Below are 70,632 nucleotides of genomic sequence, written 5' to 3'. Positions count from 1 at the left end.
TCTGTCGTACCCGCTGATGGCCAGGTGCAACAGCAGCACCTTGCTCACCAACTTGGGGTTGAGGTATTGCTCCAGCCGTCAGGGAGCTCTGGGGGTAGAGCGAGGACAGGGGACGGTCCGGGGCTCCTGCATCAACACTGGAACTACTGGCAGCAGGCCTTACAGGAGTATGGAGAACCTGAACTGGAGCGCCATAGGAGATCCTGGCTTGTGTGCACTCAGTGCTGCACCTTGCAGGAGCGTGGACAGCGAGTTTATTTTGCGGTACACCTCTTCTACCCACTGGTACGACGGACCTCCGGATGGATCCGTGCTCGGTGCCCATGGGCTGGTACCCAACGCAGAGAGTTTGGCATTCTTTCCTCGACATGGGCTGCCCAGAAAGGATCTGCCTCTCTTTCCCCAGCTGCTGCTTCCAGGTGGTGTTGATGAATGGGATACAAGGAAGGAACTGAGGGAGAAACTCCGTCTGCAGAGTGCAAGATCCTCTGTTGAGCCTCTGAGGCCTCTCCCGATGCGGCCTCAGGTGAACCCAAATGCTGTTGCCAGTGAACGAGAAGGTGCGCATCAGGGAATCTCAACAGGGTCTAGGCCGACGTGCACAATGCGTACATCTCCAGAGGAGATCAAGCAGGAAGTTTTGAGGCGCTTACAGCTCAGGCGGCAGAACAGCAGCCCCAACCTGACCATCCAAAGCTCTCAGTCCAGCGCAAAAGTAGCCCAGACGTCCTACACAACAGACAACATTGCAGGGAACCCAAGTGGGACAGAGTCTGTCTGTGAGCGTCGTAGACCTCCTGTGGGGCGACTGTACATCCCAACATTTGAGGAGTTTAAGAGAATGAGGCAGAAGGAGGGAAAGCAAAGTGAGGAGTCTACGGGAGGTGACCAACACCTAGTGCAAAATAATGAATCCTTTTCTGATCAGACTGAGCCTCTGCTTGGACCTGGTGGAGTTCAGAAAGGTAATTCTGGAGGTGAAGAAGGCGTAGGTGTAGCTAGAACCGACGAGGCCCCGCAAACCGCCCCCTCTGCAGAGAAACCTGCTTCAATCACGACGACCAGTAACAGCACCACCGCTTCCACATTCCCCTGCAGCTCTGTCACCAGCAGGAACTCCCCCATCCGAACGGGCCCGTCCCCACGTTCGCCCCTTCAGCCCCAGGCTTCCACAGTCCAAGCCCAGGACAAAGCCATTGTTGTAGGAGGAGACGAAGGGAGCGCCAGGCGCAGGAGGAGCAGTCTGGAACCAGCTGGGTCAGTTCCCTTCCCTGCCAGCAGAGAGAACTGGGAGCGTCCGTCCAGCTGCTGCCCGGCGCTGCTTCTGGAGGGCACGGACCTGTCGAAGTATGGAGCCAAGATATATAAGATGAGGGATGGGCTCATCGGATCTGCACTGGACCTCATCAAGAAAAGGTTAGTCAGGCAGATTTACAGCATGTGGCTCATCTTGTTAAGGTTTTGATTGAACTATTGACTCAGCAGAGCTAAAATACTAACGGTTTATTCTTCCCAACATCATGTTATGTTTGAGAAATATATCCAGCACTTTGATAAAAAAAAAACTTTTTTTTATTAATAATGTTTAAATTAAAAGTAGACCTTCTTTTCATGCTCAAATAAAATGTAAAATTCTGTTTTGAAAACTAAAGTTAAAGCACTATTTTAAAGTATTTATTGTTTTTATCAACTACATTTTTCAGTTGTCTTTAACGAAACATCTGTTCACATGGTGGTAACTTACCCAAACACGTTGCAGGTCTACTGCACCCTGCTGGCCTGGCATGGTACTGCACAGGGACTGACTAAATTATATGATTGTAAAAAAAAATTCTACATCCCATTTGACACAGTAAATTTTCATTCATTTAAAGCCAGAAACGCTCAAAACTTTCTCCTTTACCATGCTTTTATATCGTAATAAAAATCACTTAAACTTGATTTTAACAAACAATTAAAATTTACCACTGTAAGTGAAAGATAATATTTAATTTTTAACCTTACATTTTCAATCTAGGACCATCATTTTATTATTCCTGTAAAAATTATTTTAGGTTTTTACATTAAACATTTTGCACCGCTTAGCTGGAAAATTCATTGTTTTGCCCGAGCCTTGTAGCTGATGCAGCGGCGATCTTAGCTTCATTACTGAGCCAAACGCACACAGCAGCATGTTTGTGTGCTATGCAGAACATGCACCTCCATCTGCTTGAGGCCGCGCGCGCCGTCTCGATATCGATTTATCTCAGTTATTGTGCTAACAGCTGTCAGAGTTAACAGGGTTGGCTGTGCAGACGGGGCTGTGGGCGGGAGGCTGACATGAGGCACCGCAGACCGGAGGACCAGCCGTACCTCTGCAGACTCACTGTTTCCCTGCCGCTCCTCTCTCTCTCTGTGTCAGCTGTTGGCTGGATAGATGAATGTATCCATTGTAGTTCATCCCAATCAAGGGCAAACAGGATGATGGCATCATTTACCACATTGTCTTGCTAGTTAGGCCTGTATTTATTGAGCTATTTGTTTATTTTGAGCATGGAGGAGCTGCTAAGTTTGGCCTGTTCAGTAATAAAAGCTGAGTCTCAGCCGTAGCCTGTGATAGATGGGAGATATAGTGCATATTTACCTGGCTGTCAAGACTCTTCACTCACTGTCTCCTCTTTGTCTGCTCAGCTAGGAGGAATGATGGATGTCTGAGGCTATGTTGTGTGATGGCAGCAGTAAAATACCTGCTGTGGAAGACTTTGTGCACACAGAGCATTTGAAAATAAATGTATAGGTCTACAGCTGTATTTTTTTTATCAATGTGCGTAACCAACGAGCCTGGCTATTACCTTCCTGCGTTTTTCTGCTTGTTTAAAATATCGCTTGACTGCTCTGTCTGAGCTTTCACCCATTCACTTGGATTTCTACAGAACAAGAAGATGTAATGGCAGCAAAGACGTTCGTTCTGTGTCGGCCACGCTTCCGATTATTGAATTAACATTAACAATGTTGGTACTTCTCTTTTCCCAGTGGAGGACAGTTGTTTACAGCGCAGGCAATTTCCAGTAAGCTTCATAGCTTTGAAGTGACGTCACGGTCAAACGTTAGCAGTCGGGTAAAATTTAAAACTTAGTCCTCCTGTGGGTTCAGGAGATGAGGTCAATTTGACCCCACAAGCTTTCTGCCCTGTGCGAGGTCCAGCCGGGGTCGCTTAGAGTGTCTCAGAGCGTCACACCAATTAGACTTAAATTATGCTTTTAATATCGGAGCAAGACCTGAGAGACTCCTGTTGATTTATACATTTTGGAGCACTTAGCAATCCAGAACAAGAATCGAACATGGGGAACCAACATTTAGCTTTATACTTTACTCATCTAGAACAAACTCAGAAAGGACCATCTACTTAGCCACCTAGAACAACTGGAACATTTTAAAGTGTAGTTTTTATTTTGCTGTGCTTGTGTTGATTGTCGTCTAATTTGTCTTGTTGCTGAAAAAGTGCTGTGTAGATAAAACTTCTTTCTCTTCTTCTTCTAAGACCACGGGAGGGTAAAACAGAGTTCACGCCTCTGTGAAGCAGTCGTTCCACTCAGACCCTCTCTGTGAACCGAAGCACAGAAAAGACGCTGGTTTTCATCTTGCTCATAGCCAAGCAAAACTTGGAGAAACTGCAAGGCGCACCTCTGCCGCGGTCTCGACTTTAACTCCATCCATCTTCCCATCAGCTCCAGCTGCGGTGCCTGCCGTAGCACAGTTCTGCCGCTACCAGGCCTCACTGGGAGATAGTGTGTTTAGGATGATGTGTACTGTTACTTTTCCACTACTCATAGCATCTTGCTTGTCACAAAGTCCGTTTTGGTCTGACTGACTCAAAATCACTTCTCGCTGTTGTTTTAATGAGACAAGGAGTCCTGTGATTTGTGGCCCTGTGAGGCTGATTGTTGGAGAGCTGGCAATTTGCTTCGAAACCACAATAAAGCTTATCTGATGCTTTAAGATCAAGGAGCACTGGCCTGATTAAGGTTCGGGGAGAGCGGCGGAAACGATCACAGTTGTACGCAATCAGTGCGTAATAGTTCGAGTGATGGCTTTTTTTGAAATAGTGGCATGAAAATCACAGATATGCCCACCAGAGACTGATGAGGAGAACCGCATCACGATATTACGTTCCACTCAGAAGTTTCTCTCTCTAAAAAAAAAGAATTGCAGTTGCTTCCTGAGCCAGGTGGCTGATGAATTCACCCACTCAGCGGAGCCCGCTGACATGCAGCAGCTCAGAGTCAGCTCTGCTTGTTCCGACCGAATTCTTCTTTTATGTTGGGGGGGAAAAAAACCAAAAAAGAATCCAACACACTCGGCTCTCTTGTGGTTTAAACTCAAACCTGAGGCTCAGGGCACGTTTCAAAACTTGAAGATTTATTAATTAAACATGGCAGTCTTCTTTGTGGTCTCCTGCGCCCTGCGGTGTTTGGCTTTCACCCATAAGCCTCTTTGTTCAGGCGTATCATGCAGCACATTGTGCGTTCAGAGAATAACAGTCCTCCAGCTTGCAGAATCCCTGCAATAAGCATGTTGTTCTACCTGGGAGGGTTATTACAGGCTTCAGATGGATTAACGCATTAGAACCGCACCGCTGGGGAAACCGTACACCGCCATGAAAACGCGTAGGCTGAGTATAGCGTGAAACTGAAACGGCGTGTCTGCGGTTTATGTGCTTCCTCTTTATTCATCGCCGGTAGACGTCACCACTTAAAGAGAAAGATATTGGATTCATTTGGGCGATACGTGCTTCGGGTAAAATGACAGCCCGCCTAATTTTGTTGTCACATCGCGGCGCGCTGAGAGGCGATCCATCACAAACAGCGATTTCCTGATGAATTAAGCCATAGGTTATTGCTCCCCATGCATCATCCAGGTTGTGACAGCTAATCCAGCGCGTTGGGGAGAGAGAGAGAGAGGAAGAGGCCTTTTTAACCACAGTTTGAACCGACTGGACTCGTCCGAGCTGCGTCCTCGGGGCCGCCGGTGGGCTTTCTGCCACGTTGGGTCTGGCTTGATTAAGACGATTGGGCGCCTTCTCTGTGCTGCGCTTGCCGTTTTCGATTAGATAACGGAGAAAGTGCGGGTCGGGTGTAGTTGAGTGAAAAATGTTTTCATACCGCGGACCAGAAAAGAGAAGAGTCTAGGAGCAGATTGTGTTAATATGTAGATTTAACCTGTGATTTAAAGACGCACCAATATCTCTGATGTGGACGGAAGTTAAAACCTTGGTTCTGAAAGTAAAATGATAAAAATTAAAATTAAGAAAAGGGGGTAAAAACCAAAGTGATAAAGTAGACCGTTGCTCCATATATTTTGGAAATGTGCTGCTGTGTCTCACAAAGGTTTTCACAGCGTTTCACTTTTTCACTTCGGTACGTTAAAACCACAAACTTCATTGTAGGGCTGAAACGATTCATTGCATTAATCGTGATGAATCAATTGCTGAAATAATAGTCAACTAATTTAGTAATCGATTATAAAAATGTTTTTTTATGTTTGATTATTATTATGTTTTTTTGTTTAATTTCTTTTTTATTATTATTTCACCAGTTTGAAATAAATACATTTCATTTCAAGACCGAAATGGGCGGCTACAGATCACAAAATTTACATCAATCAGGATTTTCAGTCACTCTGACACTGGACTGGATTGAGCAATATAAATACTTTTTTTTTTAATATCTGAGCTACTCCTGTGTAGACTTATAGTTTTCTTTCAGCAGTGGCTGTCTTAGGCATCTATTATTTATCTTCACTTTCACATTTAGTCTCTGATCGGCTCTCAGATGCATCCATTTATTTAGCCGTAGGATGCAAACCACATGACTAAACTACCTCAATACTGAGAAAGAAAGCCCATTTTTAAAGTATTTACATCTTCAGGGCACAGGCATTTCTTAGAATTCATTATGGTCTGTACCACTGAGTCGACTCTGGCTGCTGATCTGTTTAGAAACACAAACAAGTCTTAATTTAAGTAGTACAGAAATCTCTAAAATAATATGTCAGAGGGGATTTTTTTTCCTTTCCCTTACAAGAATTGAAACAATATCTTCCTCTGCGGTCGTGACTTCTGGATCACAAAAGCTCACCAGGGTTTGGAGAACCAGATCAATAAGCTAGTGCGATGTAGAGTTGAGAATGATGCTACAAGCAGAATTTAAAGACGTGTGCATTATTTTATGGCTCCGTTAATTGATAGTTATTTACTATGGAGCTTACACATTTAATAATAGCTTCGTTAAATGTGTAAGCTGGTAGTTTTAGTGAAAAATCTGCAGACATCCACTCAAGATAAAACATAGACATTAAAAATATGTTTTTTTTCTGCAGAATTGCTAAAACCGACACATAAATTATACAAAAATATGCAAATCAGGGATGAAGAGAGAGAAAGGGAGGCTTTGTTACAGTTCATGTCAGTATTTTCTATTGCTAACTTCAATTTATTATAAGGACATTTTAGGTTATGAAGGAATCAATACAAAAAGAATAAAGAATTTGGAGTTTTTCTTTATTGTTTTTTTACAAGCAAATATCTGAAATCTGATTCCCGTGAACAAAATCCAGTGCAAAAAAAGTCACTAAACCCTAACTTAGTGCATTTTACTGACAGAATGGCCCAGTCAAAGTCCTGATCTCAATCCAGTTGAGAACCTAGAGCAAGACTTGAACATTGATGCTCAATATTCAATTGGAATTTGAAATGTACTAATTGATTTGGGAGAGACAATGCACACTGATGAACATTTCTGTAAATGTGACAGGATTGACCAAATGGCTGTTTTTCATCCAATGTGAAATTTGTGTTGCTAAAAGCAAACAAAGTTAATACAAGACAAGGTCAAATGACTTTAGTACACACATTTAGTCAATAAATACAAATCAGTACAAACAGTAAATACAACACATTTTTTTCTGGGGGGAAAAAAAACTATAAGAAATTGTTAAAATTGACCAAACTGGAGCTGAAAGGAAGAGTTTCTGTCTCTAGTTGTGCAAAGCAGGTAAAGATAAAATAATTACAGATGTGGCTGCAGCGAACGCTGACTCTTATTAGCAGACGAGTTTTTGTTTCCATCCTTTGATTCCTCTTTACAACTATACGTCACGATTTCTAGGTTGATTACATAAAACCCCAAACATACGTTAGGATTTGTGGTTAAAATATACCAAAGTGTGTAAAGATTTATAGATTGCAGATTCTTTTGGAGGATTATGTTTCGTATTAGGTACATGAACATTTGCAGAGTAATTTCAGCTCAGCTGTTTAGCTTTTTTTTTATTTGTTTGTTATTTTTTGGTGAGGATGCATCAGAGCCGCTAATGGTTGTGTGTGGTGACCGTATAGCTGTCCAGTTATCAGACAAAAGGATGAATGATGGGAAGGTCTGTTCTTGCATGCAGGAATTACCCATGTGGTCCCGGGGTTCAGGTGTTAATATGCACTGATGTCCCTAATTACTATCCCTATGAGGCGGAGGAGGAGAGCAGGGTATTGATCGAGGTGTTTGGGGGTTTGGATGGAAGAAGAGGAGGAGGATGGGTGTGGAGGACAGTCGACTCAGCAGGGGAGCAGAGGGTGTGTGTGTGTGTGTGTGTGTGTGTGTGTGTGTGTGTGTGTGTGTGTGTGTGTGTGTGTGTGTGTGTGTGTGCAGGAAAGAATGACAAGGAAGCTGTTTGCTGACAAGCATTTCTCCAGAATGATAATCCCAGCCCTCCTCTCTCTGCTGCATGCTCACTGGTTTTTTGTTTTTTTTTGATGCCTTTCGCCCCCCTCCCACCCTCAATTTCCTCCTTTTATTCCACATTCAAATCCTCTTCTTCCTCATCCATCCATCCCTCTTTACCTCCGTCTTCCTCTCCCCCCCTTCGTCCCCCCATCGCCTCGCCAGCTGCAGTGCAGAGATCTCCGCCGAGGCCCCAGTCAAGCTGTCAGGTGACCGGGACGGAGGCTGTGACATCACCGCCCCCTCTCCCGACTGTCAGCCTCTCGCCGTTGCCATGGCAACGCCGACAACGGCCTGCAGAGCCGAGGCTGGCGACGAGGCGCCTGCAGGAGAAGCGGCAGGAGAAAGGGAAGAGGCTGGAGAATGCGTAAGGACCTTTCATTTTGTTGTTGTTGCTGTTGTTGTGTTATCTGCTTTTGAGATGTTATTTGCGTGCATCTCCCACATCTGCCGCTCGCCGACGTCGTTCTGCAGCAAAAAAAAAAAAAAAAAAAAAAAAAAGCAGAAGCTCTCTCAGATCTATTGGTATTCAGGGATGGCTGGGACGAGCAAGGAGACTGCGACACACGCGCACACATATGCACATTTCTCCTGGATCTTTTTTATGCAGAGGTATTTCGTCTCAGACAAGAGTAAGCGTGCAGCGCTCCGTCCTCCAGCTGCAGCTGCGGCTCGCGGTCTCAGGAAGGAATAAAAGGCAGGATTAGGACGCCCCTCCGGCGCCGGGGTTGCTACCGACAAGTCGCCTCTTCGTCCCTTTTGGCCGCGGCTAGCATCGAGCCCCTCGCCGCATCTGCAGATCGGAAGGATTTCCCCGTCTCACTTCTCCCATGCTGCGTGTCTGGAGGTAGTTTTATTAGCGAACAGATGTCGAGGCACGTTTTTCTCTCAATTTCCATCTCAGATTTCTGCAGCTTAGCTTGCCCCTGCGTTCCCAAAGCAATGGCTGCTGTTTGATCGCTCGGTGGAATATTAATTATTCTTCTTCGTCTTTACCTGATCACAGCTAGCTCTGTCTGTACCGCAGCTCTCTGATGTGAAAGACCTGGGTGCCCCTTTCCTGTCACGTTCAGCAGGTAGCTGTCAGAGCTGTAGATGTGAAGCCAGTGTCATCCATCCACCCATTCCTGAGATAAGCAGGGCTGAACTTTGCTCCTCGGGTCGTCTCTTGATTGTGCTTTGTTTTGGGAATTCCTCTCATCACCTAAAGAAAAGCCCAGGAGACTCTCACTCAGCGACTGTTTTCATTTTTTATCTTTAAGGCAGTTTGATTTCAAATAGTGATAAGAGCATTGTTTTATGTGTTCTTACAGTCTTTGCCAGACAGTTCATTTTGCGTCTGGGAATGAAATTTGGATTCCTGTCACTCCTGCCAGCCGGGATCAGAGGGATAAGTTAGAGCTGTTATGTAACGCCACCATCACAGCAAAACGTGGTGACGCCGCAGAGGAAGACTCTCTCCACAGACAAATATATATTCATTGCACACAGCGATACGATTCAAACATCCATTTCCGTTGGGGAGCAGCTAATGGAAACCCAAAATGCAATTTCTCAGAAAATGAGAATATTCAGCCTGAACACTTGAATGTGGCATTATTGATCTACGCCATCATGGGGGAAGACTGCTGACCTCACCGTCGTCCAGCAGACAGCTTATTTCAGAAATGGCTGGGCCTTCGCAGAGCTCTGCACCCAAACATAATAAGGGAAACTTTAGCTGAAGGAAAAGTGAGGTTGACAAATGGTAAAGGTCTTGTACTTGTATAGAGCTTTAACTAGTGCAGAGGAATCCAAAGTACTTTACACTACGTTCGGTCATTCTCTGAGTCACACACACATTCAGCTACTACTGTGACCCACAGCTGCCCTGGGGCAAAAGCAAAAGAGATGCAAGAGGGATAACTGCAGTCTTGAGAGAATTGTGAAGCAATGCCTGTTTGGGACTTATCAGCACCTCAACTAGACCAAAAGCTGATCGCCTGAATAAATAATTCATGCAAATGAAGCCCTGACCAAACGTTGAGTGGATAATTGTAATGAATCTGTGCAGTAAGAGTCACTTTTTGAATTGAATGACTGAAAAACACCAAGTTTCTGGTTGTATTGCATATATATTAGGATGTTCCTGAATGCACACAAGAACTACTGCTCCATTTCACCTGTTGCCGAAGAGATGTGACCATCCCATTGATCCTCGTGTCCTTTCCATGAAGCAGCACGTGGGCCTGGGTTGCAGGCGCTCCAGTTCGGACGCAGCCTACGAGCAGGCGGAGACGGTGAGGGCGCAGCGTGAGTGCCGCCTCCGGCCCCACTACAGCGATCCCATGCCGGCGGACGCCTCCAAACGCAAACAGCTGGAAATGAAGATCGCCGCCGCTGCCCGGATCCATAGCCACCGCCGAGATAGGGACAGGGACAGAGACAGAGACAGTGGTAAGTAAAGACCAAATGGAGCAATGAGGTTGTTAGGTCTCAGGGAGTTGTGGGTGAGGGTAAAAGTAGGTTGGGCTAAGGGATGAAGAATGATGGGACTAGCTATGAAGGAGGCAACAAGCGAAAATGGAGATTGGGTTGAGGACATAAGTGGTAATGAGGGATTAAGGAAGTAAAGCTTAGATATGAAGAAGGTAGATGTGCCAGGATGATGGGTGAAAGTGCTATGCATAAGGGCTAAAGGGGTAGTGAAGAAGGAGTTTGGGATGAGGTTGAGATAAGGGATGAATGTTGATGTAGGTCAGAAGAAGGAATCATGGAAGAGGGCTGAATGAGACTGAGATGAAGAATGAGGGTTTGAGGAGGTTGGGGTAAAAGATGAGGGTTGAACGAGTAAGGGATAAGGAGTGAGAGTTGACTGGAGTTGGCATAAGAGATGAGGAATTATGGTTGAAGGAGTAAAGGATGAGGATTTGAGGCTTAAGGACTAAGGATTCAAAGGGGTTGGTGTAAGAGATGAGGGTTGAAGGAGGCTGAGGTAAGAAATTAGAGATATAATATCCAGCTTGTCAGTTTTAGTTGATTTTGAAGACAGTAGATGGCGTAATCAGGACTATATCTTTATTAGGAATCTTTTTTAATAGCTACAATTTTAATTGACAAACTTCAATGTCTTTACTGACGTCAAAAATGTAGTTATTTACCCGCCGGGGGTGCGAAGGCTCAGTTTGCGTAACACTGATTATATTTAGAGCATTCCTGGCTTTTTCTTCGATTGTACGATGCGTAAATGTCACAGACAGAGAGTAATCGATGGCGACTGTCAGACACTAGAGTTGTGGCCTGCTTTCTTTCTTTTTTTTCAATGGTTATGTAAGAATTTCCAGGCAGTGTGTGCTGTCATGATACTGCGTCCTGTTTTTATGTCAGCCCTCATGAATTCCCACTGTCTGCCCTTGACGTCAGTTACATCATCGAGGGTTCACTGACTTTCAGAGTCGATTTATCTTTGGTGTAGAAACAACCCACTGCCACTTCCAAAACCTCGGCTCGGTCTTTTATTTGAGCTGACTGTGTGACGTTCTGCGTCCCCGTTTCACCCCTCGTCTCGTTCGGGGAAGCTGTATTCCTCGGTTACTGCCCTCTTCTGATTTGTCTTAGCGTCTCTTAAGGAATTCAGTGCTTACTCATCCAAATATTTCGACTTTTCCATCCGGTCGCTCACCTCCCCCCCTGTACATTTACTGTTCCTCTCCATCAATCGAAGCTCTTAGCCACAGAATGTTCGAATCCCAGTCAATACGGCACACCGGATGTTGAGATGACCTTGAAATAGAAAATCAAGAGTACATTTATTTTCTTGGCAGTAAAAAATATCACTCTTTCATTTTTGTTTGTTTGCCAAAGCAAGCTTACAGGAGATATTTAAGAACTTAGACTCCTTCAGTCTGTCGATACGTGTCGATGCACAATGGTATTGACTTTTTTTATCCATATGGCCAAAGGTTAAGTTTCCACTGGAGGGCTGAGGATCTACCTGTTATAGAAATATATCTGTAATAGTTTTTTCGTCTGGACACTACTGTCTGAATGTAATCTGAGTCTATTATGCTTGCAGGAGTCAGCACTATGATATTACCAGGTAGTTAACTTAAAAATATCGTTCCTAAAGAGTACTGTAATTTCTTCCTTCCAGCACCAGCAGCAATCCGCGGCCACTCTGAGCCGCCGGGCGAGGAGCGCCAGGCGGTTCTGGGCGTGACCCGCTGCGGGCAGCACCGCTGGAGCACCATCAGCAGCCTGAGCTCAGACAGCGGCGTGGTGGGCCTGAGCGACGAGCGGGACGAAGAGGACCGCGAGCCACGGCGCTACCGCAGAACCAGGGGGGCAGAGGTGGAGCGGGTGGACAGCGGCATCGGCCCGGGCCTGTCCCGCACCTGGAAGAGGCCGTCCGCCTCTCTGAGGGCGTGGGAATCCCAGAGGCCCTGCCCCGACTGCGGACAGAGGGACGGCGTCTCCAAAGAGCGGGGGGAGCGCATGTGCGAGCGCTGCTCCAAGCTGCGGACCGAGCGCAAGGAGGCCATCCTGGAGTTCCTGAACACCGAGTCGAGCTACGGCGAGGACCTGCGGATCATCAAGGAGGAGTTCTACTGCCCCATGCAGAGCGCCGGGCTGCTGACGGCCGAGCAGCTAGCCGTGGTGTTCGGCAACGTTCAGGAGCTCATAGACGTCAACGACCGATTCACCGAACACCTGCAGGACAGCATCGATCAGGCCTTTGACCAGGTGACCTTCTTATCTCTTATGAACACGCAAACGACGTCCACAACTTCATCGCATCAACCCTTCGCAACCACAAGCAAAAATCTAAATATGCAAATGTACGTAGGTGCAGTTTTATTGTGACGCCTCAACTGTTTCAACCAAAACAACCCTGGTGCTGTTAGATGGAACTTCACTCAGGTTTTTCTCCTGTATCTCCAGCACCGGGTTTGCAACACTTTGTTCACTTTTACCCCTTTTAAATCTGGCAACTTCAGTGATTCCCTGCAAGCTGCTGTTTTTGTTGATTTACAACTCTTCTGTAGTTTCCACTATCTATAAAGACCTTTTTGGGAACTTGTTTGTCAGTTGTAGATATCACCTACTTTAATTGAATAATATTAAATTCAATGCATCTCCAGAGGGGAAAAGGAAAAGTAAGGAGAGAAGACAAAGTTTGTAGCATCAAATCTTCCATACAGGGAAAAGACAGCTAAACACAGAACCACTAGCCCAGGTGTACTTTCAGCAACAAAAAAACTCAAGGTGTACAGAGAGTGGGAATCTTTAGGCACTTAAAGATTTCATTCCAGAAGGCTTTGATGGGAATATAAATTGGTTATAGTCGCAATATGTTGTGCAAAGGCCTCTTGATGGTTCCAAATCCTTCGAATTATATTTTTCTCCTTTCGGTGTAGCGGGTGAAGGATTTGGTTATGTTCGTCATGAACTAGCCACACTTACGTCCACCTGCTGGTCAGGCTCTGGGTGACTGGATGACTTAGAGTCTGCGACAGCAGTGGCTTTTCATTTGACTTGCGTGTGCGTGGTTTGTTTCCAGGGTGACGACGACCTGCTGACCGTATACATTGGAGAAATCTTCCTGGAGTTCGTCAACATGCTCCCTGCCTTCCAGACCTACTGCCTACAGCAGTCCACCTCGGTCAACATGCTCAACACTCTGGAGAAAGAGAAAGAGCTGCTCAGGTACTTAACGACGACCCATAGCCGTTCTCCCTGCTGGGCTGTACGATGGAAAAGCTGCTCTGGGAGCTTTCTCCTGTTTCTGCCACAGCTGCTCTGTGTAATTCTTAATGGATAGGACAGTGAGTTATCACTTATTCAGAGGAAGGTCTATTTTGAGAGCTAAGCGGCAATGATTCATGTTTTCAGACAGAACCGCATCTCTGGCTCTTCTATAACACCCATTAATAAAGTTTTAATTTTCCCAAGACATGCGATGGCTGTACAAACCCCCCCCCACCCCCTCTTTCTCGTTTCAGAATATTCCTGGATGTTTCCCAGAACGACAACACGGCATTGCGTCGCATGAACTTGCGCTCTTTCCTCATGGCGCCGCTCCAGCGCGTCACTAAGTACCCGCTTTTGTTGAGCCGCATCATTAAGGTCACTCCTGAATGCCACCCGGACTACGCGCGCCTCCGGGAGGCCAAGAGTCGAGTGGAGTCCCATCTGGAGCACATCAACATGAAGACCAAGCAGGAGGGTAATGGCGTCACATGGTCCCTGCGCTCGTTCCGCCGCGACAGCCGCAAGAACCGGGAGGTCATCAACATCGAGATGCGAGAGGTGTCGATGAAGACCGTGGGTTGGGCGAGAGAAAACACCCGGTTCGTCATGGAGGGACCTCTCCAGCTGTCCCAGCCGGCAGACGGCCAGTGGCTGAAAAAGGGCAGCAAGGCCCTCAAGTTCCAAAACGTGCAGAGTCTACTGATGGTGAGGACACAGAAGGGCGGCGACTCCCCAGGGCAGGCCACCGACGTCGGACGGCAGGGGGAAGGCATGGGGGAGAGCGTTCGAGACGGAGTATTGGTCTTAATCAAGGACAAGAGCAGCGGGAAGTTTGCGGTGCTGAGAGAGCCGATCCGCCTCGCAAACTGTGTGGTGTCGTCAGATCCGGACTGCGAGGACACCTTCGAGGTCCTCGACATCCGGCGGGAGTCGTTTGTTTTCCGTGCCTCGGACAAATCCCGCACCCAGCAGTGGTTCCATCAGATGAAGAGGTACGCCCGAGACTTGGGCACCTGGAGGAAAAGGCGCAACGCTCTGCCAAACATCATGATCAACGCCAACCAGACGCGTTCCTGAGGCTAGCCTCCACCACATCGTTGTTCCACTGTAAATAACCCAAAGTCTCTCAACTCCAGAAACCCGATTGCGACATCTCCTGAGTAACACCGCCGTTCTGACGTGTTAGATTTCAGTAAACAATCACACAATCTGTCTCACATTGTGTGTGAGAAAACCAAGCACTTTTTTTCCTATGAAGCAGTAAGTGCGCCATATAATTGTATGTAGATTTAATTTTGAAGCTGTTACAAAAAAAAAGAGAGAAAAATACCAGTTTTTTTGAACGACCAAAAAATACTTGGGCTGTTCTTGAAAGCCTTGATTGTAAAGACTGTTGAGTACCTAAAGGTGTGTTTGACGAATAGCATGACTGAACATGACTGGCTGCAAAAAGAAAAAAAACAAACTGTTATGTCATTTTTATACGAGACAGTGAGGATTGCAGACATTTTTGGTAAGAGACGGTAAAGATTTCTTCGGGTTTTTCTTGTTTTTCTTTTTGTTTTTCAGTGGTTTACGTTTTGTTGTCACTGCCCTTTTATCTTTGTGTGCTGCCCTCTACTGTCTGTAGGCGGCATAACAACTTTCACTGCCAGAGATGCAGTTGAGCAGAGCCTCTCCATCGGGCTGAGAACAGACCTTTAACATATCTGTCTATCAATGGGATTTCACGGAACAGCAATAATCTCAGCCAGTTTCACAAAGTAGCTACTTTTTATGCAGTTAATTCCCACTCAATCTGCAGTCGGTCCTTCTGTTTTATGTTACTAGGCAGGTTCACCGAGCCTCTGACATCTGTGTAAGGCAGTTTGATGATTGACGCATCGCTTCGTTATTGCGGCTCCAAGAAAGCCTCTGTTTTCGTCTTTAAAACCGAAATCATCCTGTTGTCATGAAATCAATTTTTAAAAATTGTGTTTTGTGGATAGCGTACACCACTAGTCAGAGATGCACCAAGAAATTCAGGGTGCCGATCTGAATTAGTTCATTTTGAACTCGTTGATTCTCAAATATCCAATGTTTTTTTCTGTCACTTGAATGCACCACACCTCAGTGCTGCTGGTATAAATACACTTCATCTGTTTTCAGGATCTGAGGCGTTCAAAATTTAGTGATAGGGGGAAAAGTCTATTTAATAAGAATACATTTATTTCTATGATATTGTGAGACAATTTTATGATTCATTCAGGCCCTGAGAGAGCAAGACTTTCATCAGATAACAGGAAGGCTGAGCATTTTACCACAAAGTTGCTTTGTGTAATGTGATGGATTACGCAGGATTTAAAAATGTTGGCTGCCTTTTAGAAATTCAAGAATCTGTTTATTTTTGTACTGCTAGCCATGCTAATCACAAATACAAGATGCTGAAAATTGTTCAAATTGTCGACTCCGTGAGTTTTATGTCATTTTAAAATCGTACACTCCTGCTTTTCTGTGACTTCTCTGTCACACATGGCGTGGCAGTTCCCCCTGCCCAAATATAGGATGGATAATAAAATATATTGAATTCTGTTCTTTAAGAAATTTAATTTGTGTAAAATGGCTAAAGGCATTTCAAAGCTTTACAAATGCTGGGGATTGTATGTCGGCCACAAAACGGTGCATCTCTGGTACTAGTCGGCCTCGTTGTGTCAAGGGCAGAGTTTTTCATCCATGTACTCAGTGCATCGGCAGCTGCGTTGGTTGAAACTATAATAGGTGCTTTCATTTGTTTTTGTCACTAAATAATTCAAATATTTTCCTCAGCTGTTTTAAAAAGTTCATGGAGAAAGAATTGCACTCTTAGATCCTGAAAACCAAAGTCCTTAAGTATTGCAGTCTTACACTTTACAAAATTATGATTGTAGATAGGAAAAAAGAAAAAGTCACAATTTACCATTTCGTTTTCAAGAAGTGACCCATCTCGGTTAGTCGGATCATGTCTAATTGTCTCATTGTTGTAAAAGGTAAGCATTCTCTACGAAGGCTGAAAAACTCTGCTCACCTGACGACCCCAAGGCTGGGAGAGAGCGTCCCGATCATGTCACCATGACAGGTTATTAACTGTGTTCTGAGACCAGCAATGAGCTGTTGTGCCTTTCTACTTTATTACTGTTAGACGAAGACTGACAAATTCGCAATCTTACCGCAGTAGCATTGATCTCCACCGAACAGACGAGCCTGCCCTCCGTCTGCACTCACAGGCAATATAATTATTCCTCTTACAGTGAACTGCCTTCTTTTTTTAGTGTTTTTAACCAGTGTGTTTTTACTTCTGAAGGCTTTAGTTTGAAGCACTTTATATTTAAGTGAAAGATTTTACTCTCCAGTATAACTGCTGGTGAAATGTGTTCCTTCATTGGTTGATACTGGGTTGACTGGGCACATCGAGACAAAGCCGGTCACGCCGATAATTTAAGACTATTGCTGTTATGTTTACTATGAAGTAGCATCAAGAAGAACATATCACTGTGTTTTGGAGGGCAGAGCTGCTCGACTCCACACTGAGGCTCATTTGCTGTTGGGAGGACAAAAAAAAAAAATCTCAAAGAAAACACCTGTATATGGTTTATTTACTTTCCCCTTTTGATTTGAAACATCTTATGTATTATTTCTCTAGTGTAATATATTGTGAATTATATTAAAAAAAGATTTTAAACACTTTTTTCTTGTTTTTCTTTTTACCTCTGAGGAGAAACACATAAAATGTTGTAACACTTTGAAGCACAGGATGAGAAACTTTATTTTCTTTTCATAGAAAACAATCTTGTTCCACTACAGACAATAAAAAAATGAACCTTTAAAAAAAAAAAACATAAGCCATGAAAAGACAATTTTTTCCCCACTTCATCCCAACACCAAACAGAAATGGCTAAACAGTCAACTGGCACAGTTTCAAAAAGGTTCGTAAATACAGGTTATTTAATGAATCACAGTTTGTTCTTATTTTACGGTGAAGTGCAACACTGTCGTTTCTTTGGCTTTTCACTCCTTGAGTCTCATAAAAAGTACAAATCAACAATCAGAATTTGAACAAAAAAATTCTGACAAGAAAGTTGACCGTCTTAGTGGACCCTAATTTTTAAACTTGTAACTTTTGAACCTTACAGAGACTCCATCTGATTAAATCACCTAGTGAACAGCATTTTTATTTTACAAATTTAACATTTTGACAAGCGAAATAGAACATAACAGAAAAAAAAAAGATTGAAACACTCAAACAATATCTCTGACAGTCTTCCCAAACAGGGTCATGCTGCAAATCCAAATGAACAGTGAAATACAATGACGCTGTAACACAGGAACATGTTTCCAAAACTTGCAACAAACATAACCTTTAATCTTAAACTTCTGAATGGAGAACGCCGAGATCCTCTTACTGCCTCTGCTGCCTTTCTGACAGACTGACATCCTTCTGAACCACCGCTCCCGCATGCATTTGCACAAATACATGCTGAAACACTCGCACGCATACACAGACACACCGTCGCGCTGCTGGGGACCTCGGGCAGATCCCCGGATCTCTGACTTTCCAGATCTCCAAGTCTCCAACCCAACCTGCATGCAGAAGGTCCCGCAGCAGGAAGCAGCTGCCAACACACCCCCGCCCTCCTTCCTGCTCCAACAGCAAACCAACGACGCTCCTCGTTCTACTTGTCTCCGCCGGACTCGGGCTCCTTCGCCAGGCCGCGGATGGACAGGTCGTAGACCACCTCTTCGATCTTCTTCACGTCGTACTTCAGGCCGTCGTAGCGCTTCCTCAGCGGGTCGTTCTTCAGGTTGAGCAGGCGGAAGCCCGAGTCCAGCTCGTTGATGAAGTTCGAGATGCGGAGCGGCCGGCCGTAGTCTCCCGCTGTGACGCTGTTCACCGCCAACCGCGACTGCAGGAGCAAAACAAGTTCAACATGAAGCTACTGAGTTTCAAAACCTGCCTACAAACACTGGGATAAATAGGACAAAGTAAATACAGAAATTTGATCTTATGAAAATTATCTGCAAAGTATACAACTGTTAGATTATTATTATTTACCTGATTTCTCCAACAACTATGTACTTCCCATTAGAAGAATTATAGAGCTAGTTTATAGACAGACTTGGTTCACCTCAGAGGGCTTATAAATCCCTGAAATGAGTTCCGGTATACTAGGTCTTAAAGCTACAGCTCACAATATAAATCTCCATCTTATAAAAATCACATGTGAGCTGAAGACATTGCTACTGTTACTTTTCTTGGGTGGCCATTGTTTTATGCACGTATGCATCATCATCACCATCACTATTTGGCAACTTTCAGCTGCCTTGTGCTCAATTTATTCTTTACACATTTCTTGACTTTGATCATTTAACTCAATGCAACTACTGCGACTCACAAGTCTGTAGTTGTGAGTCGAAATTGACAAAACACTGTGGACGTTAGCAGCACACCACTCACCAGTTCACTGGCCATTATCAGCACTCCTGCCAGGAAATCTTCAACATCCAGGTGAAAGCCCTTCTCTCGCACAACTTCAACTGCCAGAGAGATGGGGGAGGAGGGGGAGAGTTAGGCGGACCTTCTCGCTTATAAAAACGTGGCTCTAGAAGAGAACAAGGCGCCTACTTCCAAGTATCTGAGCCACCTCCTCACGCGTGACGAGGGCTTCACTTTCCAGGTAGACGACAAAGGCCGCCAAGAAGACCAAACGCTGCAGGACAAACCGCCAGTGTTCATGGAACCTGGACAGACGAATGAAATTAAAATGTTATGGGTTCACAGGTATACAGGTGGAAACAAAGGAAGGTTCTAAATATCATTAAAAAAAACAAATGTAAGACTACATCTTATAAACACTACCTGTGCAAGAGATGAAAAGCAAAAACTTTTAGAAATTTCTTGCAGTGTATGTTTAATTTAAAAAAAAAAAACCTACACAATGAAATGCTTTTTTTCCTAATTATATGTATTGTGTCCAAAGTGAATCCTACCTGTAATACTGCTCAGCAGGAAATTTGGTTTTGAGCTCAGCCATGTGCGTCCTGACGGTGCAGAACAACTCCCGTGCCCTGGCACATTTACTGGGAACTTAAAAGGGAGAAAAAAAATGGCTTTAAGACATTCAACATAGTTTTCAACAAGAAACTAGCATGGCATTGCAAATTTTCTCCAAAACTCACTCTCTTTGAACCCAGACGGCTGGTGAACACTTTGAAGCACCGTAAGGATTTCCCTGGCTGTCTGCTCCAAATTCTGGACCACCTTACGAATATCCTGTGACAAATAAATTGTAAAGATGGACACAAGTACAGCAGCGTCAAACATGAAGAAAATAAATATATACGAATTAATATAAACCAATAAGAAACACAGAAGAGAGTAGTTTTAAAGTGACGTAGTGGTGAACACTACATTTCTGTTGTGTTCAGTTGCAGAGAGACAGTCAATTCGGGGAAACAGGTTAGCTTAGCAGCTAACGGTGTGGGGGCGCTAATGTTGATAGCAGCTTCGGTCATACCTCTCTGACGTCCTGGTCGGCGCTCAAGAAGCCCTGGATGTAGCTGAACATTTCAGTCACAGACATGTTCGGATCCTTGAGGAATTACCAGATAAAAAACAAAAAGCGCCAAAGGAAAAAATAAAAATCAGCAGCTAGCCGCTAATAAGTCCCAGCATCAACGTGCAGTGCAAGCCCACCGTCAGGTCTGCTTAAGTCAGCGCGTGGAGATGACGTCACCCTGCGTTTTCTGTATAAAAAATAATAATAAAGTACGAAACTTGACTGCAGCTGTTGAGGTTGGACTAGTTAACTCAATGAAGGTACATTTTCTTTAACAATGAAACCGAGTTTAAGTGTTAAAATAAACTATTACTATTACTAATGATGATGATCAGATTTCATGTATGGAATTGGATCAGTTTTATACATAAATTCGGTGTTATATGTGAAGTGTAACGAGATTTATTGTAAATGCTCTGATGTACTGAAATGTCAAATAGATTTTACACAAACTATAATTTTTGTAGGACAGTTTACACATTTACTGAATTTTAGTGTAATCACCAGCCTTCTGCCTCTCTTTTTTTAAACCTTAGCAAACACATCCTGTTGGAAAGATTTGTCAATTTTCGGAAGTAGTTTAATATACTATTTTTGAACCCCAGAAATTAGATTACTCCTCTTTTACCTGCTTGGGTTTGGTGTCATGGAAAAACATGTTGCATTACCTCATTCCCTCTGTTGATGGAGCCACAGCAGAACAATTACACACGCTGCCTTCAAGTACCGCTAAAAAAAAAAAAAAAAGAGTCACCAAGAGCTAAACAGATTTTTTATCACTGCCGATCATGAAATTAAATGTTCCTTATTATAACGATGTTGTGATGAATCAACATTCAGTTCAGTGGATTAAAAATAATAAAATAAAATACAAAAGTGTATCTTAAGAAAAAAAGTAAAACAAAATATAAATCAAAATAATCTTGATATAAATAGTTCAAATTTAGCTTTGGTACGTGGTGTATGTTTCCACATACACCACGTACTTAATGTCATTACAATTGTAATTGTCTTTTAGGTGTTTAAGTTACACGATTTCTATTCCAAAATTTGTACATTATCATACAGATAGTTTCACCAAATTCACTAGGTAACTTTTCCATCCATTTTCTTTACACCCTTGTCCCTTAGTGGGGTCGGGAGAGGTGCTGGTGCCTCTCCAGCTAACGTTCCGGGCGAGAGGCGGGGTCACCCTGGACAGGTCACCAGTCTGTCGCAGGGCAACACAGAGACACACAACCATGCATACACACACTCACACCTAGGGGCAATTTGGAGAGGCCAATTAACCTGACTCATGTTTTTGGACTGTGGGAGGAAACCGGAGGGAGAACATGCAAACTCCACGCAGAAAGACCGGGGCCGGGAATCGAACCCAGAACCTTCTTGCTGCAAGAAGGTCTTGCTGCTCTACCAACTGCGCCACTGTGCAGCCTGCAGGTAACTTTTCTGTTTCGTAAAATTACCGTGCAGCCCATAACACATCGCAAAAATGTAGCTCGAAAGCAGGCTGTCTCCAAAAGACAATTAGTAGTATATTTGTCATATTTCCAACAGCCATTGAACACATCACGGCATCAACCGCCTGTTGCTCCATCTAGTGAAACTCCTCCGCTCATTTGCGGACTCAGCGCCCGCTGCGTTCAGACGCTGCCTGACGGTAACAACCGCGTTGCTCTTTTTGAGCAACTTTACCTTGTTGGTCGACGCTGGGACTTTGAAACAATGCCGTTATCTGGACCACAGGCGATAGTCTGAGATGGAGAAAACTTTCACAGAAGATGACTGCGTGGATTCAGGAGCAGAGACCGGGGGGTAAGTGGAGCTGAAGTGTTTCTATGGCTTCTCCTTCTTAATTAGAAACAGCGAAATTGCCGAGTATTTATATTCGTGACTTGAATAGCGCATACTTTTACGACTGTAAAAGCCGGGCGAGTTTAAAACGAGCAACACGGTGGCGCTACCAAAAGCCTGGAAAAGATCATTTTCTTTATTATTTATTAGGCAACTGAGGTAAATACAGTAAACACGCAACATTTTCTTAAAAAACCCCCGATGTGGTTTCGATAAAGAACATGTTTAGGTAACTTATTAAAGACAAATACTTTATGAATTGATGAAGTATTCAGAGTTATTGTTGTTCACTGTATTTCAGCTGTTAAACAGAGACGTGCTTCGGTTTCTCCTGCGGTACGTCGCTGTTGGTGTTGATGTGTTTTACAGTAGACGTAAATTAGTGTTATTTACCTTTTGGAACGTGGTGACATAGCAGTAAATTTAGCAGTAGTCGTAGCGCTAGTTTTTATTTGTTTATTGAACCGTTGTTTAGAAAACAGATTGATCTCTTTGGATATTTTGAACAGAGATGCTGCATATTTTGCTTTCCTGTATTTTTTTTTTTCACTCCCCAAATACTTATTTTGACTATTAGGCCACTACGAGAATAAATACATAAAACGGAGATCAACATTAAGGTTGGGTGATGTGCATTTAATGTTTTATCACAGTGTTGTGTTGCACTTATTGCCCAAGAAACCGATGATTAGAAACAAAAATCTATTTTCTCAGCTGGAAATTCATCACTGCAGACAGTCTGAACTTTTTCAAAAACAAACTCGACTCTAAAAATAAACTCTCCCTGTTATCAAACAGGCTGCATCCATACAGCAGCTACATTCAGTAGTGTGACTGCCCTGCTAAACATTGCAAAAATAATTGTAATTTGAATTATTTTTTAACCAACAGTGGAAAAATAGTTCAAACAGTAAAAGAAAACAGATAATACATATCAAGCAATTATTTAAAAGATGTTGTTTCCACATACACCACTTACTTAATGTCAGAGGATTCACTTTTTTGTTGTTGTTATAATTAAAGTGTAAATCAAAAGTGGTGTTAGAACCATAAACTACAGCCAATAGTTTGGTCATAAATGTTGCAAGAGATGTAAAGAGTTCAGATAAAGGTGGTGCCATCGTTGTTGAGCCTGTTTGTGTCATTATGTCCTCCTTTAATTGGCTTTTAAACTGTGTTTGAATACTTCAATTAGCCATAGTCTGGGTCGGGAGCCATTAGTGGGTCAGAGGGTGAAAACTTGTGCCATTTAAAATGCTCCAAACTTCATCATTCTGTCACGAAACTTGTTGATTTGTAACTTGTGTCTTTATGTGTTGTGAATCTTTACGATGCGTACAGCAAAAGCAAATATTGCTCTAAGAATAAAACTTTATTACTGTCAGTCAGGCTGCTTCACTGCATCAATGATGCATAATTTGAAAACTAAATGCTAGGAGAAAACATGGCGTGTGTTGTAAGCCTGTCACAATAATACATTTTTGCTGGATGATAAATCATCCCAGAAGTTATTGCGATAAACAATAACATTGCTGTTTTGAGGCCATCGTCAACTGATATGATTGCAACAGAAAACCTTGTCAAAGATCAATAAACTTTAGATTCTAATGGACATTTAACACTGGAACTGGAAGACATTTTAAATATCCAAAATAAATAACAACAAACAAAATTAACTATGAAGGCCCTGTACACAAAATTGTCCTTCAAAAGAAAAAGCACCGGTTGAGACCAAAACACCAGACTGAAGACTTTTGTCTGGCAGAAAGAGAGAAAAGAGAAAAACAGTAAAAACCGTACAAATGGGAATTATTGAGCTCGTTTTATTTTTATTATTCGATCAATTGATTTTTTGCGACAGGCCCAGGTTGAGATAACACTGATGAATGTTGCAGTAACGATAAGGCTTCCAATAAGTAAACAGATAAAAAAAAGTGCTTTGTTCACAGATCCCTGTTGTCTACCCAGCAACTGGGACAAGAAGAACATTAAGATCTAGATGAACCTCATCATCCCCATGTGACACCTTGGTCTGCAGTCGACAGGAAAAAGGCAAATAAAAAACTGACAGAAATACAAACATAATGACAACATTAATGACTCAACTGAATTTGGTTTTGAATGGTTTTTGGAATAAAAGTGACCAAACAGACGCATTTGGGACGGTGCCGTATTTTTAGCGTTGAACGAGAATCGCTCAGAGATCTGATTTATGACGATCAGCACGGAGCCACATAAATGGAAAGTGCTGATGTGAAAGAAAGGAAGAGCGGCTGATAACCACAGAGCTGCCGCCTCCTCCTCCTCCTCCTCCTCCTCCTCCTCCTCCTCCTTCTGACCTGCAGACACCCGTCACCTCCACTCCAGTCGCACATGTCCTTGAGGTCATACTACGTTTTTGTTTCACAGCTCGCTGGTTTTAATCCAGTTTGCAGTGAAATGAAAGCGAGTTCAGCTTTGCCTTCCTCCTTCCGATCTCTGTCTCTCTGCTTTTCTACTCTTATCAGCCAGCAGACGGCTCAGTCTGTGCAGCTCTTCAGAGGTCATTCTGACTCACGTTGGGTCACTCTGCTCTCGGGCCTCGCCTGCTCGCCCAGGCTTCTGCCTGTCTGCACTTCCACTTTCTGTTTATTGTCTTTGGATGGAGATGAAGCGAAACGCCGCTTCCAGTCTCGGAGCGTCAGGCGGGACGTCAGCCGGAGCCGCCGCTGCCAAGCCCTCGCGCCCCGAGGAACCGTCAACTGCACACGCCACCACGCTACTCTCCAGAGCCGTGAAGCTGAAAAAGAATATTTTTTTTATTTCCATTCAATATTTTCCTTTTTCTTTTTTACTTTTACGAAGCAAACTTTTCTTTATTTCCTTCATTTTCCCCCTCTTTCTTGACAGTTTCCCTTCATAGTACCCCTCCATTTCTTTCTCTCTCTCTCTCTCTCTTGCTTCACCTCCTCATCCCACATCACTCTCATCCAGTGCTAATTCTCATTAGGCAGACTGAAAACCTCCTGCTGCAGGAAACAGACCCTCTCCTCTGTTTCCTGCTGCTCCAGAGCCCATATTAGTTTAGCGATGAAGACGCAGGAAGGTGCACGTTGGAGGGACAGTGTTCTCTGGCTGTCAGCGAAACCCTGTGGGACTAATATCCTCAGCTTGGAAAGTCCATGTGTGAGCTGAGGTTTCGCAGATGGTTCCTGTAATTACATAATGGAGAGTATCGGTTAGCTGCCGCAGTCAAATTCAGCAGCATGTTTCATTACCTTACAGCCGTAGTATTCGTACCTCGAGAACATTTTCAGATTCTCCCACGTTTCAAGATTCAGCGTGGTGTGTCGGGATTCGCTGTGATAGGCTGATGCCGGGAATAACGCGATTAAAATGTTTCTCTAATTTGTTCACAAATCAAAATCTGAACATCGTGGCATGCAGGACGGTCAGTGATGTTTAGTGTTAAACTATTCAATCCATCACGTGTGGCAGGCAGCGTAGAGAGAGCTGTAATCAGAGAAGAGGCTAAGAAACAATAGTGGTGGTTCTGCAAAGTATTGGCGAAAGGAGTACGAAGGCATGCCACACTTTTAAGATTGCAAAAATGTAGACCATGTATAATTTCCTTTTCATTTTTGCAATTGTGAACTACGTTGTGTTGATGCATCACAAAAAAGCCCAAAGAAACAGCAAAACGTTTATGGTGGTAACAAAATGGAAGAAGTTCAAAGGTTACGCATTTTTACAAGGCATTGCAGGAGAACAGCTCATATTCTCAGCTCCATCATTTTATGTTTATTAAACATTTCCTTGATTTGTTTATTCATTGGTAAGCATAGGTTAAAATGAACATCACCATATATTGCTACTTCCAGGAGATGATTATCTTTGCTTAGCAAATAATTTAACGTGCTGCACTGAGAGCTGAGGTTATTTGTTGTCTTTCATATGCTGGAACTTCGCAATAAATTAAATGCACAACTAGGAAATATTTGCATTTTCTACGAAACAGCAGGGTGAAATCTGTAAATTGAATTTTTTTTGGTAGAAAATTGCTAAATAAACTGAAGTTAACAGAACAAAACAATGGCATAAATATTAGAATTAATAGCAAAAACTGTCAAAAAATTTTGTTGAATATTAACAAAATGGAAGAAACTTTAGAAAAGCAAGAAGAACCTGAACACACATTAATAACATACAAAGAATTGATTTGATCCAATCTATAATGACATCTATATAAACCACAAAATGACTCGTCTGATAACAAATGATGCTTAAAGTGATAAAACTTTAACTTTGTAATTTTCTTTAATCACTTCAGAAGAGATAATTTAGAAATGATCTTGCAGTGGAAATGAAAATGACTATTTGGTCTTTTCACGTCTTTGGGTCATTAACACATTTTTATTAGAACTGATATCAACTGCAACATTATTTCTGTAATTTTTTTTAACAATTTATTTTTTAGGGTAGCAAAAGAAAAATGACAAAAAAAACCCAAAACACATCTGGTCAACTTTTTCTATACCAGTCGAATCCGTTTTCCGGATTCTCGTTGGATCTGCAGTCATGTCCAAATGCTTCCAGCTGAATAATGTCTCATGTTGCTGTTTTACTGCCAGGAATCCCAAATATGTTAGATCCCTCTCATTAAAATGTGTTTCAGCTTAGTTGCTTATATACAGTGTAAACAATTTGATCGGATTGCAACAAAACGGTACCTCAGTTCGTCAGATCTGCCGTACAGAAACATCACTAGTAGTAAAACTGGTGAGGTTCTATACATAAAAGCAGAAATTAGTTTATTTTTTTATAGAAATTGTCACTTTAGAAGGTAAAAATGAGTTCTCTAATGTATTGTACAGATAGACAAGTGAACACCGACCTTTTTGACCTGTGTCGGAATGCTATAGAAATATGCTTTCACCTAAATTATGCAGTAACACTCTGTGAGTGTGGTGGGGATGATATCTGAGTAAACGTCCCAGTGTTTTATCCTAACCACACTACGATGTCTGTGCATTTTTGTGACCTGTCCAGCTGGACGTCTTCTACGCTTTAACCAAAAGTCGGTATTTGAAATAGCAGCAGGTCGTCCGCATGTAGAGTGCACTTTATACTGTAATATAAACTTCTGTCTCTTCTCTCTGTTTCTTGTCTTCCTCGTCGCTCCCGATGTGTCCACATCCCGTCTCTGCATTCATTTGTTTTTTTTTTCTCCTTTGTCTTTTTCTCTGCAGATCTGATTACAGTCCTCTGTCCTCGACGAGCAGTAAGTAACCTCGACACGAAGCAGAGCAAACGCTGACGCGTTCACACTCACAGCTCAGGTGGCAGGACTTTATCTCTTTAATGCATCCTGACAAAATAAATCTTCTCAGAGGGGAGAAGGCTGGTCGGGGGGTGGGCTTTGTTTGCGCTTAGTGGTCTCTGAAACCAGCCGCACGTTTTTAGGGAAGGGTTTTTGTGTAGGAAAAAACCCCAACAGCTTGTTTTCCACCGTTGCTTTCATTGCACCAGCATGCAGTTTACCATATTTTGTGTTGCACAACGGAATTGGAGCAAAAACAAAAATGAAAAAGAAGGATATATGTGTAAATTGTAAAGGATATGTTGGTAAATAAAGCAAAATTTATGTGAAAAATTAAAAAAAAACATTGCATTAACCTGGTTGTTCATCCATGAACATTTTTTACCGAAGCGCTTATCGATTCACTTCAATACGGTGAGTCAAATTGAACTGATGTTGATCTATTTCACATTCTACCTCATAAACTCTCCAAATCCAAAATACCTTTTTTTTTTTTTTTTTGGTCCTTGAGTCCAAATTTTCACATTTCTTCAAGCTTAAATGACATGAAACGTCTCCACCTGCCTTTTGGTTTAATACTGATTTTAATTTATAACTGCTTATAACTTCATCCACCTTTTCAACAAACCCTGAAGGAAACAGGGAAGTGACAATTTTTTAGAAATATATCTTTTATAAGTGAGGGCTGAATTATCTCCTCCTTATTGGTTTTGCTCCAATAATGAGGTTATAATAATGTCATATTGTAATTAGCCATACTTTTTGTTCTTAACTAAAAAGAAACCAAATCCTTCAAAATCTGTCGCCACCTTGTTGAAAATGGTATCGAGCATTTTTCTTATCGGTATCTAATTTGAATTTTCTTTATTTTTTGGCTTCATCCCGACTTTGCAGTTTTCCCTACCAGCTAATTTCTTGCTTTTTCCACAGACTTTGAAAAAAATTACTGTTTGTGATGTCATTGTTTCCCCACATATTTTCCAGTTCTTGATGACTGTGCAGCGACATCTGTATAATGAGGTGGATATTTTTACAGTCTTCTCCTGACTGATACCTTTACAGCTTGTACACCTGTACATTTGGAAGCTAATGCACTTTATTTGTACATTTCCTCCTCCTTATAATGATTTTACTATAGTAAAAATTAAAATAATCTAGATAATAATGTAGCCACCTAGATGCCTCACGTGCATTTTGTTTAATAACCTGACACATTTTTTCTACTTCCGCGTTTGCATCTGCATGTTTCCCGATCTTATGCGACAAATCAACACAGAGATACAACAGGTGGACCTTCAGCTGTGATTAACCGCAGTGCTAATTTAAAGATCTTGGTTTGCAGAGGTCACGACCTGCCTTCGGTCAGTAGGCCTTTCACAATGAAGGGATTAAATCTAATATTAGCCCATTAATCTGGTCTTCAGGACGCGGCCTCGTCCCAAGCTGCACCACACCCACAAGTCAGGAAGAAGAAGAAACACACACACACATAGAGAGAGAGAGAATAATTCATCAGCGGCTGTCTGGTTTGCTTTTCCTCTCATGTTTCCTTTGTCACTGTTGTATCAGATGAACTTCTGCTCACTATTGTCATAACTGGAGGTCAGCACAGAAGCAAAATGCCCCATAGGACACAGTCCACACACACCCTGCACAGTTCCTTGCGAAAAGCGCTTACTCTTGGACTTTTTCGAATTCTTTCATGTTAAAACAGGAACCAAACTAGTAGTTTTTAAGTGATGCACACAAAAGTTGCACAGCTGAAGGAGGACGGAGCATAATGAGTCTCAAACCTTTTTGCAAATAATAAACAGAAAAGCTTGGAATGCATTTTTATTTATCCGTCTTTACTCTCCTACCTCTAAATAAACTCCAGTGCAGCGAGTTTCCTTCAGAATTGGTAAATAGACTCCACCTCAGTTTAAACCCAGCTGCTGCGCCAAAGTTTGTTGTCAGAGAACAGCTAGATGTTTACAAGCCTGTAGTTATACTAGGAAAGACTTCCATCTGTGATTCCAGGGCGGCTAAATAAGAGTGTTTTTAATTATTTATGAAAAAAAATTTAAACCATGTATCATTTTTTTCTTTCAGTTCACAATATACACTAATTTTACAAAAAAATCTTGATAAAATATGTTGCAGTTTCTGACTGTTACGTAGCAAAATGTAAATTCTTCAAGGAAGAGTGCAAATATATTTCTGAACTCTTCCTGAGTTACAACATTAGTTTTGTTCTTTCTAAATGAATATTGACTTGTTTTATTTTATTGTTGGGTTTTTTTTGCATTATTTGAGGTCTTCATTGCGTCTTTTTTGTTCTTTTGACCGTTTCTCATTTTCTGTAAATACAACATTTTTGCTTTTTAAGTTCGAAGGCATGTTGTCAGTAGTTCATAGGATAAGAGAGTAATGTTCATTTTACTCAAACATATACCTACAAAAAGTAAAATCAGAGAAACTGACAAACGTCCCAAAGCTCATGATTAAATGCAAAACCAAAGCCGGTGTTTAAAAAGCACATGCCTGATATTATCTCCTTTAAAAAGACCCCATCTATGTTAAACACTATGAAGGAGATTATGTATAGGAGAGAGTTTGCTAGTCATAGGCGGTGTGTCTGAGCTGAGTCTGAGTGACCTATGACCCCGTCGTCTCTGTTAGTTTCCCTCATGTGCCTATCCACATATATAAGAATTATGAGGCTGGCTGCAGAGTGTTTTTGGACCAAAGGAAAGAACTGTGACTGTATGAACTCACAGAGACGGAAAAACAGACAGAAGAGGACACGTGCTGCATGATTTGTCTCAGCTACAGCAACCAATATATGGTGGATGTAAATTTATACGTGGAAGTCCGAAGAACGGCTGAGATCCAGGAGACAGAAAGTTGGACGAAAGACGAAGAGATAACTTGAGATGCGTTGAAGTCGGCCAGCTTTGCTGGTAACGCTAAAGCAAAAAGGACAACGAAAGAATGAGCGAATGAGTGTGTTTATTAGAGGCAAACGAGGAACAGAAGGAAAATCTTCAAAGTGACAAAAAATAGGAGAAGAGATTCGGCTTATTGAGGGCTTTTCTTGCAACACAGAGGCTCGGAAAAGATTGATAGATAGCGGTTTGCGGGTTGACGCGGAGGAGGCTCGGATTTTCAGGGATCTCACCGTCACCAGCAGATGTTTTACTCACGGAGCCAAGACGCATATTTAAGGCGTGTCCGAGGAAATTTGTTTTTGCATCCTGCATTCTGAACATGCTTTACTGCATTCAAGCAAGACATTTTTTGTGTGTGTGTGTGTGTACTGTGCGTTTGGATGCCAAATATGTGAAAACTTCAAAACCGTTGCACCTAAACGGCTCCGTGCCGAGTATCAGACTACAGCCTTTGTTTCATTTCCAAGTCTTGTACCTCATAGATCACATGTGCTTTGATTTATTCGGGTTTCCTAACCATTTGGCAAAGCCGTGTTGTTTTTTCATCGTTATTATCACATTTTATTATCATTGACTGGCCCATTTGTTTGCTTATTTGCCACATGGTACGTCTCATCCTCACCGTCTGAAAGACAGCGCCGGGTTTCCTTCTGGACGGCAGAAGCGTTGCAGTGATGTCATTCAAAGCTGCTTCGAGAGCCGTCAGGGTGAATGAAGCTTCAGCTCTCTCGCACAAAAACACAGACACTCGCACAAAAAAACTGGACGTACTTTCTGTTTAGCTAAGCTGATCGGATCCAGATTCTGCTGTTAGACAGCTCACATAAAGTGCTACCAAATTATTCGTGTGCCAAAAAGCGATCTGAACCGTGAGTCTGGGGTCACAGCTCGAAACGCTGCAGTCAGCTGTTTGCTAATTGAAGCCACTTTTCCCTCTAACTGTCTCGATGTGATCGTGCATTAATTCTTGTGCACAGTGAAGTCGAACGGTGCTGTCAGGCAACGTGGGCCCATTTTTCATAACTCTGAGTCTTTTATTTTGACTCAGTCAGCAAACTAGTAGTAATATAGTAAATTAGCGCAGCTATTTCCATGTTTCTGAAGTTTTTCTCTGTTTTGTTTTCATTATTTCGGGCCTTTTAATTTTGAAGATGGTAAACGGCTTGATGGACAAGATTAAGTTTAAAATATTCCCAATGTGGATTTGGATATGAAGTAAACCATCTGTGGTCGGCTAAAACCTAAGCAATGTGCACTTTTGTAATTTTGGACAGAGTCGAGAAATTCCAAACATAAATGAAATTATACGAAAGACATGAGGCGATATGAGACTTTTATAATGAGATATCATGGAGTAAACGCATAAGGGTTTTTAAAGTATTGAGATAAGACGATCTAGTGGTTTTTATTCAAAACAAAACGACGATTATTCCTACTGCTGCTAAAGTGATTTACCTTTTGATTTTTACAGTTCTTACTGTTGTCTGTAACATTTATTGTTGTTTTGAGTTACATAAATGTAGAAGAAGCTACTAACATTTCTTTAGCAGCTTAATAAAATCAGAATTAGCTTTATTAGCTTTGTGTGCACAAACTAAGGATTTAACCTTGGTTTTTAGCGTTCAGACTTAAAGGTGTAAATATATCAACTTTAGAGGAAATAAAAAGAGAATAATGGAACAAAAATATATATTTTTTGCTTTCTGCTCTTCATATAGCCACAGTGGGACTCTATCAATATATTAGCTCAAAGCAGTAGCTGGGCTGTCTGCTCTGGTAGAGGCAGCAGTCAGCTGCTGCAAAGACCGCCATTCTTTGCTTGTCTATAATAGTTATTTTTTAAAAAGTAACTAGTGTTTTTTGTAGCCTCTCTTTACTAAACACATTTAAAAAGAAGACACATCCATTGAAAACCTTTGTAGAGCGTTTTCCAGGAATACGCGCTCTGAAACAGACCTGTGGTTTCTGTATTAAGACAACAATCTCCTTCAGATTTAGGGAACTTATTCTGTTTCCTGTCTTGTCAGTCTTGTGTTTATGGCTTCTACAAATGTCACTGTTCAGCAATCTGTCTCTGCATCTGTACTAATTTAACTAAAATCAAATCAGCTGCAGTAAAAATGACCTTCATGTTGTTATGTTTTTATTTTTTTATTTCTCGTGTTTGTGAGACCGTTGTTGCCCTATCAAGCCAAACGCCCCAACTCAGATTTCCTGGCACTCATGACTTTTGGCGTTGGTGCTAAGTCTCGTCTCCTAATCTTTGCTCACAGTCTGCAGTAACCGGTAATAATCTAAATGCTTCCTCCTTCGTCTGAAACCAGCAGCATTTTTAGGCCATGAGCAGCGGCTCTGCATTTCAGCCTGACTTTTATCTTCTGTGAAACGTCAGGCTTGGCAGCACAGACATACAGAACTCTTTGTGCGTTGCTCTGTGGGAAAAGAAGTCTGGATTTTCCTCCGTTATTAGACCGCGCTTATGTCGCTAGTGAATAATCTCATCAAGCTAAAGTGCCAACTAGTGTTCTGGTTTGTCTTCCAGACCAGCGAGTAAACAAACCCGCGTTGGTTCTCTCGTGTCAGCCAATGCAGATTCATTTAATTATATGCATCGATGCAGACGCGCAGTTTTCCCTATGTGAAGAGCGAGATGCAGAGCAAGAACAGTAACTTCCATTTCATTGCATGTGAGGCGTCTAATTGGAAACGACATCTTAGGAAACAGCGGGGGGGATTTTTACAAAGTGCCGCAACGAGTAGGAAAAAAACAAATAAGCAAGTAAATATTGTGAAATAATTTCGGGGGGGTTTGTGGCTCATGTGGAACTGTTTAGAGGTCCAGTACTATGGTGCTGCGAAAGTTTTTCTTTAGCAATCAGAGTACAACAGCAGACATAATAGACTAAAACAACAGGAAATAATCACAATAAGATGCCGTGGCATTGAGAAGTAGCTCTTAACCGTCTAAAATGAATAGCGGCTAATTGATTAAATAAATAAAAGATGCGACAACTGTAGCATCGCTTGCTTTCTCAAAACGTTGAGAAATATGTACATAACGCGTTCTGCAGCTGCATTCATGTCCCGATACAATGACCATCTGAGGCCCGAGGCAAAGAAGGACAAAATAGAATAGAATGCATTTTATTATCATTATACAAGTGTACAATGAAATTAAAAGCCCTTTTTCCAGTGCAGACATGTACATGAAAAAGAAGTGCACATAAAATCTTTATATACAAAAATTTACCAAATTTAAAAATACAGAATATGAATAAATATAATATATATATAAATATTGCACAGAGGTAGTGTTGTTGAACAGTGTAAATATTGCACAGTAAAATGGAAAATAGATGGGTTTATTAGAAAAAAATTACATTCTGCAATGGAACGGCTCCAGCAAAGTTTTTGGGGTATCCATCCATCCATCCATCCATCCATCCATCCATCCATCAGTCCATCCATCCATCCATCCATCCATCCATCCATCAGTCCATCCATCCGTCCATCCACACACACACACACACACACACACACACACACACACACACACACACATACATAGATTTTCGATTTTAAATATCTGCTGAATCCAATGTTTTACGATCCAGAACTTTTTTACGTAAACTTGCATTGCTGCTTCTAGTCTCACAGCGTTGTATAGTCCGATGTGGATAAACCATGCAGATGCTGTCAGTCACTCAGCTCCAGTGTTTCCTCTGGTATTTTGTTGATTTTTTTATTTTTTTATTATTATTTTATTTTATTTTTTTTAGTCTTTGAGGTCGGAAGATCTTTTGCCATCGCTCTCATCCCTCACTCCCTCCACAGATTCAGGACTCTGGGTTCGAGTCTGAAAACGTTTAATTTTACTTCCCGTCATATCCATGTCTGGGGTTTTACTGTAGATGTGAAGCAGATCATTATGTAGACTTTATTGTGCAGCGTGACCCACAGCAATGCAGGAAAAAGGAACTCTGGATCAGTCGCTGATGTTCATTCCAATAATGACGTCGGATCGATTAAAACGTCGTTCTGCAGTGTTGCATTCACTCAAGTCTGTTAAAAACATACGCATGGGTCAAAAGTTTTATGTAGTTGAATTCATTTTTTTTAATCACTCATAAAACTGCTTTAGAAGTGTTGCTGTTTGGAGATGTTGTTGTCAAAGTTGTAATATGGACTTCGTCATGAGAAGGAGCTGAAAGTATGGTAAAGTATTTGTGGCTTTAATGTCTGTTAATCATTATAACACAAGCTGGGATTGTTTGAAAAGTTGTTGTTTTTATTCAATGTGAACTGGAAAGAAAGAAATCTATCTGTCTATCTTAGCTATATTACAGCCTCCACATGTTTATCTTTTTTGGAACAAGTCAACCAAAATGAAATGAAAATAAAGTTTCTGTCGTTTTTTTCTTTTTGTTGTTGTCATCTTCACCAGAAGAATAAAGAAGCCCCCATCTTGAATTTCCTCCTCCTCTCTCTTTGACCGAGAGCCAAACGAGCTAAAGCTGTGACTGTTGGACTCCCGCGCGTTCGCAGGCGCGCGCGCGTGCAGACGGAGACGCGTTGTGAGGCGAAGCCGAGTTTTCACTTCTAATCACTCTCATATGTGGAGGGGCCACTGGAGGGATTGTTGTGTTATCTCACGTCGTCATCTGCGGGTTTGCCTGGGAGCATGTGGTCCCGGTTAACACCAGAACATGAAGCCAGAGTAAAAGTCTCTGGGAATTACAGAAGACAGGTCGGTCTTCAGTCTGCTTGTTGATGACGTGCCCATGCATGATGGTGCGCCGCGCGCCGTCAGAGCAGAACATCAGCTTCAGCTCCAAGGTGGATTAAGAGCTTAGAGACACACTTCTCCAGGGCTTTGTGCACACACTACCCCGAATCCCCCCTTGCAAAGGCTGACTTAATCACTAATTTAGTCTCCTCTACCCTGAACCCCATTAAATCGCATAGCAAGAAAAAACTATTAGCTTAATGTGCTGAATAGTTTTGGTTTGGTGCACCATAAATAGAAACACATGGCACCATGTTCGTCTCCTCTGAATACAAATGGTGTTCCTGTAATCAGTCAAATATTTATTTATTTATTTATTACATTCAATATGTAAGCTGCATATGGGGCTACATTGGGGCCATAAAGTTTGCTCAAAAAGTTTTTTGAAATTTCAAAAAATAAACACATTCAAAATGAAAATATATGAAACAGAATTTTTTTTTTTGAAACACCAAAAGATTCAAACTGAAGAACAAATTATAACATAATTGAAACTGACCCCCTCTCCCCCCCAAAAAAAAAGAACTTAACAATTTTGAAACTGAAAAAAAAGTTAAAAACTGCTTTTCAGATTTAATGTTTTTTTCCAGTTTCAAAACAAAATGTAATTTTTTGAGCAAATTTTATGGCCCCAATTTAGCTCCATAGATTTAGAAACCCATTTTATTGGGATTTAGCTGTATAAAACGTGCTTTTATGTGCTAACCCCAGCCCCATTTTTTTTTAGTAAATGTCAATTTTCTTCTAAAACAACAACCTAATAATCTAAAAAGCAAAAAGTGAAAAACATCACTTATAAAGGTTTTCAAAGACAGAGCTGAGCCAAAAATATTCCAGCATCTCTTTTAGTTTCTCAATCAGAAACTAAACCTGCCATTTTTAAAATGCTAAACTCTTTTTTTTTTTACGTCTTACTCTAATACTACTATAATCTCACTCATTTTGTGTCGTATTTCCAGATGTTTTTATGCTTTTGTAAAACTTGTCGATTTCACTTTGGGACAGTAAAGTTTGGTAACAGGAACGCCAAAAAGTTAAGCAGCAGTAAAAGGTTTTGCCTTCAAAATGTCAACACGAACATCTCTGGTCAGTTTCAACCAAAACTGAACTCTATGATTGTCATAAAGTAAGAACTCACTGACTATTCTGTGTAAAATGTGGTAACCAAAATCATAACTCATAGCACAATCCACAGCTTTTGGGCCGTCAGACAGAGGTGAGCACAGCAGCCTTAAAGTAAGTGATCATGGAGCAATCTGCCATTTTTGCTTGGTTTTCTTACCATTCTCCCCACTGTGTTAATTCTGTCTGGGTTCCAGTTATATAAAAGAGTTTAATTATTGTTTTGACCTCTTCCTCGTGTTTCGGGGAGAAGCTTTCTTCCTTTTAGAACCGTTTATAGAGATGAACACGTCTGCCTCACTTTGCTTTTAAAGTATAGGATGAAGAAAGGCTTTTGTGTCCTAAAAAGCTAGAAATGATCAATGTTATTTCACTGGAAAGATGTCAAACTATGCCACACTAGGACTTTTGGAAATGAGCGATTTGTGTTCTTACAACCCCTGGCAAAAAGTATGGAATCACCAGTGTTGGATGAGCACTCATTCAGACATTTCATGCTGTAAAACAAACTCAGATCAAAAACATGATACAATATTAAGGTCGTTCCAAAGTGCAACTTGTTGGCTTTCAGGAACACTCAAAGAAATGAAGAGAAAATATTGTGGAAGTCAGTGAATGATACTTTTATTGACCAAACACAGGGAAATAAATATGGAATCACTCAATTCTGAGGAAAAAAGTATGGAATCATGACAAACGCATAAACAACAGACCATTCAAAATACATCACTAGTATTTAGTTGCACCACCTTTGGCTTTTATAACAGCTTTCAGTCTTTGAGGCATGGACTTGATGAGTGACAAACAGTATTCTGCATCAATTTGGTGCCAACTCTCTTTGATAGCAGTTGCCAGATCAGCTTTGCTGGTTGGACCCTTCTTGTGGACCATTTTTTTCAATCTCCACCACAGGTTTTCAATTGGGTTGAGATCTGGACTATTTGCAGGCCATGACATCGACTGAATGTGTCTTTCTTCAAGGAATGCCTTCACTGTTTTTGCCCTATGGCACGATGCATTGTCATCTTGGAAAATTATTTCATCATCACCAAACATCTGTTCAATTGAAGGGATGAGAAAACTGTCCAAAATGTCAATCTAAACTTGTGCATTGATAGAAGAATTAACCACAGTCATCTCCCCAGTGCCTTTGCCTGACATGCAGCCCCATATCATCAAGGACTGTGGAAATTTGGTTGTTTTCTTCAGGCAGGCCTCTTCATAAATCTCACTGGAACGGCACCAAACAAAAGTTCCAGCATCATCACCTTGTCCATTGCAGATTCTTGACTCATCACTGAAGACAACTTTCATCCAGTCATCCACAGTCCATGATTGCCTCTCCTTAGCCCATTGGAGTCTCGTTCTTTTATGTTTAGGTGTCAATGCTGGTTTTCGTTTAGCTTTCCTGTATTGAAATCCCACCTCCTTTAGGCGATTTCTTACGGTTCGGTCACATACATTGACTCCAGCTTCCTCCCATTTATGCTTCATCTGTTTAGTTGTACTTTTTCAGTTTTCAAGACAAATGGCCTTAAGTTGTTTGTCTTGACGCTTTGATGTCTTTCTTGGTCTACCAGTACGCTTGGCTTTAACAACCATTCCATGCTGTTTGTATTTGGTCCATATCTTGGATACAGCTGACTGTGAACAGCCCACATCTTTAGCAACCATGCGTGAAGGGTTACCTTCTTCAAGAAGTTTCACAATCCTCTCTTTTGTTTCAAGGGACATTTCTCTTGTTGGAGCCATGGTTCTCACCACTCCACTTCGTCCAGCAGCCCTCCAAGGTGTCATGACTGCAGGTGTTTTGAACTGCACACTAACGGGCACATCTAATCTGGGGCAGGTGTCCATTTAGGGAAAGGAAATAGACTGGGTGTGTCCTTTTTTCTACCTCCAATTTGAGTGATTCCATACTTTTTTCCTCAGAATTGAGTGATTCCATATTTATTTCCCTGTGTTTGGTCAATAAAAGTATCATTCACTGACTTCCACAATATTTTCTCTTCATTTCTTTGAGTGTTCCTGAAAGCCAACAAGTTGCACTTTGGAACGACCTTAATATTGTATCATGTTTTTGATCTGAGTTTGTTTTACAGCATGAAATGTCTGAATGAGTGCTCATCCAAGACTGGTGATTCCATACTTTTTGCCAGGGGTTGTACAGTAAAACCTGAATTTATTCTAAGGCTTTTTACACATATTTAGCTGATTTGCCAAAAGAAAAAGTTGTGGAGAGTGAAACAGGTTTAGTTTCTGTTGTAATTTATTAGACTTACCTAAAACTGTGAAATGCTACTGATGTTTATTGCTGTATGTCCGCACAAAGAAAGTGTTGTCTATAGGTCATGCTTTTGTTCAAGGAACTTTCTTTAGATTTTTTCAGGCTAAATTGATACTAAAGCCTCAAAAACACAAAGCCCAGTTCTTTCCTCCCTCTTACCTTAAATCCTGTTGTTCTGTTTATTTTTTCTCATCTCACGTTGACGACAATCTGTTTGTTCTCTGTTGTATCTCAGTCTTCGCTTGCATTTTACTCATTATCCCAGGACTTAAATGTTTGGAGGATGTCTGGATGTCAAGGAGAATAAAACTGAATGTTAGACAGATGTTTGGAAAGGTAAGATGGGCCCAGCAGGCTGTTATTTCCCTGGCTTCAAACCCAAACCTTCCTCTTTGATCCGGCTACTAGGAGCCGTGGGATCAGTGAGATCATGAGATTAGGACAGTGTGAACACAAAACAAACAAGCACAGAGAGATAGCTTAAAATAAAAAAACAACTTTAATATCTGGATTAAACAGATTATTGGCATTAGCGTGATTGATGCCGCCCCTGAACTGTTTTGGCTGGGCTTTTAATGAGTCGGTAGTCGGGCAGCTGGGATGAAGATCTCAGCCGACTGGATGAGTGTGTTTGTTCGCAGCAGTTTTCAGAAAGCAGTTGCTGCTTAGAGAATGAGGATAAACAGAAACCGCGTTGCTACGGTGATGAGATGGGATGTTGCATGGAGACTATCCCGAACCCTCCAAGTACAACTGTGTAGGTTTGAGTCGGAGTACCAAGGTTTAACGAGATACGGCTAAAGTCTTCATTTTCTGTGGCTTAAAATCTGTAATTAGACTAGCCGTCCCCCATCTGTTGCTGTGCACTGTCAGTCAGCTGGCAGAAAGATGGCTACCAAACTTTTCACATGCTCACAGCAGAGATGAATTGAGCTGAAAACACAGTCGTAGGGTGAAAGGTGAATAAGAGTGTCCTGTCGTTTCTTTTTAAATAAAGCTAAACTTTCTGGTAGCAGAACCAACATCTGCTTGATGGAGTCCAAATGTGGCCCACACTGTCCTTTTCCCCAGATTTTTAGGACGGATCTGACAGATCCTTCATACCCCACTCTATCCCAAGAACAGAAAAACGTTCCTATGGTAACAAAGCAAAACGGAAAGCTTAGACCGGTTTTGTTGTTAGGTTTGCATTGTCTTTGATCCAGTTTTTGTTGAATAAAGTATTTAATTTATTCATTAACTTAATAAATTTAACTAAATAAGTAACAAAAAAAGATGAGCAAGATTTCAAGCTTGTTGCTAGGCGACAGGACATATGTCAAGATAAAGGGGGCAATAAGTTGTAAACCGTCCATTTCATAGCCGTGCCAAAGACGTAGCGTCTCTCTGTAAAAATGTAAGGTTCTGTGCTACTATCATATTTACTTGAAGCTCTTTGCATTAAAATAGTGACAAAATTGTGAATATATTGTGTGTGTACCATCATCCATGGTGAGTTTTTAAATTGAAAATCGGGCAGTTCCTCAGGGCAGCATTAGAAAGGGGACAAATGACCACCAGAAGAAATAAAAAAGAAGTGTTTGCCTGTGGTAAATGGAGAGTTTTAACTTCCAGCTTGATGCTTTACTTTAACCCCACAATCTGTTTTTTATTTCCTGCAAACCGATTGGTTTTGAGACGGTAGAAGGAGAAGCTTGCTCATAAAACCAGTCCTGCCAGAGTCACCACTGCACACTGTTTCTCTAATAATAAATGCATTATATCGGTTTTGTAGCAGCATGAATATCTTTTGCTGAAGCTGCCCACTAAAAGCAGGCGACAGAGTGGATAGTCTCTCCATCAGTGTGGTTTTCTTTAAAGAAAGTTGCATCGTTCCTTATATGTTGATGTTTTCACTGACTGGCCTAATCCCGCTGTCAGTATAACCAAAACACACTTTGCAATTCGATGCCTAAATATTCTAATCGTGTTGCTTCAGTCGACCTCTAATGGAGAGCTTTTTGCATCGCTCCACAGTAACCTGATCTGAACGTTTTCGGAAATGTCACCTCTTTGGTCAGAGCAGAAACTGCTCTTTTGTGAAGGCCAGTGGGGAAATCACAGGACAGACACCGTCCCTGTTTGTGCTTCGCTGCTTTATGGAGGGACTCTGGCAACAGTCAAACACTCTGCTGTGCCGCGGACACGCAGGCTGAGCTTGTCCTTTCTCACAGGCAAAGTGAAATGGGACGAGTCCCCAGAGAAGCGCGATAAAGACAGCGGGAATAAACCTGGAAAACAGGCGGAATAAACACAGACAGATAAGATGTTAACACGCGGGAAGAGAAACTGGCGTAAATGCGAGCAGCCGGGAACACTGCCAGCGTCTGAGTCAGCGAGCGGAGGTTTTCCAGGTCGGGGGTTCAGGAAGAGGCTACACCTGAATGCGTCGCTCTTGCTGTGGTCTTGGACATTCCTCCTGGCCTCAGTAATGACGCCTAATGGCACTAATGAGCCTTCGCAGAGGAGACTCGCACCACATGGGTGTTTTAGCGAGAAGAGGGGCTGAGGCAGGGGGGTAGAAAGGTAAACAACGAAACCAGGGGGAAAAAAAGATGGAGCTGGTTTTGGTTGAGTGGAATAGAGACAGCTGAGAGCAGGAGATTTGTTAGGGAACGGAGGGAATGGAAAACTTGAAAGAGGAAAATAACCCGAGCCAAAAGAATAACAGGAGAGATATTAACGTTGTGCTGGCATACCAAAATATTCTCCGTTTCCATTATCAGAAAGTATCCTGTACCTTTCCAGATACTCTGTCGGCATACCAACCGTAGCTGTGCAAAGTTTCCAGATTGGGCAAGAAAAAAAGCAAAAATCAAGTAATCATAAAGATATATATGTTTTCCAGTTACATCTTGCAGCCTTGTTCTTATTATATATGAGGGCTATTATTTTAGCAACTGATTAATCTACTGATTTTTCTGATAGTCGACTTAATCGGATAAAAAAAATCTGATTTTTCTTTTAACCACTTAAGTCTTTTTTTATACAATTATAAAACATGCAGTTAAGCAAATAATTAAGTTTCTGTTTTAAATGCCTAAAATGCAATAACAGTGAATGTAGCAAAGGATGCATCTGCAGCTAAAAATATACTTTTAACATCAACGTGTGAAAAGCTCAGGCCTTTTATCTCAACTTAACATTAACATAGTGTAGGGACGACCTGCAACTGTGTTTATTAAACCAATTAATAGTTGGACAGTAAAAAGTGCTAAACAGGAGGGTTTTTTTCTGCATTTGAACTGGGCGAAGTGAAAACTGCTGTTTGAGGAGTTTTATTAAAAGCGTTGCTCTTTTAGCAAATGGTTATTTTAGTGTCTCCACACTCCAGTTAATGATTAATATACAATCTAAATTAGTTGACGATTATTTCAATAATCGATTGATCCGATTAATCGTTTCAGTCCTACTACATTTTTCTGGTCTCTTTTTTTTTTTTTCTTTGCATGTGTGCTCCTGGAGGTGAGTTATCCATGGGTGAGCTCCAAGACCCGTTCCTCGTCAGCATCCACCTCATCTCCGACCCCGGCCAGGGCAAGTTCCTGCAGCGCGCCGCCGACGCCGTGCTGGCCTGGGTTCACCCCGAGCTGCAGCTCTTCAGAGTCTCCGAGCGGGCGTCCACGTCCCAACGGACGTGGCCGAAGCGGCACCAAAACAGCGGCCCGTCCGCCGGATCTCAGCCGGCCGTGGCGGTCATCCTCTTCCTGCAGGAGGCGTACGGCGGCGAGGAGCAGATCCTGACGCTGCACCGCACCCTGCAGAGGCCTCCGTGGCGGTACCACCACACGGAAAAAGTCAGCAACGGCCGCAGCATGCTGCCCCTCACGCCGTGCAGTCAGGACTTTTTCGTCTTGTCCCCCGGCACGCCGCTCTGGGCCGTCCGGCAGGTCCACTACGGCAAGGAAATTGTGCGGTTCACAGTTTACTGTCGCCACGAGAATTACGTCGACATGGTCCGGCTCTACAAGCTGCTGCTCCAGCGACGTGTGGCGCAGAAGAAGGAGGACTTTTGCTTCTTCGTGGTGTACTGCAACCCCGACATGGAGATCCAGCTGTCGTTTAAGAGGCTCCCACGGGGGCAGAGCCCCGCTGTGCTGGACTCGGCCGTGATGGAGGTGAGGGTGCGAGACGTTGGAGTGCTTGTCCCGCTGCTGCCTCACCCCTGCAGCCCGATCAGCGACGTCCGCTGGCAGACGGAGGATTATGATGGGAATAAAATCCTGCTGCAGGTGAGCATCCTGGTTTGCTCCTCTGGAAACACATAAATGAATATAAAAACTAGAGCTAAGCTGCTTTTTTTTATTGACTGTGATTCAGTGGCATTTGCAGATCTTTTTCAGTTCCTAACAGGTAACCTCTGAGGAGTTCCTCCTGTTTAGCTGCAGCTGTCTCCCCTTAAGGTCTCAGAAAACTTTCCCCACAGCATGATGATGTGTTCAGGGCAATCCTCTTTTTTATTTGTATATAAAATAAAGGCCCTAAATTATATTAAATAAATAATATTATGAAGAAGTCAGAAAAATCTTCTTTTTTTTTATCCACTTCACAAGAAAAAAGCTACTTTGTGTTGCTCTATAAATCACACCAAATCAAAATTAAACTGAATTTCTTTCAGACAAAATATGAAAACATTCATTTTGTATGAATGCTTTGGTTGCATAACAGCGGATTCTTCTAGAAATCTTGGTTCTCTCTCTGCTGGAGAGACAGACTTGCACAACAAAGTGGTTGTTTGAGGGGTATCGGTTTCAGAGGGGGGGTGTGTGTCCAGGCAGTGTGAGATAAGTGGTTTGGAAAGTTCAAGCTGATTAAGATGCAGTCCATTACCGGGATTGGTGCAACACGGAGAAACAACAAGCTAATCTGTCAGGACAATGGGCCATATGTATGATGCTTAAGTGCCAGCTGGACTGAAGTCAGAGGTTCTTCCACAACGTTACGCCAGTAGGAATATTTAGTTTCAGACTTGGTTGTGTGCAAACACTGCTTTATTTATTTATGTGTTGATTTTATCATAACCGATTGGTTTTAATATATCTTCGGCGTTCACATGCAGGTTCATTTACGAGCGTGATTTGACCAGATGGAATCACACAACGCTACGTTTAGCAACGAAACTCCGAGCTGCTATAGCTGAAACTGTTTTCAGCTATAGCAGCTGAACCCTAAGCAGTGCAGATCATGGCGATCTCCACGTTCATCCAGTCCTGACTTGTTACTCGAGTTTGTTTTAGGCTGAATTACCAGATAACAGTCAAAGCTGTCGTTTACGTTTTGACTGATGTCGGACATCGCTCACAAAGGTCAGACCTGCTTATCCTGAGATAACTGAAGCTTACAACACTGAGGGTCTTACTATCGCCAAATCAGCGACCTCATTACCCAGCACCCCCTGCTGCTCATCTCCAGCCTGGGTGCGCTGGCTGTGTGCAGACGACCTGTTGTCTGTTGGGGAAACGACACACACACTCGCTCTTGTTTTGGCCTCCTTTAAGTATCACTTAGGCTGAAATGACAGCTTCATGACAGCGCTTACAGCCTCCGACTCTGTGTGGGAGAGCCAAGAAGGCGGCCATGCAACCACTTCATGGCTCAAAGTAGAGGAGACAAAGTGAATAAGAGGATAAGGAGGGAAGAAGGAGAAGGAGATATGAAGGATGGCGGAACAGGCTGAGAGGAGAAACAGCTGTTGACGCAGAAAAAGTCTTAGGATTAATTGAAAGAGGTGAACAAGTTACAAAGCATTAATTTCATTTTAAAAAGTCTCTTCAAAAACAAGAAAGTCTATTTCTCTAATACAAACCTTTGCGACTCTGTGAACCACAACCTGCTCCTTCCCATCAGTGTTCTGGTGAAAATAATCTCAATCTGTTTAATCTGAACTCTGTCACTTCTGGCTCCCTGAAGGCCAAAAGTGTGCGACCGTCGTCAAGTGTTGGAAGTTAAGGGTTTAAAGTGACAGTTCAAAAACAATGGCTGACCCGAGTTCATGTGTTTGATTTATATAGACTCTGAAGTGAAAGCTATGCAAGCAAATAAACTCACCACCATAAATTAACTCTCAGGTCAGCGGCTCGGATCTGCTTTGTCTGCAGATTTAAATTCTTGGCTTCGCTGCTAAGCGTGTTTTTTTTTTTTTTCTTCCTGTCGTTTTGTGCCTTGAACTGCTAAAGATATTTTAAAATTGTGTTAATGAAAAACACAATAGTCATTTTTCTTAGACACTAATGGGTGTTCCAACAGTATAATTGTCTCAAAACAATCATCTGAACGGGTTTGAAGTGAAGAAAGTTAGCTAAAATTGAGTTTTAGGTATTTGTGGCTCTCGTATGGTTTCAGTTTTATTGTTGTTGAGTTTTGCTAACTCTGTTCCTAATTGACCACAGTAAGGCTCTGGTCAGAAAGCATGCAGGACATCAGTAGACTTTAAGCTGTTTGCTGTAGGACTACAGAGTGGTGCATTCTGGGTGCAAAAAAAAATCATATCCTGCACCACAGGAAGGAGAACTGCTTCGTGGACGGTCCACTTCAAAATAAGAGCATGAAAATGAAGGATTCTTAATAGTAAATAACCAAAATGCCATTGCAGATTTCAAACTTTATTCAACTGAATGTTTACAAAACAGAAAAGTAAATAGTAAAACCTCATATAGAGGAAGCAAAGTGTGTTAAATGTTTTCAAAGTTGGTAAAGCCAAAAATTTAAAGTCTATAAATAGTTACACAATTAAAATGCCATAAAAAATATGATTAAAAACATTCACAGTTAAAACAAATAAAAACTATCTGTGAAATATTAGACCTTTTGAACATTAAAGCAAATTCACAAGAAAACCAAACTTCTGTAACAAATAACAGAAGTTAATCAACAAAGACTAACAGGTATAAATACAGTTCTGACCAGAATTGTGTTTTAATTCAGAAAAAAATAGCTTTCCAGTTTTTCCTTGTAAACCCACTAACATACTTTACAGCCATTGGACTCAACAATTATAGTTGCCGATGTTAGAAATTAAGAGTCGCTCTTCAGTTTGTCAACTCATAGCTCAGCCCTTCTTTTGATTCCAGAAAAATTATAATTTCCTGATATCCCTCAACATGTTGACATCTTAAAACCTGCCCCACACACCTCTGTGCTCTGCCATTAGATACCTGTGAGACAGCCTATTGCTTCTACTTCTCTGTTTATAAAGCTTGATGGCAAAGCTGCCACCTGAACAGGAATATGGGGAAACTATCATCCCCATGCATGGAGCCGTGCAGCAGAAGCAGAAACGGAGACGAGAACTTCTACTGACACAAAAAGGATCCATAGCTGCTGTGATTTCAAAACGCAAACATTTCTACGTTCGTGGCGAATTATTTGTTCTTATGTTTCCGAGGCGGCCTCTCCGTGGGCGATGATTGACTTTCAGGTTTCCAGGCGTTTTCGAACAAGACTTTTTGTAACACTCGGCGCTCTGAAAGCGAGCACTCGAGGCTCGTCTGGACGCTGATGGCTTCTCCAGCTGCAGCTCTGATTCATAAAGGGGCTGACCCGAGAACAGCCAGCGTGCGGTTTGAACGCTCTCGGGGTTCCCCGCCTGCGCATTTCACCTCCTGTAAGTCGCGTGAGGAGCGCTTTGTTGTATGGGAGCCCCGCGTACGGGGGGTCAGTGGTCTCGAATGTGGCTCCTCCCTGTTTTGGTAACCTTGATGGAGTTATGTTTCTGCAGATGTGCTCAAGCTATAGCATAAGGAAGTTCTTACTCCTCAACATTCCTCTCTTTTGAGCAAGAATGAAGTTCTTGTGAACTTTAGGGAATCGTGGATTTGATTAATAGGCACCTGTTTTAGCTATAAACCCACAAAAAAAAAAGTGAAGATACTACTTCTTTTAAAGCTGAGCAGGCCTGATGGAGATGAATGACACTGAAACGCACACCGGCCATGAAAAATGTTGTCTGGCTCGGAAGAAACCTGCGTTTCCTGGTTGGAGACGTGAAACTGCAACCGATGGGACGCTAGAAAAAAACAGAAAGTCATCTCTGTGGGAAACGTTGTGGAGGGCCAGAAAGCAAGAAGGGACTGGAGCAGATCTCATGAGGCAGAGAGAAGGATGTGTGTCAGCATCAGGCATGGTGCAGAGACGGGCTGAAGCTGGTGAGAGGTCGTGAAACAAGGCTGGTACTGACTTGGGGATGAAACGGCGCTCAGACTTGAAGAAGTCATTTCGTGTCCAGCGTTATGATTGCATTAAAATATCAGTGTGTGGTTACAGTAACCATGGTAACTTTGAATTTGAAAGGGGAAAAAAATTCCGCTCATTATTTCAATTTTAGTAATCCCCAAGTAACCAAAGCAGAAACAGTTTAGTCTGATGAAAGCTGCAGTGTGTGACTTTTATAAAGAATATGATTTTTTTTAACATATTTGTTAAAACCGTCACCGTGTCGCGACAGTTTGTTTTGAGACAGATAATGTGTGAGAAGATCGACCTCCTCCCTGAGCTGCTGCTGTCTGCCAAAAGCAACCAATCAGAGCCAGAGGAGGAGGGTCTAAGCGCTGTTACCCATCCTCATGAACACGCTGCTAAATGTGCTGGTGGCAGAGAAACACATTATTAAAAGAAAAGTGTTTATCCGCCGCTAACCAGCATTAGCATTCACAACAAGTTCTGCTGTTGGGGAAAAGCAGAGAGAGAGCAAAGGGGACGAGGGGGAGAGGAATGAGCAGCGCCACACGAGATTGTGATTGGCAACACAAATACCTGGCTCTGGGCTCTGATTGGTGGTTTCTAGTCAGCACTGGGAGTATTGGGAGAAGGCAGAAGAGCTTAATTTTTTCTCACAGATTATGTCTGAAAATATATTTTTTATAAAGGTTGCCTTCTGTATGTCTACTGACAGACATCGAGACAACAAAAACAGTTGTATATTGTTTTTTTTTTGTACAGTGTATGTAAATATCTGTTTTTAGCCTCTTGGGAACCGAGTAGCTTTTGAAGTGCAAAAATAACACAGTGAACCTCAGCATTATCACAGCCTCTCACTGGATTACTGTCTTGCTATTTCAATCTTATTCCAGTCAAATTCCTGCTCCTAAAACGTAATCACAATTGTTTCAGCTGCTCTCCGTCCTGCTTCCGAAGCAGCTGTGAATATCTGAGCGGGTCACGTTGGTGCAGCAATACAGACTCTTTGTTCTTCATAGTGAGCATCGTCCTATGGGTTGAAAAAAACACCATTATTAAGAAAACAATACGTAATGCAGTTTTGCAGACCAGGCATCTCGGTCATCCTCACTTTTCTCCTGAAGCTTTAACATCTTGATTGCTTAAATCTAAATCAGATGTGGCCATAAAAGGCAGCTAAACTCCATCCAGCTGACCGAGTATTTATTGGCCTGCAGAATTTGAATGGACAGCTCTGCAGATACTTCAGTCTGCCAAGTTTATCTTCCAAGCCGTTCACTGCCATTGTGATGTTGCATATACTGGTAAATGTGACGACAAGGACTCTGATACAGATAACTTCTGAATCCGTGCTGCTGGGTGTGTCCCTACTTCAGATTTACAAAGTTTTCTTCAGCTATCGACCACATTTACACTCCTGTTCCTAGCAACTGCCCTGGAAAGTGGCACTGAGGAGTGAGATTTCATTTTAGCGTATCACCAAGCGTCTGTAAAGAGTCACAGACTAATTGCATCAACATGTTGCATTACAGTAAAGAAATGGCTTTACTCATAGCGACCGTTTTTCTTTTGATGCAAGTCTGTCAAACTCTTCAAGAGTGAGCTTCTTAACGAGCCACGGGGGCCAAAAGTGAATATGTTTATGATGAAACTAATAAAAACTGCAATCTGTTTAGCTTAGCACCGGGCCAAGCAGATGCTATTTCCCATGTTGGCTCAGGTTCAGGGCTGACTTCAGCTTTGAGTGGCACGGCTCCAGTGTTATTGTTACTAGTTGTGGACCTGTAGCTTTTCCAGCTACAGCGGGTCAAAGTGTCTGGCATAATGTCTTAATTATTCTGTTGTTTTAAGATTCGTTTGTTATCTTTAAGTGCTTTTAGAGTGGCTGGTGTTTAGACGTAACAGTGTGCTCTTTGTTTTTTTTTGTCCGTGTTCAGGTCCAGGGCGCGTGCTTGAGAAGCAGACAAAACCCTTGCTGCATGGCACCGGCTGTTGGCGAATCCGCATCGGCTCCGTCCAGCTTTACCCGCGCCGTCACCTCCTACAAAAACCGCCGTCACCAACAGAGGGTGACCTCCCGTCCCAGAGGCCACCAGAGCTCCCACAGCTCCCTCCCGCTGGCCTGCGAGGAGCAGGACGAGCAGGAGGAGTGGTCCGACCAGCAACTTCCTGACCGCCGGACCTCGCATTGGAGGGGTCATCAGTCGGGTTCGCATTTCTCTCTACCCAACCTGGGCTCCACTGGCTCCTACTCCGCCCGGAACCCTCCTGCTCTGGGCTCCAACCTCCACAACCGGGTCTGCTCCCTCCAAAGGAGACCCTCGCTCGTCCCGCCTTTCCGTCTGAACGTGGACTCTCTGATCGGGGCGGAGGAGACGGACGTGGACACGGGGCACAAGGTGAATCCCGGCAGCAACGCCGACCTGTCCGTGGTGTCCGCTTACATCAAGTCCAGCCTGCCTCTGACGCCCCGGCCGCTGTCGGCGCCTCCAGAAGACGTCAGAGCCGCCTTCTCTCCAGATATTCCTGACGGCACCTACAAATCGGCCACTCTGGGCCGAACGCCAAACAGCTTCTCCATCGACTGCAGTCCCTCCGCTTTGCTGGGGGCGCATCTCCAAGGCAGTAGTTTGAGCACGAGTGCCGCTCCGTCGTCGAGTGACGTTTCCATCAACCTGTCAGACAGCTGCAGCATCGTTAGCGCTCCGATTGAAGAGGCAGACAGGGTAGAAGAAGAGCAGGAGTTCTACATTTGAAAGGTCTGAATGTGGCCACTGACGACAGGTTTTAGTTCTGAACACAGCTCCACTATGCCACCTAGTGTCTGATAGTAAAATTACAGTGGAAGAGAGGAACCTGAAGCACAAACCTGTTTTATTGAATGTAGAGAGGAGCACTGTAAATATCAGTCACATATTATTCTCAGTTAGTGATCAAATAACTGTACAGAAGCTTTATTCATTAAAATATAACTACTTCCCTTTTCAGGGTGTAAAATATTATTTTTACAGCACAGTTGGTTTTATCTACAGTGCTTTGCAAAAGTATTGATACTTCTTAAAGTGGAAGGAAAAAGATATGAATTTTACATTTTACTTCAGTTACGGCCGCGAGGGAGAGAGTGTCCAGTTTTATACTTCCAGAAAGTCAAACTTTAGATTCAAAATAGCTGAGGCTCAGTCAGAAAACACCTTTGATCAATGTTTTTTTCAAAGATTCTCAACTACATTTAGGGCCAGGCTTTGACTAGACCATTCTAATGCATAAAAACACTTTGAAACGATTCTGGCTGCTGGAAAGTGAAGATCTGTCCTCATCTTAATTTCTTTGCAACTTCTAAGACGTTTCTTTCCAAGATGGCTCCCCGACAACTCCTACCAACTTCCCCGTCCGTCCCTGCTGAAGAGACACATCCCCGCAGCATTATGCTGTCGCTACCATGTTTCACAGAGTGGATAATGTTCAGAGTCGTGTGCAGTGTTAGTTGAACCTTGCCGGCTGTGGTTCTCTGCATGGCTTATAGCAACTTCAAACTGGATTTCTTCCTTTCCTGCCCTTCACATCTCAGTGCTGCGTTGTTTTTATCTGTAACATAAAATTCCAGTAAAAATATACATTTTTGTTGTAATGTGACAAAACATGTAAAAGTTCAGAGCACTGTATCTCTTCAGTGTGCAAACACACAATGACATGTCTGGTTTGGAAAAAATGATAATAAATAAACACAAACGTAAAGCGGTTAGCCTCTTAGGTTTGCTGTGTGCAGTTTATTGCTTTTTTTTTTGGCCTGCAAAAAGACCATGACATTTTTTTAAATTTTCCTTTCCCACATCCTGAACATCTGCTAAAGCAAATATGCAAATATGGAGAGAAATTCGAGAAGAGAAGAAGCTCAGCTTAACGTTTTGGTGGAGCATGTCAGCATAAAAACCCAAATATGTGGTTATTTTCCACTCTGCTCGTCATCATAATGCTCATCTGATAAGATGAGTCGGCACTTATGAAGCTAGTGTGGATTAAATTGATTTAACTTCGCTCTAGATTAGCACTCTTTAAATATAAATAAAAATGAGCCCATCGTTAAACGCCACATCTCCGTAAGTAGCTTTGCAGATGCTGGGTTGTTATTGTGTGTAAATGGTTTTCAGTGAGTTAAGTCAGTTTCTGATTTCTGCATTATTATAATCTCATCACTCTTTTAAAATAGTTCAATTATACAAAAAAAGGAACCATAATTAGCCTAATTACATAAACTTTTTGTTGTGGTTATTTTACTTGTGTGTTTCATAATAAATGGCTCTCAGAGACGATCAGTGAGATAAATTATTAGTTTAAGGGTCAATCCAAGTAAAAGTAAAAAAAAATTAACTCAGACTGTGGTGATTTTCAGAAGCTGTTTATGTTTACTCTACGAATAAAATTAATTGCACATGATCTGTATTTATCTGCGGAAGTAAGGGTTCAAATCCAGTTTATTCATTTAACTTCCAGATGTTTCTCATTACTCTCTCCTGCTCTGTGCTGATTATGTGTTGCCATGGAAGTGTGCCCATTTATTGTTTAGTTTTGAACTAAATGTTAATATGTAAAAAAAAAAAAAAAAAAGTTTTTCTAGAGATTTAATTTAGTTACTAGAGTGTGTGTATAGAAAAGGCTGGGTGTTCTGAAATAATAGGTCTTTATTTTGTTTCACCTATTGGCTACGTATTATAGTTTAATTGGTAGATCAAATCACTGCAGCCTGATATTTTATTGGGGAATCAAAATAATCTTATCATTTTACTTATTTATTTTTTTAATTGAAAAATCTGGGGTGCATTTGAGTGCAGTCTTTATTACTCGGATACCCCAAAATAAAATTGAGTGAAATCAAGCACTTTAAAAAGTGACCTGTAATAAACAAAGTCCATTTTTGTCTTAGCATAAACACCAATGTTTACACTGTTTTTCAATGCTTCCATGCAATGCATGTAAGGCACCTGTTACTCTACACCTAAAAAAACACTGAATACTTAATTGGGTGTTAAGAGATGAGCGTTTTCTACTAGTAATGAACTGCCACGAAGGATAAATCAGATTTTTACTATTGTGTTGAAAGTCTGTTTTACAATATATTTAATGACAATAAAAGAAAACAACACTTTTCTGCAAAATTCACCAACTACACAATTCTTGTTAAATAGTGTAAGATAAATACTATTTCAAAAGAGCAGAACAAATTTTATGTTTTTTGAACAATAACAATATTTGTTGTTAATCTGTTGCTAAGAGACGAGTGTGTTTACTGGTAACCAAGTGCCACAAAGTGAACTTCAGATTTTTACTTTAGCAAAATTTACCAACTGTAAATTTCTCATGTCTAAGCAGATAAGCATTATTTTTGAAAGAGCTTATGTTTTATAAACAATATTACTTATTATTAATTTGGTGTTAAGAGATAAGCAGGGGTTTTTTCTGGTAACGAACTGCCACGAAGTATAAATCAGATTTTTACTTTTGTGTTGAATGTGTGTTTTATAATATATTTACCACTAATGTCAAAAAAATGAACTTTTCTGCAAAATTTACCAACTACACAATTCTTGTTATAAGTAGTGTTTCAAAAGAGCAGAAGAAATCCTATGTTTTTTGAACAACAACAATTTTTATTGCTAATCTGTTGCTAAGAGATGAGCGTGTTTACTGGTAACCACAAAGTAAACATCTGATTTTCACTTTTGAGACGATGACATCAAGCTGTACGCCAAGAGCGAGCGAGACGTCGACTCACTGATCCACACTACCAGGATCTACAGCACTGACATCGGGATGTCATTCGGACTAGAGAAGTGTGGCCGGATGGTTACAAAGAGAGGGAAGGTCATCTGCACAGAAGGGGTCTCACTCCCAGAGGGAACGATAGCAGACATAGAGCACAGTTACAAGTACCTGGGAATACCACAAGCAAATGGCAACCTGGATGAGGTCACAAGGAAAGGAGCCACAGCCAAATACCTCCAACGAATAAGGCAAGTCCTGAGAAGCCAGCTCAATGGCAAGAACAAGATCTGTGTGATAAACAGCTATGCCTTACAGATAAGATAAATAATCAGATACCCTGCCAGAATAATTAGCTGGCCAATGGAAGAGATGAAGGCCACAGATGTTAAGACTTGGAAGCTACTAACCATGCATGGAGGGTTCCACCCCAAATCCAGCACCCTGAGACTGTACACAAGCCGTAAGGAAGGTCAATAAGGCAGGTGGTTCCTTGAGTTTTGGTTTTCTAAATTGAGGGAACCAAACCTTTAGAGAATCCTAAAGACCTTTATTGGAAATAAAGGCCCCTCTTAGAGGATTAAGAGGCAGAGCGACCACAAAGCTGATTTGTTGGATTCTGTGAAGACGTTTGCAGTCTACAGAGGAAATCCCACCCAGTTCTAGAAGAACGGGTCTAAGTGGTTCCAGCACACAACCTCCTCCTCTGGGTGAATTGATTGGAATAAAATGCTGAACATAAATCTGTTGTTGATAAATTACGGCGAAGCCCAGGCAGAAGCCCTTTGGTGGGGACAACAGCCTCAGGTGGCCCTGGTCAACACGGTGGCGTTCAGGGGCGTCTGGCAGAAGCAGTTCATGTTCGGCAACACCCAGAACCTGCCCTTCGTCCTGACTGACAGGAGCGCCGTCAAGGTGCCCATGATGTACCAGGCTGGAGAGGTCAGCTTTGGTAAGAGCACGTCCTCCCTTATTATGGAGAGCCATTTCAGCCAAAATTAAATAAATAAATAAATGGGTAAAATAAATAAAAAATGAGTAAAATAAATAAAAAAATTAAGAAAATGAGTGAAATAAATAAAAAATTTGTTAAATAAATAATTTAGCTTTTTCATTAAACCATTTTCTTCATTTTTTGATTTATTTTACTCATTTTTTATTTATTTTACCCATTTATTTATTTATTTAATTTTGGCTGAAATGGCTCTCCATAGTAGTGGCTCTTTAAAAACATTAATTTAAGCTGATTTTATTTGACTTGGTAAAGGTGAAAATGAGAACAAATGAAGTTAAACAAATTACCTGGTTAGTATGTAGCGGAATATCTGTAGTTACAATAGTTGACCACCAGAGGGCAGTGAGCGCTCAAAATCCACAATCAAAAACCTGTTAAACTCGTTTGTTCTGTTGGTTTTCTGCAGAACAAAAAGCTGCTCAGCTCCAAATCTTCTTCAATAACAGCAAAACAGAAATACCGAAAGTTTTCTATCTTTATTCTAGTTTTATTTCACTTTGTAAACTGAAACTGATGAATCAAACTTTGATTCATAGAAAACACAAGTCACCTGATTTTCTGTGAAAAAGAAACTGAAACTAACTTTGTTATTTTTCTTCAAGTCAGCCTCCATTTTGAGCGGAGGGTGGAAATAACATGTTGACTTGTTAACAGAGGTAAGTTGAGCGGAGGGTGGAAATAACATGTTGACTTGTTAACAGAGGTAAGTGTTGCCGCTCCGGGTCCCTCCGAGTCTCTCTCGGCTCTCTGGAGCCTTTCTGACCGATAAACCCTCCGAGGCTTCCCGGGGCCTCGGCCACCTCGGTCTGGGTCCCTCGTCTCTCATACGGTGTGGTCCCCACAGCAGCGCTCTGATCTGGAAAGGAATTAGATTCAATGAAATGTTTTATTGTGAGACGTTGCTGCTTATAAAGTGATTCTAAGTGAGGATACGTTATGAGAGAAATAACACAAACCATAAACACACAGCTCAGTAACAGTGTTGTAGTACTCGAGATCGGTCTTGGTCTCTAGACCATTTTTTGGTGGCATTTGGTCTCGGGCGCTGAGGACTCGGCATTTTATTGCAAGATCAGTCGAGACCGCAACTGTGAAAATATCACTAAGCGTACAGCATACTGTCCAGTTTCTTTGTTAACATCTTTGTTTTCCGTGGATGCCAAACGCACCGACTAAAATCCAGGCAGTAACGTGTTTCTGTTACTCCCCCTCCCCACCCTTCACTCGCAACGCGGCGCTCCAGACATGCGCAGTGGTTTTCTCTGAGCAGCAGAAGATGTCTGTCTAATCGTCAGTAATATAATAGCGCTGCATAAATCATAAGAAATCCGATGGGCACTGCTAACTCAGCAGCGCTTCATTTTCACAGCCAGTGGGGAAAACGTCTAACTATTTTCGTCACTTAGAAAAGTAGCTCAAAGAAAGGTAAGCTCCGTTGAGGTGATGTTAGCGAAGCTAGCTGTATAGAGACACTAAGCATTTGTGATGGAAAAAAAGTCACTCACTGCACTTAATTATTGTGCGGAGGTGTTGACTGACTTGTCCCAGATATGGGACAACGCTGTGTCCAAAAGTCTGCAATATAATGATGTGATATTCAGGAACAGTCCGGTTCTTCTGAACGGCTCTTTACTTAGAAAATAGGACTGGAGGGTCACTGAGAGCCGTTCTTTGTTCTTGTAATGCTTTGGGTACACTGCAGTAGCTATCATTATTTAATCATATGCATTGATATTTTTTTAATTGACAAATAAATAAAACACAAGAATGAAAAAGCATGCACATTGCTCTATGATCGTTTTCGTTCAAAGTGGCAGCTGTCATGTCTGCCATGGTGTCAGACTACCTGGCCTCATGTAGCGGGAGAGAGGGTGAAAACAGTCACAGTGAGCACCTTGTGCTTGGTTACTTCTTTGTTGCTCCCTGGTCAGTGTTCATAGTTGAGCGTTATTTACCGTCAGAGCATTGCCTCAATTGCTATGTTTAAAGGTGCAGACAGTGATGGTTTCTGACATGACTAATATGGGCGTTATCTTTTTAGGGATGGCACGAGACCACAGCGGATTGTAGCACTTCACTTTAATATTGGTAAAATGTATTAAGTATTTAATATTTAGGTGTTTTTATGGGAATATGGATCTTTCAGATCAATTTGAGAAGCAATTTTGATAATATTTCAAATTTTATCGTGTCATTTAGCGCAGGCCGCTGTTCTTGGTCTTGACTCGGTCTCGACTTCCCTCGGTCTTGGTCTCGACTTGGTCTCGGCCCCTAAAAGTCTTGGTCTTGTCTTGGTCTCGGGTTAGGTGGTCTTGACCACAACACAGCTCAGTAACTGCAGAGTTAACCTGGTGAATGATCAACTCTATGATACAACTTTTAAAAACTCACTTAAAACCCATTTATTTCTCTGGGTTTTAACCCTGAGTGAGCTATAGGGTTAAAACCCTTGTCTCCACCTTGTATGTCGAAATGGGGTCCAATCGACCCCACACACGTAAAACCTGGATCATTTTCCATAGACCTCTACGTTTGCCTCAGTCCTCGCACCCACAAGGGTTAATGCTGCACTGCTACTTGTATTTCTGATGTTTGATTTCTATTTTTCTTATATTTTATCATTTGTTTTCATTTTCCTGCAACCCTTTGGTCAGCTGCTGTTTTATTTTAAGTGCTTTAGAGATAAAGTGGTCCACCATGACAGCTGCATCTAAATCTGATCTGTTTGAGTGGAGTGTGCAGCAACGACCTTCTCAAATCTAACCTAAATGAACTAAACTAAAAAAGTTAACCTCATGTAACTTTTTACATCAGTGTTCTTGTTGTAGGGACTCTCTGTGAATCTTTTTAACCTAAAAATCAGAACAAAAACAGTTTTAAACTAGTTTCTTTGCTTGTTGAAGTCAGCAGAAAGTGAAACACATCACTCCGTCCCTCATCAGTCTGGGTTCATCACAAACTAATGTTTCTCTTGTCTGGATCAGAACCGGCTTTAACCAGTCCACAGATTTCCTCTCTTCCTCTTCACTGACTTTGGTCTTTTTTAATTTTTACCTCTTGTTGCTCCTTGCAGCAGAAAGAATCGGGCCTCGCTGAGTGTTTGGGGGCTTCATCCCCTCATTGAAGCAGCTGATTACCCATGATTCCTTGCAGTGGGTCCAGCTGGTACCTCAGCTGGATGCTGTGGTCCCTGAAAGCAGCTTTAGCTGAGAGGAAATCCTGCTGAGCTGCTCACATGACCACAGAGGCTGACATGTTGCTGAGATCCCAGCTGGACCCGGTTCTGTCTGGAGGAGAGCTGTGGACCCGACCTGAGCTGCTGCTCCCTCAGAACCTTCTGCACACTGACTCCCTCCATACGGAGCTACAATAGAGTCATGATGCGTTCAGGTCCACTGTGGGAGCTAAACAAGTTCACTAGTTCATAGGAAATGTTCACTTGTTCATTCATCTGATTCACTCTGATCCTCTGAACTCCTGATGGGAACCAGCTTTCTGCTTCACAGGACACTTACTGGACCTGGACCACTGGTCTGACTGGTTCTGGTTTCTTTCTCAGGCTGACTGAAGTCCAGAAGATGGAAGATCTGGATCTAAAGAAGGACAGAGCAAAACCTCCAGGACCCATCAGTCCGTCTGTGAGGAGTGACTGGTCCAAAGATCATCCTCCAGACTTCAGTACTGAACCTGGACCCTCAGACAGAAAGTAAGAAACCAGTTTCTATCTGGTTCATGTGAATCTATAGAGATAAAATATAGATGTAACATAGAAAATCTAACTATAAGTGGCCATGCACCTATAATGTTGTCTCTGTGTGGACAGACAGATTCTGGTTCATTTGTCCTGGTTCCTCCACAGAGAGGATCTGCAGAGCTCAGAGGTTCCCACTGATCCGTCTGTCCAGCCGCACCAAACACAGCTGGACTCCATATTTATGGTCTGTACATCGGTTCTGTTCAGTCTGTAGACCAGAGGACTGTCAGTCTGTCCAACATGGACCTGATGTTCAGATCTAGTCTGATATCTTCTCATTCTGTTCCAGCTGCTGGAGGAAAACATTGTCACATTCGTGAAGAACGAGCTGAAGAAGATCCAAAAGGTTCTGAGTCCAGATGACCCAGAATGCTCAGAGGGTCAGAGTGAGGATGAGGAGCAGAGGAGGAGCAGAGAGGCGGTGATGAAGATCACCCTGAACTTCCTGAGGAAGATGAAGCAGGAGAAGCTGGCTGACCGTCTGCAGAGCAGTAAGAGGATTTCTACAAGAATTCTGCTGTTATGTTGAATAATTAAAACATGATTACATGAGAAAATGAATTCAACTGGAATCAAACAAGAGAAACGAACAAACACAGAAAATCTTAATCAAACAGTCACATGAGCTCAATGACGTTCTGGATTCAGCAGCTTTTTTATTTAAACATCACCTGTGGTGACTGATGTGCTGCTCATGAAATATAAACTTTGGGAACTTTATATTTACCGTAAAATACTGTAAAAATCAAACATGTCAGCAATGCACAAGATAAAAACCCATTTTAGTTTTAATTCCTGCACCCAGTGCATAAAAATGTTCCATTCAGCTGCAGATGAAGAACCTTCAGAAACACACAGACAGCTACCAAATTTACCCTGTGATGCAGCAGCGCCAACATTGAGGCCAGTAAATGATAAACTGCTGCTGATCTGCATGACATGAACTCTCCGACTGTCTACCGTCCATCTACATGCATCCAGACAGAAGAGGTGGCTAGAAGGTCTCCTTGTTGAACTGAGCTGCAGGCATTTGATGCAGATCAAGTTCAAAAAGTTCTTGCCAAGGTTTTTCTACAGTTTTTCCTGTTTATCCCTAAACAACCAACTATCAAAGTGTCTCTGAATCCTTCTGCTTAGGGCAGAACCTGGATTTCTACTGGAAGTCGGTTTGTAAAGAGTAAACAGGACAGTGGAGAGAACAGTTCCCTGGCTTGACCCAGTGCTGCGTAATATTGTGTCCCAGTTTGCTGTTTTCATTGGTCACTCTCCCCAGCTGCAGTGGCCTGTCCAGACCTTACAGTGTGTTGTCTCCATGCAGGGACTCGAGCTGGAAAATGTCAACGGAAACTCAAGTTAAACTTGAAGAAGAAGTTCCAGAGTCTCTCTGAAGGCGTCGCTGAACCTGGAAATCAAACCTTTCTGGACCAGATCTACACAGAGCTCCACATCACAGAGGGGTTAACTAGAGAGGTCAACCAGGAACATGAGGTCAGACGGATTGAAACAGCATCCAGGAAACAAGAAACAATCAGGAGAGAAGACATCTTTAAACCTGGAAGTGATCAACCAATCAGAACAGTGATGACCATGGGAGTGGCTGGCATTGGGAAAACACTGTTAACACAGAAGTTCACTCTGGACTGGGCTGAGGGCAGAACCAACCAGAACATCCAGTTCATATTTCCATTCACTTTCAGAGAGCTGAATGTAGTGAAAGAAGAAAAGTTCAGCTTGGTGGAACTGATTCATCACTTCTTTGAAGATATTAAAGACGCAGGAATCCGCAGCTTTAAAAAGTTCCAGGTTCTGTTCATCTTTGACGGTCTGGATGAGAGTCGACTTCCTCTGGACTTTGATGATGATCTGATCCTGACTGATGCTACAGAGTCCAGCTCAGTGGATGTTCTGCTGACAAACCTCATCAGGGGGAAACTGCTTCCCTCTGCTCTCCTCTGGATAACCACACGACCTGCAGCAGCCAATCAGATCCCTGCTGAGTGCGTTGGCATGGTAACAGAGGTCAGAGGGTTCACTGACCCCCAGAAGGAGGAGTACTTCAGGAAGAGATTCAGAGGTGATGAAGAGAAGGCCAGCAGGATCATCTCCCACATCCAGAAATCCAAAAGTCTCCACATCATGTGTCACATCCCAGTTTTCTGCTGGATCACTGCTAAAGTTCTGGAGGATGTGATGAAGACCAGAGAGGGAGGAGAGCTGCCCAAGACCCTGACTGAGATGTACATAGAGTTCCTGCTGGTTCAGCTCAAAATCAAGGAGGAAAAGTTTGATGGACGACGAAAGACAAAATCTATCTGGAGTCCAGAGAACAGGAAGCTGATTGAGTCTCTAGGAAGACTGGCTCTAGATCAGCTGCTGGAGGGAAACCTGGTCTTCTATGACAAAGATCTTGATAAATGTGGCATCAACATCGAAGATGCTGCGTTGTTCTCAGGAGTTTTCACTGAGATGTTTAAAACGGAGAGAGGAATGCGCAACATCTCCGTCTACTCCTTTGTTCATCTGAGCATCCAGGAGTTTCTGGCTGCCGTCTACATGCTCCACTGCTTCACCAGCAGGAGGTCAGAGGTCATCAAGACGTTCCTGGGACAAAAGTACAATGAAACATCTCTAGATGACTTCATGAAGAAAGTCATGAAGAAATCCCTCAGCAGTAAAAATGGCCACCTGGACCTGTTTGTCCGCTTCCTTCATGGTCTCACTGTGGAGTCCAACCAGAGACTCTTAGAGGATCTGCTGGGTCAGACAGAGAACCGTCCAGAAACCATCCAGAGAATCATCACCAACCTGAAGGAGATGAACACTAATAGAATCTCTGCTGCCAGAAGCATCAACATCTTCTACTGTCTGGTGGAGATGAACGACGTCTCATTTTATCAGGAGATCCAACGGCTGCTGGATTCAGGGAAGCAGCTCTCAGTGACTGACTGTTCAGCTCTGGCCTTCATGCTGCAGATGTCAGAGGTTCTGGATGAGTTGGACCTGGAAAAGTACAAGACATCAGGTGGACGACGGAGACTGGTTCCAGCTGTGAGGAACTGCAGAAAGGCTCGGTGAGTCCAGATGTTTTCATTGTGTGAATGCTGATTCAGCACTATTGTCCTCCTGTTTCTTCTTCTTTCTTCAAGTTGATTCTGGATGTTTTTGGCCTTTAACTACTTCCTTCATCCTCTGGATGATTTCAGCCATTCAAACATCTAAACATTCAGTTCATCCAGGACAGCTGCAGCTTCTGGTTTTTACACATTTTGATCTTTTAAAAATATTTAACTTTTGATCAGTTTTCAGGTTGAAATGAATATAAAACCCTGAACTCTAGAAAATGTCTATTTCCTCTCAGATCCAATCAGCCAGAGAGACTTTTTAAACTTTAAACTCTCTTCACTCATTGAGCTGCTGCTCCATAATTCACCTTTTAGGATCTTTGACTGTTTTTATAAAATAATTGTTTAGGTTTGATGGAAAGTTGAACCATTAAAATAAACCGTTGCATTAATTATAAACTTTGTGAACAGTGTTGATCTTCTTCATTCCGTCATCATCCTCTCCTCTTCCTCCTCCACTAGTTTCCTCTGAGTTTGTAACTGAGACCAAAATGTGGTGATTGTTGTCTGGTTCCAGAAAAAGTCCTAGTTTCTGTCAGATCCTCCCAAAGCTCTGAGAACTCTGCTTCCAGAGCTGGAACCATTTTCCTCATCAACTCTTCATCTGCAGCCTTTGTTGAAGCTGTTAGCTGTCCTCCATGAAGACCTGCAGAGACATGAGCTTCAGCTCTTTAGACATCCCAGCCTCTTTAGTTCTGGAGAACTTTCACTGCTTCACCATGAAGATGCTGCTGGACCCAAACGCTCCGTCTCCTCCAGGGGTTTTGCTCTTCAGCTCTTTAGGAGTTTAGCAACAATTTCTTCTGACATCCAAACCTTTGTTCCTCTGAGACGATGGACAGACCACTGCAGAGACATGTGTCCCTCTTCCAGCCAGTTTGTCCCAGTTCCTCTCAGGTCAACAGAGGACGGTCCAGACCTGAAGGAGCAGCAGGACCGGTTCTGCTGCTGCTCTGCAGGACGACCAGAACAATCTGCAGCTTTTAGCTGAAGCAGGTTGACGACTGTCCACTTTCTACTTTGTTACAGCATCAAATCCAGCAGATGAACGGAGACACAACTGGGAGCATCATGTGTCTGGTCTGCTCCCAGTTTCCTCTGTGGCAGCATTTAATAATCTGCTGCTGGGAGCCACGTTTCTATAGAATATACTACTATTATTAATGATGAGGAGGATTCTAGATGCTGCAGCAGCAGATATGGGCTAAACAAACCCAGAGATGCCAGAGGTCCACAGCAGGCTGGACTTCCTGCTCTGCTCACTTCATTTATAACTCACTTCCTGCTTCGTGGAAGATCTCAAGGAGCCAAACGGTCTAGTCCAAGTCAGTGTGACTTGTCAGAGCTGTGAGCAGTTCCTCCTCCTCTCCATCATCTCCAGTAGTTTCCTTCATTCAGCTCAGTCAGCCTCTTCATCAGCTGCTGCAGCTCCTTTGAGGCTCTGATGCTGCAGAGAAACTGAACTTTCCTTCACAGATGATAGAAGATCTTCAACATCTGACTGAGCTGAAGGTCTGAGGACATGAAGCCTGGACCAGAACCAGAACCAGAACCTGGACTTTAGTCAGGAGCTGCACAGACTCTCTGTCGGGTCAAACTCAGTAAACTGAAGATCAGATGTTGATCAGATGATGACATCATGATGACATCACTGTTATCATATTTTATCTGTTTATGATCCAGATTGATTTCATTAGAACTGAATTTATTTCTTCTCTCATCTCAGACTTGGTGGCTGTGAGATCCATCAGGCTGAATGTGAAGTTTTGGCTTCAGCTCTGAAGTCCAACCCAGATCTGACTGAACTGGAAATAAGTCAGATCAACATAGATGGAGCTGAAGACTCTGAAATGAAGAATGTGTCTGAGATCCTGCAGAGTTCAGTCAGTAAAGTGAAGGAACTGAGGTTTGTTTTCTCTATTTATACAATAAAATCATTCATTGATACTTTAATCCTTAGTTTAATTAATAATTTAGTTGTAATATTTAAAAACATTATTTTTAAATGTCAGATTCAAATTTCAAACAATTTTACCTTATAAATAAATGATTTTCTTATTTCAGGCTTTGAGATCATTGAACTTTGTTTTTCAGTTTTTAAAATGTTTCTGACTGATGAACAAAATGAGTAAAATAATTCAAATGAAGTTAATTAACGATGGAGATGTTTCAGTTTGGTTGGTAAAGATTCAGATTGTTTTATTTCTGATTCTCATCTTTACATCCAGAATGAAATGTTTTCCTCCAGTCGAGCCACAAACACTGACCAGTTCAAATCATCATTAATGAAACATCTAAGAAGTGACTGATTGTAGAAAAGCAAATCTAGATGAGCTGAATGACAGTGAGGTTTGCAGCAGCAGCAGCAGGTTCCTCACTTTGTCCTGAAGCTGTGGTTCTGTTGGGCCGGGTCAGAGAGGAACCGTCCTCTTCAGTCTGACAGCTGTCAGTCGGTTGGAGCCTCGTCTCTGTGATGAAGCTTCATCACGTCTCCTTAGGAAATAATGGCCTCCATTGGCTTTCAGCAGCTTTAAGAAGAACCCAAGGCCATTCATGAATAAACTGAGTGGTTCTGATCCGGTTACCAAGTCGGGTCTCCAGCTGATGATCAGGAACCAGCAGAAATAGCTCACCTCATCCAGGCTGCTGCTCATAGAAAACTTTGAGTTTCTTTGTTGATCAAATGTTCTGGTTCTGCTGGTTTGGACTCTTTAAACCAGTTTGATTGGATCAGATGTTAGAATCAGTTCATCATGATTAATTTTCTACATTTTATTATTTATTTGTTCATATTTCAGTTTTAACTGCATCCTGTTGGCTTCAGCTCATCTTTTATTCTTTATTCAGATTGTTGGACTGCAGTTTGTCAGAGACCAGCTGGACGTCTCTGTTCTCAGCTCTGAAGTCCAACCCGACCCATCTGACAGGACTGGACCTGTTCAACACCAACCTGGGAGATTCTGGACTGAAGGAGCTCTGTGGTTTTCTACAGACTGAAGGCTGCAGACTGGAAACATTGTGGTTTGTAATTATATAATTATCAATATTTCAGTGAATAATTATATATAATTGATCATAAATCAAAGTTCATTTCTTCTGTTCTAATAAATATTTTCTGAGTTTGTTCCTGGATCCAGAGTTTAATTTAGTCCCTCTGTGTAACTGAGTTGGACCTGCTGACCTGAGGTCAGAACAGGACAGCATTCGGACCCCCAGTGTGTAGAAATCCCCCTCATGTCAAGCAGGTCAAAGGTCATTCAACCCAGTCTAGAAAAGAGAATTCCTGGAATCTGACAGGAACAAATCAATAATCAGTGATTGATGCTTCAACACTTTGATCAGATCCTGGAATGATTTTACTGATTAAAATCCTCCAACACAACATGACCCAGTACCAGGTTCTGGTTCTGGTTCTGAAGTCAGCAGGTCTTTATTGAAGCAGCAGCTTGTTGGCTTTAATATTCATGAGGATCTTTAACTGGTTCTGTTGGACTGGTTCACCTGCATCCTGTTGGCTTCAGCTCATCTTTTATTCTTTATTCAGGTTGATGAGCTGCAGGTTGTCAAAGATCAGCTGTGATTTTCTGGCCTCAGCTCTGAAGTCCAACAGCATCCATCTGACAGAACTGAACCTGGGAGGAAACAACCTGAAGGATTCAGATGTTCAGCAGCTGAAGCGTTTTGTAGAGACTTTACAGTAAGTAAATGTTTGTAGTGAGTCCAGCTGCTGTCAGCATATTGAACTAAACCCAGTTAGCATCAAAGCAAAGCTCCAGTGTTCCCAGTAAAGCTGCAGCTTCTCAGTGGGAGGAGAATGGTTCAGGCTTCCTGATTGGACACAGAGACAGCAATCAGCCAATCAGAGGAGCAGCTGCTTGTTGTGTTCCTGTGTTTGTGTTGGTGTGAAGATGAGTGTTGTTGCTGTGTCCATGTCTCCAGGACGTCCAGCTGGACTCCAGCGTCCAGCCGTCCAACATGTCTAGAGACAGTGGTCCTCATTCATCAAACTGTGGCAGCAGCAGATCTGATCTCAGATCTGCTTGTTCTCTCAGTTCAACAGGAAACAACTGATCAGGTTCATCTTGGTCACAGCTCTGAGATCAGTCTGACTGCAGCCTGGAAACCATCTACTGGATGTGCTGCGTCACTGACTGCTGCTGGAGAGGCTGGAAACACTCACTGATCTGATCTCTCCTTCCTTCTTCTCTCTGCAGGTTCGGATCTCTGTAAAGTAGAGAACGGTCTCTGTGTCCTGCTGATCCTCAGAGGTTGAAGCTGCAGCAGTTTGAGTCTAAAGAGACTCTGACTGGATCCTGATGATGACCTCTGACCTCCAAGATTTTCCTCCTCTTTATTTTCTCATGTTTGTCATTTAGTGTCTGATATTGTTTGTCTCTTTGGATCAATAAAGATCCGATTCAAACTGGGCTCCATTTAGAGGCTTCATGGAGTTTTGATCTGAACTGGATTAACTGGAAAGTTGATCTTTTTTCTCTCTGATTCATTTTCATCCTGGAACCAGAAATGGTCTGAGATGGAAACATGGGAATCATTTCTGTTCAGCTTTGAATCATGAAAGACACTTCAAACCTCTTTTTTCTGCTGCTTCTTCTTCTGCTGACAGGAAAATGTTCCTCAAAGCTCCACAGATAAAAAGATGCTTTACTGGAAACTGCAGAGAAACTTCAGCTTCCATCACAGAAACCAGTTGAACCAGTTTAGAACTGGATGTCCCACAGGAACTCTGATCTTAGAGCAGTTTTCAGGAACATCCAGCATTTATCTGGACATTATTTTAATATTCTGTATATATTGTTATTTTGTTATAGTCATTCTAAAAATCTTTAAATAATGAAGTTTTGCATCACATTCATTGATCCTCAGCTTTAATATTCCTCAGCCTGTTTTGGTTTTTACTTTTTTAACTCCATGTTTCATGTTTTGAGTTTTCTAGAGAACTTTAGGACTCGATGTGTCACATCAGGCTCTTTACTGAGATTCACTGATTTATTCAGACCTCAGAGAATCACTGGGATAATGTGCTGATTGGTTCATGTTTTTATATTTCTTCTAACCTAATATGGGTTATTTGGTTAATAAATATTTTAATAATGCTCTTTGTACAAATATAATAACTGCACCTTTTATTTTAATCCTTCATGCTGTCTAGCTTTTTGTATTAGGATCAACAAAGAATTGAAAATATATTTAAGTTTTCATTTTGACTTTGTTTATTTAGGTTTACTAAATAATTTAGGTTTATTTAGTAACAACAGAAACATCCTGTTCAGTTGATCTGAGCTTTTGAACTGATTTTGTGGTGAACCTTTTCCATGAACTGCTGAGATTCATGACTGGAAGACATTAATGCAATAAAGTCATTAAGTCTCAGTTAATAAATATTGAGGCAATTTATTTTTACAGAACGTGTTGCATCAACCATTTTAAAACCTTTAGCTAAGATTCTCTAAATACGTCAAATTGTTATTTAAATTGTTAGCTAAAACTTTCAGCTAAGATTCTCTAAATACCGTCAAATTGTTATTTTAATGTTAGCTAAAACCTTTAGCTACTGTTATCTAAATACCATCAAATTGTTATTTAAATTGTTAGCTGAAAATTTAAGCTAAGGTTCTCTAAATACCATCAAATTATTTAAATGTTAGCTAAAACCTTTAGCTAATGTTCTCTAAATAACATCAAATTGTTATTTAAATTGTTAGCTGAAAATTTAAGCTAAGGTTCTCTAAATACCATCAAATTATTTAAATGTTAGCTAAAACCTTTAGCTAAGGTTCCCTAAATACCATCAAATTGTTATTTAAATGTTAGCTAAAACTTTTACCTAAGGTTTTCTAAATACCGTCAAAATTTTTATTAAAATATTAGCTTAAACCTTTATCTAATCTTCTCCAAATAATGCTGAAAGGTTAGTTATTCTACCTGTTACTTCTAAGATAGGGTTAGCATTCTCTGAACACTAGCCAAAGTTTACCTAAACTTTAGTTGAAAGCTTTAGCTAAGGTTCTCTAAATACCATCAAATTGTTATTCAAATGTTAGCTGAAACTTTTAGCTAAGATTCTCTAAATACTGTCAAATTGTTATTTTAATATTAGCTAAAACCTTAAGCTAATGTTCTCTAAATACCGTCAAAGTGTTATTTAAATGTTAGCTGAAACCTTTAGCTAATGTTCTCTAAATACCATCAAATTGTTATTTAAATTGTTAGCTTAAACTTTAAGCTAAAGTTCTCTAAATACCATCAAATTATTTATAAATGTTAGCTAAAACATTTAGCTAATGTTTTCCAAATACGTCAAATTCTTATTTAAAATGTTAGCTAAAACTTTTACCTAAGGTTTTATAAATAACGTCAAATTGTTATTTAAACGTTAGCTGAAACCTTTAGCTAATGTTCTCTAAATACGTCAAATTGTTATTTAAAGTGTTAGCTAAAACCTTTAGCTAATGTTCTCTAAATACCGTCAAATTATTTAAATTGTTAGCTAAAACCTTTAGCTAATGTTCTCTAAATACGTCAAATTATTTAAATTGTTAGCTAAAACCTTTAGCTAAGATTCTCTAAATACCGTCAAATTGTTATTTAAATGTTAGCTAAAACCTTTAGCTAAGGTTCTCTAAATACGTCAAATTGTTATTTAAATTGTTAGCTAAAACTTTTACCTAAGGTTCTCTAAATACCATCAAATTATTTAAATGTTAGCTAAAACATTTAGCTAATGTTCTCCAAATACGTCAAATTGTTATTTAAATTGTTAGCTTAAACTTTAAGCTAAGTTTCTCTAAATACCATCAAATTATTTAAATGTTAGCTAAAACATTTAGCTAATGTTCTCTAAATACGTCAAATTGTTATTTAAATGTTAGCTAAAACTTTTAGCTAATGTTCTCCAAATACGTCAAATTGTTATTTAAATTGTTAGCTTAAACTTTAAGCTAAGTTTCTCTAAATACCATCAAATTATTTAAATGTTAGCTAAAACATTTAGGTAATGTTCTCTAAATACCGTCAAATTGTTATTTAAATTGTTAGCTAAAACCTTTAGCTAAGGTTCTCGAAATACCGTCAAATTGTTATTTAAATGTTAGCTAAAACCTTTAGCTAATGTTATCTAAATACCGTCAAATTATTTAAATTGTTAGCTAAAACTTTTACGTAAGGTTTTATAAATAACGTCAAATTGTTATTTAAATGTTAGCTGAAACCTTTAGCTAATGTTCTCTAAATACCGTCACATTATTATTTAAATTGTTAGCTAAAACTTTTAGCTAAGGTTTTCTAAATACCGTCAAATTGTTATTTAAATTGTTAGCTTAAACTTTAAGCTAAGGTTTTCTAAATACCGTCAAATTGTTATTTTAATGTTAGCTAAAACCTTTAGCTAAGATTCTCTAAATACCGTCAAATTGTTATTTAAATTGTTAGCTTAAACTTTAAGCTAAGGTTCTCTAAATACCATCAAATTATTTAAATGTTAGCTAAACCATTTAGCTAATGTTCTCTAAATACGTCAAATTGTTATTTAAATTGTTAGCTTAAACTTTTAGCTAAGGTTCTCTAAATACGTCATATCGTTATTTAAATTGTTAGCTTAAACTTTTAGCTAAGGTTCTCTAAATACGTCAAATTGTTATTTAAAGTGTTAGCTAAAACTTTTAGCTAAGATTCTCTAAATACCGTCAAATTGTTATTTAAATGTTAGCTAAAACATTTAGCTAATGTTCTCTAAATACTATCAAATTGTTATTTAAATTGTTAGCTTAAACTTTAAGCTAAGGTTCTCTAAATACCATCAAATTATTTAAATGTTAGCTAAACCATTTAGCTAATGTTCTCTAAATACGTCAAATTGTTATTTAAATTGTTAGCTTAAACTTTTAGCTAAGGTTCTCTAAATACGTCATATCGTTATTTAAATTGTTAGCTTAAACTTTTAGCTAAGGTTCTCTAAATACGTCAAATTGTTATTTAAAGTGTTAGCTAAAACTTTTAGCTAAGATTCTCTAAATACCGTCAAATTGTTATTTTAATGTTAGCTAAAACCTTTAGCTAATGTTCTCTAATGTTCTCTTTAACAGGACATGAGAAAAAACTTAGAGCATGGCAGACAGGTGTGACCTCTGACATCACAGCCTGTGATGTCCTCAACTATGCGAAGTCCTAGATAGAACTGATCTTTGGTCCTACAGCCTCTGATGTCGTAAAGTATGCGAAATCCCTAGAATATGTGAGACATTCCTTCTGACAATAGCTTAAACTGCATTATTTGGTGTTTGACAACAGACTTATAGCTAGTTAAGAGGGGCTGACCTCTGACCCTGCAACCGTTGATGACTGTCTCAGGCAATTGTTCTGAAGGAAAACAACAGTTTAACTGTTTTACTGCAATATTTATGTGTAACACCTGCTAGTGTGATATATTTCAGTAAAAGTTCCTCATCTGTAACTGTATTTCTTAAGGATATGTGTCAGGTACTAAACAGGCCTACATGAGGCTACTCAAATTTTACTTTTAGCTTTCTGCAGTTAAAGTGAAAGACAAACTCTAACATCGATCCCTTTCCAGAATTTGTCCTCACATCATTGTGAATGCTACTTTGCTTCAGTCTTTTTTTTTCTGTTGTTGAATCAACACTGATCTTGTCAGTGCTTCATGGTTTCTCCAAAATAGTAAAGGTTGGTACATTTGAAACTCACAGATTTTTTTAATGCAACACTTGCTAGTGTGATACATTTCAGTAAAAGTTCCTCATCTGTAAATGTATTTCTTAATAATATGTGACAGCGACTAAACAGGCCCAGGTGAGGCTGCTGCTCATATTTATCTTTCAGTTTTCCCCAAAGTTTAAAGTTTTTTACCCTGTACAACCACACTCCAAGAGTTGCTCCAACATGGTAAATAGTTTTGCTACCTTTAAAATTATCTACAGCTTTTGTCTCTGACTTATACGCTGTTTGCTTTTTTTGGCCCTAATGATTCTTTTACTCCATCCGTTATCTTACATGCTTAAGTGCTCTAACAAAATATAGTTCACCTGTAGTTGTTAAGGTTCCATTACTAAAAAATTATAAATTATCAATGTGAACCGTCAGTCTTAAAATATTTAGTAAAATTTCTATTTATTTAGATTTGATGTTTTGATGTGAGCACTTGGATTTCTATCGATTTATTGAATGATGCTCTATGTAAATATTTATCAAACTGAATGATCATTCAGGATTTATATAGTTTTTTGCTTTTCTTTCAATGTTTGTTGCACAAATTCAAATATATGCAGGCTATCGACCAACAATTCAATCAGTGAATCTTTGCTTTTTTCTCAAGTAGCCCCTCTCACGGAGACTTACTTACATCTTCTGACACCTGGCCCAACTTATAATAACATTAACCAACTTAGCTGTTGGTACACTTACCTAAAGAGTAAAACCTGCTCGCTACACAACCAAGCTCCATGAGTTGGTCACAACGTGGTAAATTGTTTTGTTACCTTTAAAATGATCTACAGCTTTATTTTTCCCTTGGTCCTAATGATGCTACCTGTTCATTAATGTTCACTAACAGACAGGTCACCTCTTGTAACTGATAAGTATATAAATGTGAAGCATCAGTCTGCGTTCAAGAAGATCACATCAGTCAGATTTCGTAAAATATCATGAAACTCCAAGGAATCAAAATTATAGTTCACAGAAAGGTAATCTATCCCTTTTAGGGAGCTTTGACTGTGAAAAGAATGAATGAAATATACTATGAAAAATTTCAATTTGCAGAATCCTGATAATAAAACTTCAATTGTGAACTGAATGATCAGATTGTATCTAGACACAAAAGAATCAACTGTTAATTAGTAACAATACTATGGAAATGACCACCAAGATCTGAACAAACAAGGAACTTGACAACCTCAAGAGATTTCACTCGTTGGAGAATGAACCGTCTGACTTTCTTTAGTCGACTAAATTTAATCTTACCAAATTTTAGCTGTAGAGCAAACAGGTACTGAGTTTGAAGTGGATCAGATGCCTCCAGCCGTCTGCTAAAGCTGGACTCCGGCCTTCCTCACTGTAAAATAAAACATTCTGCTTAATTAAAGAGTTCAAGTGAACATCACTTCATTCTCAACAACTTGTTTGTACTCATCTTAAACAAGCGGCAGGAACTTTTGGATTTAGAAAAGAAAAAAAGATGCTTTATAAGTTAATCTAATTTAAGTTGAGTCTGCAACAACTAGAATAAAATAAAAAGTGAACTATTTGAAAGTAGTGAGGATTTTGGGTGGTAAATGTTTAACATTTTAACATACACAGACATTACTCCATTTCTACTCAAGCAAACCAAAAGGTTTGGAACAGAACCGCTATGTCAAGTAACGACATGCAGTAAATACATTGCTGCAGCTGCTGCTGCTGCTGCT

The 70,632-nt window shown here is 41.3% G+C and overlaps 4 protein-coding genes and 1 long non-coding RNA gene across 5 annotated transcripts in view; 3 read left to right on the top strand and 2 right to left on the bottom strand.

The window, feature by feature from the left end:
• arhgef49 (Rho guanine nucleotide exchange factor 49) overlaps nt 1–17,183 on the top strand; it is a 17,426-nt gene extending 243 nt beyond the window's left edge. Inside the window, exons 1-6 of the mRNA XM_015001447.2 lie at nt 1–1,416; nt 7,920–8,121; nt 9,971–10,190; nt 11,887–12,476; nt 13,294–13,439; nt 13,736–17,183. The exon at nt 1–1,416 is cut by the window's left edge and continues 243 nt beyond it. Of these exons, the coding sequence (XP_014856933.2) occupies nt 1–1,416; nt 7,920–8,121; nt 9,971–10,190; nt 11,887–12,476; nt 13,294–13,439; nt 13,736–14,561 (3,400 nt within the window). The 3' untranslated portion in view covers nt 14,562–17,183. The remainder of the gene's footprint in view (nt 1,417–7,919; nt 8,122–9,970; nt 10,191–11,886; nt 12,477–13,293; nt 13,440–13,735) is intronic.
• Nucleotides 17,184–17,240: 57 nt separating this feature from the next.
• tsn (translin) lies at nt 17,241–20,234 on the bottom strand. The gene is made up of 6 exons (XM_015001450.2): nt 20,015–20,234; nt 19,677–19,770; nt 19,488–19,584; nt 19,123–19,238; nt 18,955–19,034; nt 17,241–18,403 (listed from the first exon to the last, which is right to left on the bottom strand). The coding sequence occupies exons 1-6, from the start codon at nt 20,078–20,080 to the stop codon at nt 18,173–18,175; spliced, it is 684 nt and encodes a 227-aa protein (XP_014856936.1). The 5' UTR covers nt 20,081–20,234; the 3' UTR covers nt 17,241–18,172.
• Nucleotides 20,235–21,460: 1,226 nt separating this feature from the next.
• Nucleotides 21,461–50,295, top strand: fam124a (family with sequence similarity 124 member A). Its single transcript, XM_015001442.2, has 4 exons — nt 21,461–21,871; nt 27,139–27,170; nt 41,839–42,605; nt 48,486–50,295. The coding sequence occupies exons 1-4, from the start codon at nt 21,816–21,818 to the stop codon at nt 49,302–49,304; spliced, it is 1,674 nt and encodes a 557-aa protein (XP_014856928.2). The 5' UTR covers nt 21,461–21,815; the 3' UTR covers nt 49,305–50,295.
• A 3,254-nt stretch (nt 50,296–53,549) lies between these two features.
• Nucleotides 53,550–65,596, top strand: LOC148160435 (NLR family CARD domain-containing protein 3-like). Its single transcript, XM_088010823.1, has 9 exons — nt 53,550–54,023; nt 56,880–57,026; nt 57,180–57,258; nt 57,364–57,565; nt 58,393–60,145; nt 61,923–62,102; nt 63,044–63,217; nt 63,741–63,893; nt 64,411–65,596. The coding sequence occupies exons 2-9, from the start codon at nt 56,899–56,901 to the stop codon at nt 64,424–64,426; spliced, it is 2,685 nt and encodes an 894-aa protein (XP_087866949.1). The 5' UTR covers nt 53,550–54,023; nt 56,880–56,898; the 3' UTR covers nt 64,427–65,596.
• Nucleotides 53,904–54,536, bottom strand: LOC148160436 (uncharacterized). Its single transcript, XR_015764858.1, has 2 exons — nt 54,277–54,536; nt 53,904–54,176 (listed from the first exon to the last, which is right to left on the bottom strand). It is a non-coding gene; the product is annotated as an uncharacterized LOC148160436 (long non-coding RNA).
• Nucleotides 65,597–70,632: the final 5,036 nt, after the last annotated feature.

The sequence above is a fragment of the Poecilia mexicana genome, unplaced genomic scaffold, assembly GCF_051168715.1.
Source record: "Poecilia mexicana isolate PSO_F unplaced genomic scaffold, ASM5116871v1 scaffold_2, whole genome shotgun sequence".
Taxonomy (NCBI): domain Eukaryota; kingdom Metazoa; phylum Chordata; class Actinopteri; order Cyprinodontiformes; family Poeciliidae; genus Poecilia; species Poecilia mexicana.
Note: the sequence above shows the minus strand (reverse complement) of the source record. Positions and strands in the feature narration are given on the sequence as shown.

Excerpts from the sequence above, each read along its gene's own strand:
- tsn (XM_015001450.2), bottom strand. The coding sequence starts at position 20,080 with ATGTCTGTGACTGAAATGTTCAGCTACATCCAGGGCTTCTTGAGCGCC. Across the intron at positions 19,239-19,487 it reads CCTGCTGAGCAGTATTACAG|GTTCCATGAACACTGGCGGT; the intron begins GTAGGATTCACT and ends TCGTCTGTCCAG. Across the intron at positions 18,404-18,954 it reads TGATAATGGCCAGTGAACTG|TCGCGGTTGGCGGTGAACAG; the intron begins GTGAGTGGTGTG and ends TTGCTCCTGCAG.
- fam124a (XM_015001442.2), top strand. The coding sequence starts at position 21,816 with ATGGAGAAAACTTTCACAGAAGATGACTGCGTGGATTCAGGAGCAGAG. Across the intron at positions 21,872-27,138 it reads TCAGGAGCAGAGACCGGGGG|ATCTGATTACAGTCCTCTGT; the intron begins GTAAGTGGAGCT and ends TTTTCTCTGCAG. Across the intron at positions 42,606-48,485 it reads GGAATAAAATCCTGCTGCAG|GTCCAGGGCGCGTGCTTGAG; the intron begins GTGAGCATCCTG and ends GTCCGTGTTCAG.
- LOC148160435 (XM_088010823.1), top strand. The coding sequence starts at position 56,899 with ATGGAAGATCTGGATCTAAAGAAGGACAGAGCAAAACCTCCAGGACCC. Across the intron at positions 57,566-58,392 it reads GGCTGACCGTCTGCAGAGCA|GGACTCGAGCTGGAAAATGT; the intron begins GTAAGAGGATTT and ends GTCTCCATGCAG. Across the intron at positions 63,218-63,740 it reads TGCAGACTGGAAACATTGTG|GTTGATGAGCTGCAGGTTGT; the intron begins GTTTGTAATTAT and ends TTCTTTATTCAG.